General features: G+C 40.4%; 4 protein-coding genes and 1 pseudogene across 7 annotated transcripts; 3 read left to right on the top strand and 2 right to left on the bottom strand.

Annotated features, from left to right (window-relative positions):
- Positions 1-12,802: 12,802 nt before the first annotated feature.
- On the bottom strand, positions 12,803-48,068 carry TXNDC12 (thioredoxin domain containing 12). Its single transcript, XM_005894732.3, has 7 exons — positions 47,806-48,068; positions 29,649-29,709; positions 21,200-21,252; positions 20,346-20,419; positions 18,239-18,308; positions 17,097-17,180; positions 12,803-15,233 (listed from the first exon to the last, which is right to left on the bottom strand). The coding sequence occupies exons 1-7, from the start codon at positions 47,900-47,902 to the stop codon at positions 15,154-15,156; spliced, it is 519 nt and encodes a 172-aa protein (XP_005894794.1). The 5' UTR covers positions 47,903-48,068; the 3' UTR covers positions 12,803-15,153.
- KTI12 (KTI12 chromatin associated homolog) lies at positions 24,103-27,170 on the bottom strand. Its single transcript, XM_014477915.2, has one exon. It carries the CDS (start codon positions 25,728-25,730, stop codon positions 24,669-24,671), a length of 1,062 nt encoding a protein of 353 aa, XP_014333401.2. The 5' UTR covers positions 25,731-27,170; the 3' UTR covers positions 24,103-24,668.
- On the top strand, positions 31,248-31,745 carry LOC102281249 (large ribosomal subunit protein eL31 pseudogene; annotated as a pseudogene).
- Positions 48,069-49,118: 1,050 nt separating the features above from the next.
- BTF3L4 (basic transcription factor 3 like 4) lies at positions 49,119-71,174 on the top strand. 4 transcript variants are annotated; one of them, XM_070368069.1, is made up of 6 exons: positions 49,119-49,248; positions 55,888-56,001; positions 68,859-68,925; positions 69,019-69,220; positions 70,132-70,191; positions 70,720-71,174. In XM_070368069.1, the coding sequence occupies exons 4-6, from the start codon at positions 69,025-69,027 to the stop codon at positions 70,764-70,766; spliced, it is 303 nt and encodes a 100-aa protein (XP_070224170.1). In that variant the 5' UTR covers positions 49,119-49,248; positions 55,888-56,001; positions 68,859-68,925; positions 69,019-69,024; the 3' UTR covers positions 70,767-71,174. The 4 variants fall into 4 exon arrangements, with proteins under 4 accessions (XP_070224170.1, XP_070224169.1, XP_070224168.1 ...); XM_070368067.1 differs by lacking the exon at positions 68,859-68,925 and adding an exon at positions 52,435-52,501 and having other exon boundaries at positions 49,174-49,248; XM_070368070.1 differs by lacking the exons at positions 49,119-49,248; positions 68,859-68,925 and adding exons at positions 49,367-49,513; positions 52,435-52,501.
- LOC102276554 (eukaryotic translation initiation factor 1A, X-chromosomal-like) lies at positions 56,011-68,852 on the top strand. The gene is made up of 2 exons (XM_070368071.1): positions 56,011-65,991; positions 67,706-68,852. Exon 1 carries the CDS (start codon positions 64,776-64,778, stop codon positions 65,208-65,210), a length of 435 nt encoding a protein of 144 aa, XP_070224172.1. The 5' UTR covers positions 56,011-64,775; the 3' UTR covers positions 65,211-65,991; positions 67,706-68,852.
- Positions 71,175-71,711: the final 537 nt, after the last annotated feature.

The raw sequence follows: 71,711 nt of genomic DNA, 5'->3' as shown, positions 1-71,711 counted from the left end.
AATAATTTATTATTTCTCACAATTCTGTGGGTGGCTGGATGGGTTCATTTGCAGATTTTATTAATATCTCAGATCATTTTTGAACAGCATTCAGCTGGAAGGTCACCCCTAGGTCTGGCAGTTGGTGCTGGCCAAGGGCTGAGTGCCATAGGTTTTTCTCAGGAGGCTTCTAATCCACTGGCAGGCCAGACCAGTTCACATGGTGGTCTCGGGGCGGTGTTCCAAGACAGCAAGGCAGAAGACACAATCTATTGAGGCCTAGCCTCAGCAACTGCAAAACATCCCATATGCTGCATTCTATTGGCCAAATCAAGTCACAAGCCTGGCCCAGATTCAAAGGGCTTTGATTGAGAAGAGCAAAGTCACTTTACAAAGAGGCATGAATAGAGAGATGGGAGGAATCTGTGGCCTTTAACCAATCTACCACAGGGATGGGAACAGATTTAGATAATGAGAAAAAATGGTTAAGTATTTCAAACACCACTTCTTGCACTAATCAGCCCTTCTTTCTTCTCTGTGCCTCAGCTTTTTCATTTGTAAAATAAATGAAAATGTGCATCACCAGGGCACACTGCTGTCCCCATGGGTGGAATCATACACACACACACACCCACACACACACACACCCACACACACACACAGCATTCAGCATGTGAACAGTCAGAACCCAGCCCCACCCACCACCCCTCTCTCTTGCCCATCGTACCAGTCCTTCACCAAAACCCACCTGTACTACTTCCTGAGAGTGCTCCATTCCATCCCTTCCTTGCCACTGCATGGCCACAGCCTTCTCACTGTCTTAGACCCACAGTAGCCTCCAAACTTCTCATGTAACCACACTCCAACACTGCAGCAGAGGACTCTTCCTAACCCAGATTAAATCTGTTTGATATGCACATATGGCCTCTTGTGGTCTGGCTCCTATGACCCTAGCATGAGCCAAACCCCAAAGGTATGCAATTATACAAAGGCTTCAGGGAACTTCAGGGATTGTAAGTCTCTGGAATCACAGACAGGATGAGCAAAGTACTTGTGATGAATGAGGTAGGAGGGTAAGTCAGAGCCAGAGGTCAGCCAGGGCCTGGGGAGCCACACTGAAGATGATGGACTCAAAGATCAGGGCAATGTGGAGCTGTTACATTGCTTTCTCCAGAGGGAACACTTGGTCCACTTTATACTTTTGAAAGAACTCAGCTTGGAGGATAATTACTTTATAATACTGTGATGGTTTTTAGAAAGAACTCAGTTTATACAGTGGAAATGGATCAGAGGTTCCAAGATACAGAGGACAAAGAGACCAGAGAGAAAGCTGGTACAGTGATGTCAAAAGAAATTATGAGTGGACTTCCCTGACAATCCAGTGGTTAAGACTCCACGCTTCCACTGCAGGCGGCACAGACTCCATTCATGGCTGGGGAGCTAAGATCCTACAGGCCATGCAGTGTGACCAAAAAAAGAGAGAAAGAGAATGAGCTTGAGCTGGGAGATGCAGTGGGACATAAAAGGATGAAAAAGATAAGATCTGGCAACTACTTGGATATAGATGGGGGAAAAAGATATGGAGGCAACTAGGGGAGTTCTGTGACTTGGGTGGTGCTATTCCCTATGAGAATGGAAGAGAAGTGACAGACACATGGGAAGTGGGGCCCAGAAGAAGGGGAACAAGAGCCCAGTGGTAAGAGCAGCAACTGAACTGGAAATGATTATTCATAAACGTCGTCATTAATTTTATTTAGCTTTAAGCATGCCAACCAGAGGATCAGATGGTTGGATGGCATCACCGACTCAATGAACATGAGTTTGAGCAAATTCTAGGAAATAGTGAAGGACAGGGAAGCCTGATGTGCTGCAGTCCATGGGGTCACAAAGAGTCGGACGTGACTTAGGGACTGAATAACAACAATCAGCATCTCAGTCAGGCCTTTCCCATGAAGCCCAGAAGCAGAATCTAGCACTATCAACTCCCTCATCTCTGCCTCCCCTGCCCTCTGGGCCTCTTTTTCCCTAGCTGTTAGAGAATACTTAGTCCATAATTTGACACAGACAATGACTAGACAGCATCCTGCTACCAGGGTTTTGGCTCAAAATTGAATTAAGATTTTACTGGGAAGCCAAATGAACCTCAGATCATCCCTCCCCGACCATCCAACATGGGCACTCCCTCTGTAGCCTTGGGATGCTCGCTTCCAAGGATGCGGAGACAATCTCCTCCAAGGCAGATTGCTTTGTCTTTGGACAACTCTTGTCATGAAAATCCTCTTCTTTACTGACATCTGCCTGTTCATATAGTTCATCCTCTGCAACTAGTCCTTCATCATTATGTCATTCATTCATTCTTTCTATAAAGATTTGTTTGTATGTGCTAACACTTAGTGTTTCTGGCACAGAGTACACAAATGTGAACTAAACAGAGAGAACCCTTGCTCATATGAAGGTTATGAATCCTAGAAGGACAGACAAACAGTAAATAAGGAAATAAAATCTAACATAATTCAGTTAGTCATGAGCACATTTAAGGAAATAGTCCAACAAGGTAATGGGATAGAAAATGACTGGCTGGGGGTGGTTTAGTCTCTGAGTCAGGCCCGATTCTTGTGACCCCATGGACTGTAGCTTGCTCAGCTCCTCTGCTCATGGGATTTCCTAGGCAAGAATACTGAACTGGGTTGCCATTTCCTTCTCCAAGGGATATTCCTGACCCAGGGATTGAACCTGCATCTCCTGTATTGGCAGGCGAATTCTCTATTGCTGAGCCACCAAGAAAGCCCGAAAGTGACTAGAGGAGGGGCTATTGTAGAAAGAAAGTCTCTCTAAGGAAGTGACATTTGAGTTGAGACCTGATAGAAGAGGAGTCAGCCTGTTTTAGGGATGAGGCACTTAAGGGGCAGAGAGGACAGAAGATTCTCTGAGTGTGAGACCATGACTAACTGGTCTCACCAAAGCCTCCCCCTCTTGCAGAGTGTTTACATGGCAATGGCATTAGCTCAGTTATGGTCAGTGGCTGGTGGTTCTTGTGTCCACAAGCCCAAACTAGGGACAAAATCCCCCTCAGTCTCATCAGTTATTACTCACAACTGACCAGTCCTCTTTCTGAACCATTTCTGTTAAATAGGGGGATTTAATTAAAATGAACTCAAAGGCTTTCTAAGATGACCAGTGTGGGATAATCAAAAGGACATACACTTTGGAATCAGAGAGTTTGTTGTTAATATTGTTTAGTTGCTAAGTCACGTCTGACTCTTTTGCAACACCATGGACTGTAGTTCAAATCCAACTTTCACCATTTGCTAATATGTGATTGAAGTACTGTTGATCATACAGGTTGCTGATCTGTAAAATGGGGGTCAGAATGATTTCCTTAAAAGAGTTCAATCAAAAAATGATAGTGTATGTAATTTAGGGGATGCTCAATAGGATATTCAGTAACATCAGATACTTTTAGGGATCTGACAACTCTTACAACTAGGTATATCATGCTTGCCAATGACTTCTCTCATCAAATACATGTCTAGGGAACTTAAGAACAGTTGCCGCTTTCTTAGAAGCTATAAAGTGTCAGGTTGCCTCTCTAATCTTGGGAAAATATCTATGTCCTCTTTCTCAGAGGGCTTGCTGAAGGATACTGCTCAGGCTGCCTTGTGACCATTTGCAAAAGTTCAGTCTCATATTCCCCCTTGTGCTTTAAAAGGGAAATGCATTCTCTCTGGACTGATCAGTCTTCAGTCCAGCCTGAATATAGGGGCTGAAAGGAAGGGGTAGGCACTTAACTTAAGGAAACTTAAGCACTTAAGGAAAGATATACTCATCTGAATGCAGAGTTCCAAAGAATAATAAGGAGCGATAAGAAAGCCTTCCTCAGTGTACAATGGAAGGAAATAGAGGAAAACAATAGAATGGGAAAGACTAGAGATCTCTTCAAGAAAATTAGAGATTCCAAGGGAACATTTCATGCAAAGATGGGCACAATAAAGGACAGAAGCAGTATGGACCTAACAGAAGCAGAAGATATTAAAAAGAGGTGGCAAGAATACACAGAACTATACAAAAAAGATCTTAATGACCCAGATAACCATGATGGTTTGATCACTCACCTAGAGCCAGACATCCTGGAGTACGAAGTCAAGTGGACCTTAGGAAGCATCACTATGAACAAAGCTAGTGGAGGTGATAGAATTCCAGCTGAGCTATTTCAAACCCTAAAAGACGATGCTTTAAAATGCTGCACTCAATGTGCCAGCAACTTTGGAAAACTCATCAGTGGCCACAGGACTGGAAAAGGTCAGTTTTCATTCCAGTCCGAAAGTAGGGCAATGCTAAAGAATGTTCAAACTACCACACAATTGCACTCATTTCACATGCTAGCAAAGTAATGCTCACAATTCTCCAGGCCTAGCTTCTTCCATGGATAGACCTAAACAAAGGAAAGAACTGAAAAAATCAGTGATATTTATTGCATGATAGGATAAATGCAACCTCATTAACAAGTTCAACCAAGTCCTTTTCTCTCTGCATTTATCTCCCACCACCAACCCCCTTGATCCTTGTTCTCTGGATATACAGAATGACTTACAACTCCTAGAACCTACTTTACAACTCAGCATTTTGCATAGGCCTTTGTTTCTACAAAGTGCCTTCCTGAATACTCCTCCTTTATAAAGAAGACTCCTCCCTACTCATCCTTGAATCTATCTCATTCTTACTTGGAGGGAATTTAATCACTCCCACCTTTGTACTACTTCTGGACCTTAGGATTGCAGTTGGTACATGATAGCTAAAGTAAAATGTTCAGCCCTAGGAAATTGGGCCCATGCTTTAATACAAGTATTCATTTACGGTATACTCATGGATTAAGGAGCCGGGCAGGCTGCAGCCCATGGGAGTTGCAGAAGAGTCAGACACCACTTAGCTACTGAGCACACAGGCACAGGCATAGCTAAAGGTTCTGAGCACTGGGACCTCCTTAGTGGTACAGTGGTTAAAACTCCATGCTCCCAGTGCAGGGACCCAGGGTTCGATCCCTGGTCAGGGGACTAGATCCTGTGCGTGCGTGCTAAATCACTTCAGTCCTTTCCGACTCTTTGCGACCCTATGGACTGTAGTCTGCCAGACTCCTCTGTCAATGAGATTCTCTAGGCAAGGATACTGGAGTAGGCTGCCATGCCCTCCTCCAGGGGATCTTCCGGACCCAGGGATCAAATCCATGACTCTTAGGTCTACCTGCTTTGGCAGGGGTTCTTTAGCACTAGCACCTCCTGGGAAGCCCAGATCCTGTGTGCCACAACTAAAACCCAGTGCAGCCAAATAAAAATAAAACAAAGATACTGAGCACTAGAAATACAATAATAAGCAAGTCAGATACAGTCCCCAGTCTCACAAAACTTATACTCTGGTAAGGAAGGCAGACATTCCCAACTAATCACATCAGTAATTACCATTGTGATCATTGTTTTGAAGGGAAAGTGATGGGAGATATAAAAGAAAGAGCTGTACTGGTGCTGTGATCATGGAATATTTCACAAAGCAACATTTAGGTGGGATTTCTGAAGAATGAGTTGGGCAAATATATGGGGAAGGACACTCCAAATAAAGGGAAAAGCATGTGTAAAGACCATTGAGTAACTTGGAAAAATGGAAAGAAAACCAATGTGGCTGGAATTTGTAATAGAATGAGAGAATGACATGCAGTGCAGCTGGAGAGAGACTTGGGAGCCAAATTATACCATTCTTTTAAACAACATTATTGATTTTGGACTTTGTCCTGGAACTAATGGAGGAGAGTCAGCAAAGAGTATCAAGCATGAAAAATGAAACAATCAGACTCTGTTACAAAGAGAGCAGTCCCTGTGGAGAACATCTGGAGAGAGGGGCAAGGATGGATGCAAGGAAATCACCTAAATAGCTATTCATTTATTTAGCCATCTCATTAATATTTATTGAATGCCTACCACATGCCAGATTCTATACTACGCCTTGCCGCTGCTGCTGCTGCTAAGTTGCATTAGTCGTGTCTGACTCTGTGCGACCCCATAGACGGCAGACCACCAGGCTCCTCTGTCCCTGGGATTCTCCAGGCAAGAACACTGGAGTGGGTTGCCATTTCATTCCCCAATGCATGAAAGTGAAAAGTGAAAGTAAAGTCATTCAGTTGGGTCCGACTCTTAGTGACCCCATGGACTGTAGTCTACCAGGCTCCTCCGCCCATGGGATTTCCCAGGCAAGAGTACTGGAGTGGGGTGCCATTGCCTTCTCCGATACTACACCTTGAGGATACAGCAATTAACAAGATGGATAAAAGCCCTACCTGATGGATAGTACACTGTAAAAGTCTAGGTGACAAATGCTGGTGGTCTAGACAATGGTGGTGATGATAGAGATGAAGAAGAGTGTGTTAGTCAGCTTGGGCTGCCATAATCCAGTACCACAGACTATGTGGGTTAACAGCAGATTTGTTTTCTCACAGTTTTGAAGGCTAGAAGTCTGAGATCAGGATTGATTTCTTAAGGCCTCTCTGCTTAACTTACAGAGAACCGTCTTCTTCTTGGTCTTCACTTGCTCTTCCCTGTGTGTGTCTATGTCCTAATCTCTTCCTCTGAGAATATCAGTCCTATTGGATTAGGACCTACCCATATGACCTCATTTTAACTTAATTACTTCTCTAAAGGTCGTATCTCCAAATACAGTCACATTCAGAGGTTGGGGGTTAGGGCTTCAACATATTAATTTGGAGGTAGCTATGATTCAGCCTATAACAAGGATTTGAAAAATATCTAGGAAAACAAATGAACAATAATTGATGATTAAGGAGTAAGATAGAAGGAGATGTCAAGGATGGGTCTCAGGCTGCATGTGTGCTCAGTCCCTAAGTCATGTCAGACTCTTGTGACCTGCATGGACTGTAGCCCACCAGGCTCCTCTGTCCATGAGATTCTTCAGGCAAGAATACTGGAGTGGCTTGCCATTTCCTTCTCAGGTTTGTAGCATGTAAAATAATAGGGTGATGCTATTGGCTTATTTGATAAGGAACAATGAAAGTTCACTGTTCACCAGGATCCATTTCCTGTTTTTCAGTAGTTGTGGTTCTCTTGGAGTCCTGAAGCAATGTACAAAAATATATAGTTTGGCCAGCAGCATATCACAATGTTTATTGGCACATGATATCAAATACATGGAGGAGGGATTGGATCATCCATGCAAGTCTGAATGAGAAAGCGCTTTCAAAAATGACTTTATCAGCCAAACTTTCCTAATTCACTTCCAATCTCATATCTCCTACCGTTATCTTAGCAGGAATCATTTAGGTGGAGTTGCCAAAGCCAAAGTGTAACACGTAGAGTGTTAAAGAGAGAATGAGGTGAGGAAAGCTTGACCATGTGTGTGCTAAGTCTCTTCAGTCATGTCTGACTCTTTGCAACCCTATGGACTGTAGCCCGTCAGGCTCCTTTTGTCTGTGGGATTCTCCAAGCAAGAATACTGGAGTGGGTTGCCATTTCTTTCTCCAGGGGATCTTCCCAACCCAAGGATGGAACCCAGATCTCTTATGTCTCCTACACTGTCAGGTGGGTTCTTTACCACTAGCACCCCCTGGGAAGTGGATCAGGCAAATAGCACATAAGTCCACAGATGGTTTGTTTTTAGATAAGAAATGCCAATGCTTATTTATTTTTGCACAGGAATAACCCAGTAGAGATAGAGTGATTAATTATATAAGAGAGAAAAGGGAACATTTACAGGAAAATAAAAAAAGTCTGAAGACAGGGAGGGGATGACTCCAGAACTCAATTAGCCTCTGAAAAGTAGAAATTGGGCTTCCCAGGTGGCGCTAGTGGTAAAGAATCCACCTACCAATGCAGGAGAAGCAAGAGACCCAGGTTCAATCCCTATATTGGGAGGATCCCCTGAAGTAGGCAATGGCACCCCACCCACTCCAGTGTTCTTGCTTGGAAAATTCCATGGGCAGAGGAGTCTTTTGCACTTTAGTCCATGGGGTTGTAAAGAGTCGGACACTACTGAGCAACTGAGCACAGGACAGAAGTAGAAAATATCTCTTTCACTGGAATAAAAGGGTAGGATAAAAGGATGAGACAGATGCAGGGAAGGTGTGTAGATTTACCAGCAAAAAGTTGAGGGAGTTATAGTAGAAGATCTGGATAAGGTTAAAGTGTAATGGAAGATACTGATCAGTTAGGTTGAAAGGATAAACAGTTGATTGTAATCAGAGAATATTTCTGAATTCAGGGTTTCAAAGGTAAAAGAGTTTTGAGTGATAACACGATGAGACCATTGGAGTGGGTGGGTGGCTGAAATAGAGTGGAGGTTATTGACGATAAGGAGGTCAAATAAAGAAAAGGCCAAGGTAATAGATGATGGTTTTTCATGGATTTTCATGAAAATGGAAAACCAAACTTCAATTGACTTAACTTATTGGAATATCAGCTCATACATCTTGAAGTGCACAAAGGGGGATTCAAGGTTGACTTAATCCATTGCTCCAACCATGTTTCACTTCAATTTTTTCAGTATTTCATCCCCTTCATGTGTTGGTTTCACATTCCATCTAGTAGCAAGTAAGAATATCCTGTGAGACCTCTCAGAATTTCTAAAATATTAATTTGAGTTATAAATCATTCCAAGAGATAAATTGTTATCCAAACTTATTTAATCATGGAAAGTCTTTCTAGGGGCACTAGTGTTGCATGGAATATACTTTGGGAAATGCTGCTATAACCTGGTTAAGCAACAGTTATTGACTCCTACAGTGGCTAGCCACAGAATCTTATACTCTGGTTTATGTAAGAAAAAAAAAGAATTTGTTAAGCAACACTGACTAGATCACAAACTACCCGGGGATGCTGGAGTACCAGGCTTGGTACTGAAGACTTGCTGGGGAAGACACAGTTGCTTCACCACCAAGCACTAAGTTTATACTGCTGACACCACTAGCCTCCAACACTGGACACCTCTGTGGGCACTATAACCACCACTGCCCCAAGAACTCAGTCTTCCTGCAAATGGTGTTATCTTGTGCTGCATGAAAGTGTGCCACATTGGGTGAGCTGGGGTCATTTGCCTATAGTCTAGCTGCAAAGGGGGCTGGGAAAGCAATTATCTGGTATTTCCAACTTCTAAAATGGAAAGAAGGTCCCACCTCCCTCCAAAACTTAAAAGGTAAAGGATTTTTAGAACCTAAGAAAGATAATTTAATGCAATAGCTAAAAATAATTTTTAAATATCTATATAATATACTAATTTATTTGCCCAACCTGAACTATATTATTTCCCACCTAGTCATATCTAAACTTAAAAAAACCTAGTCATATCCCCCCACCTAGTCATATCTAAACTTAAAAAAACCTCAACATAATGCAACTCAAAATATAATTACCCACTCACCAAAAGCAGTACAACCCAAAGTCTCATCATTTACTACATCCAATTACAAATGTAGAACTTCTAAGTGACATTTTTTGAATATGATTTAGATATGACATCTTTTCTAAAATACGTGTGTATGTATGCATGCATGTATGTACATATTTGGCCGCGCTGGGTCTCACTTGCATCAAGTGGGATCTTTAGCTGCAGCATGTGAACTCTTAGTTGTCACACGTGGGGTCTAGTTTCCTGACCAGGGATCAACCTCAGGCTCTCGCATTGGGAATGCAGAGTCTTAGCTACTGGACCACAAGGGAAGTTCCCTGTATACACAATATCTTAATTAGGAAGTTTACCACTATAACAAGCAAGGTCCTGTTGTAGATAATAGGAACCATGCTAGCTATTTTAATCAGAAAGCATTTAATACAGGGAATTAGGTACTGAAATGATCAGAGGAACACACATTAGCCTGGTCCCCAAGGAAGGACTCCAAGAAAATCGTTATCTGTCCTGACATGGGAAATGAAACTTGACATCAATCTGGAAGGTAGAGAATCAGGAATCTGCTCTCCAAGGTTCTGGTTCTGGAATCACACCATCTTGGCCATCACGTAATCTTAGCCATCATCTGGAATTAAGGAAGCCATTGTCCTCCTGGAACACACTGTGATAGCTATTAATACAGCCTGAGATCAGGAAGCTGCTGCCAGAATAGTTGACTCTTGGGCCACGTCACACCTGCAAAGTCACACCAGCAAAATGGAGGCCTCACACTCTGCAACTCTTCCCCAGCAGTTCCATCTTCAGATCTCACATGCAAGCATCACTGTAAAGTGTGTTCACTGCTCAGAAAATACTGAGTGAGACAGCATGATGGCAAGTAGAGCGGTTAGCAAGTGGTACAGATGGTGGTACTAAAGCAGAAACTTGGTGGAAGGGAATTTCAGATTCAGTTCAGTTTAGTTGCTCAGTTCAGTTCAGTTCAGTCATTCAGTCGTGTCCGACTCTTTGCGATCCCATGAATCGCAGCAAGCCAGGCCTCCCTGTCCATCACCAACTCCCGGAGTTCACTCAGACTCACGTCCATCGAGTCAGTGATGCCATCCAGCCATCTCATCCTCTGTCGTCCCCTTCTCCTCCTGCCCCCAATCCCTCCCAACATCAGAGTCTTTTCCAATGAATCAACTCTTCGCATGAGGTGGCCAAAGTACTGGAGTTTCAGCTTCAGCATCATTCCTTCCAAAGAAATCCCAGGGCTGATCTCCTTCAGAATGGACTGGTTGGATCTCTCTGCAGTCCAAGGGACTCTCAAGAGTCTTCTCCAACACCACAGTTCAAAAGCATCAATTCTTTGGCGCTCAGCCTTCTTCACAGTCCAACTCTCACATCCATACATGACCACAGGAAAAACTATAGCCTTGACTAGATGAACCTTTGTTGGCAAAGTAATGTCTCTGCTTTTGAATATGTTATCCTTGGAGAGGTTGTATAACTGTGATCAGTGGCCCTGATGCTCATGGCCTAGGATGGCACAGGAGAGCTACCCAATGAAGGGAACAGAAGTGGTGCTGAGGAGCTGGAAGGACCACCTAGAAGGGCCCTACTGACAAAGGGGCCAAGTGTATGGACTGAATAGTGGAGGCTGATAAAATAGACATCCCAGCAGATGCCTTCATGGAAAGATGTACCAAGATCAGGTAGCCGCACATTATACCTCAGAAGATACAAGCCTGGGCAGTGTCTCATATCTGAGGTCATGACATCATATAATTCTCTGAGACTTAATGCCATCCAGGAGAAGAGGAAAAAGAAATCCTGAAGTTGACCTAGTTTAAACCTAAAATAACCTAAAAAACGTTGAACCTGACTTTAAGAGGTTTTGCTGTCTTCATGCAGAATGACAGTTTAAAGAGGAATTGTTATTGGAATATACAATTGTTTCTCTTTTTTTGTAATTGTATTAGTTGGTTTGAAGATTTATACTTGCTACACAGCCTAAGTCATTGATGCAATCCTTAAGTTGGTTGACTTGAATAAAAATTACCTAGTATGGTGTAGTAGCTAAAGGCATAGATACAGGGGCCAAATTGCTCACATTCAAATACCAACTCTGATCCCAGTAGCTTAGGTGAATTACTTACCCACTGTGTGCCTCCATATCCCTATCTATTATTTTATAAAGCACAGATGATGATGGAAATAGAACCAAATCCATCAGGTTATTGTTAGGATAAATGAGTTAATGTGACTGCAAGATTCAAAACAGTTCCTAGCACACAGTGCTGTATAAATATTTGCACCTTCAGCTGAAGAATGTTTGAAACCCATAGTCTTGAAACTTCTATGGTTGCATGACCACTGAAAGAATTTTGGAAAACTATGTACTTTCAAGTTGACCTCTAAAAGCGTCACCATTTAAATAATTGCAAAGGACGTAATTTTTACTGTACTGTAAATATTAACATTTAGAAAAAGTTGTTATGTCACTTTAAAAAAATATATCCATTAGAGTCTAAGTACCACAGGAATTTTATATCCATTTACCCACTGAATTTTTTTCTACCTTATTCACTTAAAATTAATAGATGGACAGGGTCTTAACAGTTGGGAATTTTACATCATTCTTATTTTTGAATTTTTATTTCACTCTATACCACAGAATTATAAACTAACCTAATGTATGTACTGGAGTAGGAAATGGCAGTCCATTCCAGTGTTCTTGCCTGGAAAATTCCATGGACAGAGGAGCCTGGTGGGCTGCAATCCATGGGGTCATGAAGAGTTGGACATGACTGAGTGCCTGAGCACGCACAAAGGATTTATATGCTTAAAACTCTCTTACTGATCATCACCATGTCATACCTCTCAATAGTAAATATTTATATTTAATTGGAATTAAAATGCTAAAATTTTCTTTGGCTATAAGAATCTAAGAGATGTTAGACAATTTTTCTACCCTACTTTACAACCTCTTGATCTTTTTCCTGCTTTGGCAGTCACTGTGGTAACCAGCTACATTTGGAAGTTGAGGACACCACCATAAAGCTGCATTCCTTTATCTCTTGTTTTATGCTTGCCTGGCTCTTTGTCGCCTCTGTATCTGTTCTTCCAGGAAATTAGCTCCTTGGTGCAGCTCTGGACCAATGAGGTAACCAGCTCAATAATGTACTCTACTTTGGTTCTCCCTCCTGTGCTTCACTTTCACCAGTCCCGTATTCCTGTTCCTTAGAATCTCTTCCTAAAATATATTACCTGTATAGGCCTTATCTCAGGCCCTGCTTTCAGGGGAACTTAAGCTAAAATCCCAGAGTTAAAATTTTTCTTCCAGATTCAGCTATTGTTACAAGAATTATTATTAGTATGTCAATCAAAATAACACACATTACAAATTATAATAATTAACACTAAAGTTTTATTAAAACTTTAATAAAACTACATCTCAGTGACATGACTTTTTAAAAATGTCATCATATATCCGTGGGAAGAACATTACTTACAGCTATAATGAGACAAGATTCAGCATTAACTATTTTTTATATCAAGTATTCGCAAAATGTTAAAAAAAATTTTCAAACAGATTCTAAGCATATGCAAAAGTTTTAGCTTATTAATAAGGACCAGCAAGATGAAAAAACCAATTCAAAGTTGAAATAAGATTATTAAATCAGATACAAACTGGTTAATGGACCTATCTTCTCCCTGGGAAAATCATTTGCTTATTAGTTTTCTGTATATTAACATATAACTCTATAAAGTGGTAAAATGTCTGTACCCTAATTCATTGTAAATCAAGGTCTTCCCTGGTCATCCAGTGGTTAAGAACCTACCTTGCAGTGAAGGGTTGAGAGTTCGATCCCCGGTCGGCAAACTAAGAGCTCACATGCTACAGAGCAACAAAGCCTGAACACTGCAAGCAAAGATCCAACATGGTGCAGTGAGGATCCCTCGTCCCACAGCTAACACTTGACACAGCCAAGTAAATACATATTTTAAAAAACAGTAAATCAAACTAAGCTATATTCTCTCAGAAAGTCAGTTAACCTTTCAGGCAGGCTTGTTACAACAATGCTGTGTGCTTGCCTGCTCAGTCACTAAGTCTTGTCTCTTTTGTGACCCGTGTAGCCCGCCAAAATCTGTGGGATTTTTCTAGGCAAGAATACTGGAGTGGGTTGCCGTTTTTTTTTAATTCTCTGATTTATTCATTTAATATTTATTTACTAAATATCTCCTTTGTGTCAGACATTTCAAGAATCTTGTCATATACTCCGAATAATACTGATGAAGTGCTTGCCTTCCTGCAGCTTACATTCTCAAAGAAACAGGTACAGAATGAACTTGTAACTTCAGCATAGTTATGAACAGTGCCTCCATCACTCAGTGTTCCAGTGGAGGTGATATCTTATAAGATCCCTCTTTTTATACTGTTGAAATAATATACAGGGTAAAGAAAAAGAGAGTATGGGGGAGGGTAGGCTGTTACTATTAATAAAGTCAGTGAAGCTTTAATGAGAAATGATGGAGCAAAGCCTGTAGATAGCACAGGGAAGAGTGGCCCAGGCAAACGGAGCAGCAAATGCAGACTCCGATGCAGGCAGGCCCCGATATTTTCTAATGTTAATACTATTTTCTTGAAGGAGGCAGGAAGGCTTTAAGCAGGGGAGTGACATGGTAACATCTGTGTTTTAGAAAGATTACTCTGGGGGAAGTTAAGGAGGATGGATGACAGGAGAGAATATTGGAGGCAAGTAGTCAAGTCACAGGCTGTAACAGTAAATAGGAAGTAGAAAAGGCCTGTCCTGTACAAAACAGTGACAGTGAGGATGGAGGGAATTTGGATATTTGAAAAGTAGAAGAGACAAGCTCTGATGTCCATTAGCATGTGGGAGATGCAGGTGTGGGAACAGCCCTAGATAGAGCTCTTGGATTAGACCCTCAAGGTTAGTTTTCTTCCTGAAGTGCTCTCCCTCCATTCCCCAGTAAGAAAAAGGCCATCACAACACATTTCCTTTTAAAGTTTTATTAAAGTTCAATGGAACAATTAATATTTTTTCTTTTTTTGTTGTTAATCCCAGTACAAAAATACAGTTGACGACTTGACAAAAATGGCTCCATCTAGGGCTAGAAGGTTTCTTCAACAGTTAACGGGGGCAAAGAAAGCATGCTTCCAGCTGGGGCCAGTCCAGAGCACACAGCCATTCCTGCACACACATGCGCGCAGACAGGGAAGCCAAGCCAGAGAAGAGGAAGGAAGTTGCAGGCATTCAGGAAGAAGCCCAAGATTATTCCCAGGAGAAAAAGAAGAGACAGGCTGAGCTCCTTGGTGGGGCAGAATTACGGCTTTACATTTAGAATTTGTTGTCTTAAATGATAAGTTCTTTCCACAATTTTTAACATTATAGAAAAGATGCTTCTGGTCTCTTTTCACCACCAAGGTGAGTTAAGCAGGAGGAAATGGAAAGATTCAAATACTGCAGTGTGAGGAGTAAATCTCCAAATGGCTCAAGTTTTATGTCAAAAGGTGTCATTCTTTACCTTCAATGACAAAGAGATATTTAGGTGAGAGGGGACAGGACCAGGAAGTCTGCCACACTCTGCTGGATCACAAACATGGAGACCAGTTTCTGGCAGCAGAACTCTTCTAACAGTGAGAGGGGCCCTTTCCATGTGGGAAGGAGCAAGGTTTTCCGATCCATTCAATTGTTCTGATTCCTCAGTATTCCCTTCCCTGCTGCTTTCTTCCAGAACAATAACTTTGAGGAAAGAAGGGGTGCATTCATGTTACAACTCATCTTCCAGATGTTTCTCTCTGAAGGCATCACCCGTCAGCCTTTCCTGAGCTTCCTTCATCCCCTGAACAACTGTGAAATAAACATTGAGGAGAAAAGTATGAAGCAGGTCTTTCATATCTGACAACCAACACATAATTTTATGTTTTAGGAGAAATGTAAGAGGAGCACAGGATCTGGATTTAAGATCTAATTCTGGATTTTAGCCCAGGAAAGTCTCTTGAATTTGTTTTCTCATCTATAAATAAGGTGATGTTACTAACTTCAAGCAGATTATAAAAATTAAATGAGTGAATGAATAATAAATGTCCTTTGTAAACTATGAGGTCCTACAAGAATGTTATTTAGCAGTTACTTTGGCTTACCCTCCAGGATTAGAATTGAACCCCTGTCATAAGCTGAAAATATCACGACACTAAGGGAATAGAAAGCATCTTTCTATCATCTCCATCACCTGTTCAGGATGAATGCTGCATTTATTTCATTTTCTGTGGAGGCTACACCAATATGTGAGCAAGTATGTGTGCTTAAGAGGGAGGATGGTTCTTCACGGAAAGAGGTGGTCATGTCCAGTACCAATTATGTATGGAAGAAGTCAAGTTCTCAGGCAAAAGAGAAACCTAGAAGGCAAGCCCTGGGTAGACAGATGAGTCTTCTTGTCTATCTCAGGAATCAAAGAGGGAAGCTGGGTACAGGCTCCCTGTACAATGGCAGCCACAATCTGTGGATCTCAGAAAGCATACCAGGTAGTAAAGTTTGTTACACCCCTTTAGTTTTACCCAAGCATTTAGTAAAGTCAAGTTTGAATATTTCAGCTTCATGTCAGCTGAGCCATGGGGAATTCAGGTAAGGGTTCTGTGTCTATATCTGGACTAATATATTAAAGGATGATGCCCATGTCAAGATGGCAGGGGTAACTGCATGAAATTCTAAAAGGAAGGTGAATTTCAAGGGTCAAGAGTTGGGGACCTAAAGTTCAGTTGCCCTTCTCCATGTGGAAAACTTCCCTCTAATACCAGCCTCCAGGGATCTGCTTTTGGGTAGGGAAGGTAACATTCTCCTTACCCATGGGAAGGAGAGGATAACCTCTCCAGATCTTTCTTCTCCCTATTCTGAGAAATGAGTGCTGAGGTCTCAAAACATAAAATGATCAACAAACTGACAGCATGGCAACTTAGAAATAACCCTCTTTTACAGATGGCAGGGAGAATTCAGAAGGAAAACAGTGACAGTATGTGGCATGAATTCCAACTTCTGCCTCTAGAATGGTTGCACTCAGGATTAGAGAACAAAAAAGCATGACTGACTTATGATTTCAATCTTCCCCCACATATTTGTGCTGATGCTGTTCCCTCTGCCTTAAATAATGCTTTGCACATCCCTCTGCTGGTTAGGTCTCATTCTGCAAGACTCAATCCAGTTATCATCCCCTCTAGCATGACTCATGCACTCTCCATGTCAGGCTACACCTGACACGCTTTTCCCTTGCTTCCTTAGCTTGAAATGTCCTCTTCATATCTAGATCAAGTTAGTTTACTATCTATGATACCTTTCAGAATTGATCATCTAACAGCTTTCCCCTACCTTTGAATTCTTACAAGAATAGTTTTAGTGCAGTGGAAAAAAACTAAGTTGTAGACTGAAATCCTGGCTCTGTGACTTATTAACTGTGAGTTCAAGGGCAAGCGACTGTTTCTGGAAGCCTCAGTTCTCCAGTTTCCTATGGGTCAGTTAGCTTCCTACTGGATTGTAAGAAGCTAGAGAAGGGGCTTGCTCTTCTCTTTCTTCTATATCCTACATAGCATCTAGCCAAAAGCTACATGCAGAAGACGCTTACCTAACATGCTGAATTAGTTTCCCATCAAATCTTGCATGTGGTTCATTCTAGTTAAACCTAGCAGCAAACCTCCCTCTTCTCTCTCAACATAACCATACCTTGCTCAGCACTGATGTAGAAATACTTGTAGCTGGGGTTTCCATTCTCATTGATGATTTCAGGACGCACTTTGCCACTGGGATCTATTGTAGACAAAATGGCACAGGGGTTGCAATAACTACAACAGACAGGTACTTCAAGCATTATATGATATACTAGGCCTTCTGGAAAATGAGACCTGCCCATCTTTGCAGCCCATTATCTTACCACCCTACCCGCTGTGTTTTACATTGCAATCAAAATGAATCCCTTGGAATTCCCTGAACACAACCCACCCCCACTCTCAACCATGCCAATATGCTGTTTCATCTTTCTGGCATGTTCCTTTACTGCTTGATGATAGTGGGATCCTATATTTTTATTTGTATTCCCCATAGAATCTAGCAGAATGCTGATCAAAGACAAGGTGATCATTAAATATCTCCCAGGAAATTGTTTCTGAAAAGATATTTGTCTGGTTATAGTATCCCATTGCCTCAGCCGTGCTACCGGGCAAGGGTGGGAACTACGGCTTCTCTCGGTTCCTGTAGTGCCTAACTTGTGGCTGACAGTGCTTAACTTGCGGTTGATGCACAGATGATTGCCAAATGAATAAATAAATGATCAGTACTCTCCCATTGCTCACAAAAGCAGTTAGTTTGGACGGGGGCGCCGGAAGGTTGTTTTATTGTTTGTTACAAAAGCAGCTAGTTAATGGGAAAAGTTTTCCTTCAGACCTGAGGCTCTGGCATTTAGAATCCATCACTCTTTTGAAAATGGCTTTTGTTTTTAGCCATAACAATATAATTTCACTAGGTGGAGTCACTGGCGACCCACTCCAGTACTCTTGCCTGGAAAATCCCATGGACGGAGGAGCCTGGTGGGCTGCAGTCCATGGGGTCGCTAGGAGTCGGACACGACTGAGCGACTTCACTTTCACTTTTCACTTTCATGTATTGGAGAAGGAAATGGCAACCCACTCCAGTGTTCTTGCCTGGAGAATCCCAGGGACGGGAGCCTCGTGGGCTGCCATCTATGGGGTCGCACAGAGTCGGACACGACTGAAGCGACTTAGCAGTAGCCAACAGGTGGAGTCAGTGCCTTGATGCACTTCTCTCTCCTTCTGTACCAAGGATCCCCAGATTAAGACCTTTCACCTTACCCAGGAACAGGATTCGTGGAATATAACCCCCATCGGGGCTGAAATCTTCATCTTTTGGCTCCTCTTCATCCTATTAAGTGTAAACCTCAAGTCAGATCATGTTCCTTCTCTCCTCAAAGCCTTCCAGTGGCTTCCCCTCCCACTCCGGGTAAGTCCTTGAAGTGGCCTGAGAGGCCCTTACATGACCTCTACCTGGGCACTTCTCTGACGTCACATCCCACCCCTTGTTTAGTTTCTCCCAGCCACACTAAGCTGCCTGCTGTTGCTGTCATTAAACAAGCCAGGCACGCTCCCCACTCAGGCTTTTGGACTTGTTCTTACCCTCTGCCTGGACATACACCGCCCCCTTCATCCAGGTGGCTCACTCCATTTTCTGCTTCAAATCTTTGCTCAAATGCCACCTTCTTTCCTAACCACCTAATTAAAACTGCAAACTGTCCCCTCCATTCTTCATTTTAGCCCCAGCATTTACCATCATCTGACATATTTATTTGTCTGCCTCCCCACATTCAAGTCCTCATATGTAATTTAATGCCAGCAAAGAAATTTGTCTGTTTTGTTCATTGCTTATTCGCAATACCTACATTACTGACTTACACAGTTTTTCTTGAATGCATGAATTGATAAGATTGACATTTTAGTACAATTGTGAAGTTACAGTCCTCCCAGGAGACATGACCACATAGCTAGCTTTCTTTTTAAGAAATCTCTCAAGCTGGGGAATGCTCATTGAACACATTTGTGTTTTCTTTGAGTGGTGATTCTAAGTTACCATAGAAAATGGTGAGGAGTTCAGATAGACAGGAATCAATAGTAACTTTGTCATTTATGGTGTGATTCCCATTTCAGAAGTTATATGTGTTAGCATTCAGGCTATCTACTAGCTTTATTTTTTATTTTTAAAAATTATTTATTTATTTTTAACTTTGTCATTTATGGTGTGATTCCCACTTCAGAAGTTATATGTGTTAGCATTCAGGCTATCTACTAGCTTTATTTTTTAAGTTATTTATTTATTTTCAGCTGTGCTGGATCTTCACTGCTGCGTGGGTTTTTCTGAAATTGTGGTGAGCAGGGGCTATTCTCTAGCTGTGGTGCACAGGCGTCTCATTGTGGTGGCTTCTCTTGTTGCAGAGCACAGGCTCAAGAGCGTCTGGGTTTCACTAGTTGTGGCACATGGGCTCAGAAGTTTTGATTCCTGCGCTCTAGAGTACAGGCTCAGTAGTTGTGTTGCATGGGCTTAGTTGCTCTGCAGCATATAGGATCTTCCTGGATCAGGGATCGACCTGTGTCTCCTGCATTGGCAGGTGGATTCTTTACCACTTAGCCACCAGGGAAGCCCCTATCCACCAGCTTTATAAGCACTCCCTTAGCTACCTCAACATAACTGTTAATGTGTTCAGATTTCCAGTCCTATGTTCAAATAAACATCATTTTACAGAAACATAGGGCTAGGAGGATCATCAGAGAACATCCAAGAATCCCACATTTGAAGAGTATAGCCTAAGAGGCAGCACAAGTAAATCACAGTACCTATTCTTATCACTTACTCGGCTCTGTGATCTTGACTAAATCACCTTACTCCTTCAGGTCTAAGATGCTCAATGTGTAAAATGGGAATGGTATCAGTGGTCTAAAAATCCCTTCTAACTCCAAGGTCTGATATTCTGACTTGGGATTCTAAGACCTCTGGCCAAGGTGAAGAACATAAAAGATATCTAACCAAGAAAAAGGAGGCTGTACATATAAGCCCAGCACAGAGTAGGATTTCAACTCAATCCTATTTTTCAGGGAATTGTGGCCTGCATGTATGACTACATCTTTAATTATACAAGGATGTAAAACCATGACATAATCACAAACTAAAAATGAAAGAATCTTAAAAGTTAGTCATTTTAACCAATCTTTCTTCTCCTACTTCCTCCCACAAATGGGGGCTGGATGGTTCTACAATATCTGATACAAGCCTTAGTATTAGAGTTCAGAAGAAAAACACATACATACAGGTAGACAACTCTGCTGAGTAAGATTTTATACCATCAATGATGTTAATTCTGTAACAGTGAAGACTTAAAATCACAGCAGAAAGAAGCTCTGGAATTCTTACCTCAAGATTTACCATAACAAAATTATGGGAAAGTTCTGAAATTTCTGTAGATTCTGCAAATTTGGGCTTTAAAGCTGGGGGTGGGAAGCAACAGAAAAAAAATCATTGACATATCCAAACCTTAATTTGCTGAGATGATTCATGTAACTGACAGTTTTTCTAATCTTAAGACCCAGAAATCAGGACACCTGAATTCTGGTCCTGCTTCTGCCATTGACTTGCATAGCTGTGTATCCTTAAGTGATTGACTTCATTTCTCTGAAACTTTCATCTCATTTATAAAATACAGATAATGAACACTGATGAAAAAATTACCACTATTTGCTTTTTTACATATTTCAATAACATCTACTTAAGAACAGATATAATAAAGACAAGAGAGGAACAATACTCTACCATTAATGCACATGTATTACTAAACTAATGGTATATACTAATTTTATACTTTTTCCAAAAAGATTTTATTAAGTGTAGCATACCAAACAAAAGAAGAAATCTGCCTGGGAAGCTGCAGGGTGATGTAACAGAGAGAACACATGCTGCGTAGTAAGAGAACCTTACTAATTCAGTTCCCACCTCCTCCAGGAAGACTTTGCTAACCACTCCTCATCTCTCTTTTTGTATATACAACTGTTCATACAACTACTGTAGCACTTAATCCCATACTCTATATAACCATATCTTAATTGCCACATCCTTCAATCCCTTGCAAATACTACTGTAAATTTCTTGAGGGCAGAGAATCTGTTCCATGTATTTCTTTGGTACTCCTACAAGCAATAAACAGTGCTGAGCCAAAGTCAGAAATGTTAACATTTAGAGAACACATCTGAGGTCTGATCATTTCCACCTACCTTTGCAAGCTCCACACCAGGACTTATGGATAATCACCATCAGGGGCAATCCACTTAAAAACAAAACAAACAAATTATAAACTAGTAATTCCACTTTTTGAAATGCACTCTAATAAAATGACCAACCATTGAAGACAAAGATTAACGTACAAGGATGTTCATATAACGTAATTTCAATAAAAAGAAATTTAAGACAATATAGTCAATAATAGTGGACTATTATAACAAAATTATTGCTAAGTTCTGATGTTCCAGTAAATTGTGCAAATTTGGGCTTTAAAGCTATGGAGAAGAGATTAAAAAAAAAAAATTACATTTTCAAATGTTATGGTTATATAACCACTGAAATGGTAACAAAACTTTTCATTGGTACATTGTTAAAGTAAAAACTAGAACATAAAATTATTATCTGTGTTGTTGTTTGGTTGCTAAGTCATGTCCAAATCTTTGCAACACCATGAACTGCAGCACACCAGGCTTCCCTGTCCTTCATCTCCTGGAGTTTTCTCAAAATCACGTTCATTGTGTCGATGATGCTATCCAACCACCTCATCCTGTCGCCCCCTTCTCCTCCTGTCCTCAGTCTTTTCCAGCATCACGGTCTTTTCTAGTGAGCTGACTCTTCGCATCAAGTAGCCAAAATATTGGGGCTCCAGTTTCAGCATCAATCCTAACAATGAGTATTTAGGACTGATTTCCTTTAGGATTGACGGGTTTGACGATCTTGCTGTCCAAGGGACTCTCAAGAGTCTTCTCCAACACCACAATTCGAAAGCATCAGCCTTCTTTACAGTCCAACTCTCACATCCATACATGACTACTGGAAAAATTATAGTTTTGACTGTGGACCCTTGTCAGCAAAGTGATGTCTCTGCTTTTTAATAAGCTGTCTAGGTTTGTCACAGCTTTCCTTCCAAGGAGCAAGCATCATTTAATTTCATCGCTGCAGTCACTGTTCACAGTGTTTGTGGAGCCCCCCAAAATATTACCTATAGTTTCAATTATACAAACATGTAGAAAATAGTCTAAAAGGAAATGTTTCAAAACATAATAGAAGTTATCTCTAGATAATGGGACTGTGGATTTTACTTGTTCTGTATTTTTCAATTTTTCTACAATTAAGTGTAATTTTTTTTGGAGGGGGCAGACCTGTGGGATCTTAGTTCCCTGACCAGGGACTGAACCTGGGCCCCAACAGTGAAGGCATCAAGTCTTAACCACTGGACTGCCAAGGAATTCCCAATTAAGTATAATTGTTCTTATCATCAGGGAGGAAAAAGCTTTTTCTTTTATAAAATAATAAGCACCATATTCCACCTGAGTCAGTCTTGGCCAACTGAAGCTCTAATATTCTCATGGCTCAAACACCTTGAGGGGTCCTATGTGGGCAGCCACTGGCTTTTTCCATCATCCACCCCCATGTCACCACATCATCACAGGTGTAGAATACTATCAGAGCATTTGTCACACAGAACACTGTATCTATTATTTACTCATCTCCCCTCACTGGCCTTACAGCTTCCTAAGGAAGGGCCTCTTAGCTGTCTCTATATATTCTACAACTAGTACAGTATTATTGGTAGCCAAAACGCATATAGTATTTACTATGTACCAGGCACTACTCTACAGCAGACTGGTTCCAAATTGTGAAAGGAGTATATCAAGTCTGTATATTGTCACCCTGCTTATTTAACTTATATTCAGAGTACATCATGCAGAATGCTGGGCTGGATGAAGCACAAACTGGAATCAAGACTGCCGGAAGAAATATCAATAACCTCACATATGCAGATGACACCACCCTTACGGCAGAAAGTGAAGAAGAACTAAAGAGCCTCTTGATGGAAGTAAAAGAGAGTGAAAAAGTTGGCTTAAAACTCAACATTCAAAAAACAAAGATCATGGCATCTGGTCCCATCACTTCATGGCAAACAGATAGGCAAACAATGGAAACAGTGAATGATTTTATTTTGGGGGGCTCCAAAATCACTACAGATGGTGACTGCAGCCATGAAATTAAAAGACTCTTGCTCCTTGGAAGAAAAGCTATAACCAAACTAGACAGCACATTAAAAAGCAGAGACATTACTTTGCCGACAAAAGTCCATCTAGTCAAAGCCATGGTTTTTCCAGTAGTCATGTATGGATGTGAGAGTTGGACTATAAAGAAAGCTGAGCGCTGAAGAATTGATGCTTTTGAACTGTGGTGTTGGAGAAGACCACACAAGTCTTCTCCAATACCACAGAGTCCCTTGGACTGCAAGGAGATCAAACCATTCAATTCTAAAGGAATCAGTCCTGAATATTCATTGGAAGGACTAATGCTGAAGCTGAAACTCCAATACTTTGGCCACCTGATACAAAGAACTGACTCACTGGGAAAAAACCCTGATGCTGGGCAAGATTGAAGGCAGGAGGAGAAGGGGATGACAGAGGATGAGATGGTTGGATGGCATCACCGACTTGATGGACATGAGTTTGAGCAAGCTCTTGGAGTTGGTGAGGGACAGGGAAGCCTGGTGTGCCGCTGTCCATGGGGTTGCAAAGAGTCAGACACAACTGAGCAACTGAACTAATCATCTGTTTACTACTAATCTCTCAAGGGCAAAGACTATCTAAACCATCTTTCAAAAATATAAGCACATATCTATTATTTGTTTAATGAGATAAATGAAAGACAAGCTTAAAGGGCTTTTGCCTTGAAGAGCAGAATGAAGCACCCAGTTAGGGAAGTTGTCATGATCGTGACTCCATGTTAAGACCAAGACATCAAGACTCACTGAGCACTAGCAAGTACTTTTGATAGAAGGCGTAACAGGGATACATACGTATCTAAAATGTTACATTAGGTAAACTATATGAAGAATATAAAGCTACATTAAGAGAAAGAGATGCCAGCACACTGTCTTTTTATAAAAGATTTTATTAAATGAAATAATCTAGTGGTTTTATCTTTCAATTCCACTAGAACCAAAGCTTCCCAAGGATAGAAACCAGTGGATCCATCTGTGACCCCAGGCCCCAGGCCAGAGACTAGCCAAACATAGGCACAGTACTTAAAAAACTGTGTGGTATGAAGAAAGGGCCAGCACAGATGCAGAACTGTGCTATGTTCAGTTCACAATTATTATAAACAATTCATCCATCCTGTCTGCTCTCTCACACTTCAGATGCGAGAAATCAATGGTGTGTGACAGCCCAAACAGAACCCAATCTATGCAAGCTCTGTCCACTTAAGCTCTGTCCTCTAGAGAAATCTGCATAGATCCTCAGACAGTTCTCCATTCTCTAGTATCAAATTTGCTGTAAACTCAAGGCCTGGCACAGAGGGATCCAGGAGGGTATGAGTGAATCAGTCACAATAGCTCTAGTACCACATTTCAACATATTCTGCAGAACTCTGTTCTTCCCAAACAAATGTTGTAGTGGTTAGACAAGAAACCATGGTTTTCCCACTCACTTGCTCCGGTTAGTGCAGGCTCTGGCTCAGATACTGCAGAAACATGTTGGCCAGTTGAGGCAGGTTCTCATTGTTGGTATGCATTTTTGTGTAGGAAATAAACTGACGACGGAGGCGACTCAGTTCTGCCATGGTCAAAGGCCTGGTAAACCGCAGGTGTTCTGTGGTGCCAGGAAGCTTAAGCAAGTCTCCGGGAACTGCACTCTTCTGCGCTTCCATCAGTCCTGCCAGGACCTGGCTGGTGACCTGGTCCAACTGGTGCAGAAAGCTGCCGGAGGCAAGCGGCTGGGACTGTGTAGACTGATGGGGTGGAGGAGCCCGGTTCTCAAACAGGGCAGCTCTGATCTCTGCCAGGGGCAACGGTTCCTCTAAGCCCACCAAAGTGAACAGGGGTCGGTCCCAGCGGTTCCGAGAGTCGGGAGCTTCGAAGCGCAGCGCTAGGGCCTCCAAAAGTTCGGGAGGGTAAAAAGCACCAGACACATGCTCTGCAGATTTCTCGGATTCCGAAGCCACGAGAGCTGGCAAATCTGCCGCCCTGATTTCCTTCTCGGATTCCGTAGGTACTTCTGCCTGGGCTCGCCTATTTACTAGAGAGGCCACTGCCTGTGGTTCCCCGAGAACATGGGTGCCCACCGCCAGAGGTCTCCCTCCCTCCTCAGCTCGCGGTCTCCAACTCACACTGACATTCCGGTTCGGATTATCCACGGCGCCTGCCCCCCGCAGTCCCCCGCTCAGACTGCCTGGTCGCACGCAGTAGACGAGGCAGATTGGAGTGCGCGCCGCCCGCGCCAGGCAGTACAGCTCGTAACGGAAGCCCTTGATGTAGTTCAGCGAGTCGAGGATGACCACGTCCTGGCGACTCAGGAGCCGCTCCACAGCCGCTCGCAGGGCCCCACGCAAGGCCTTCTCACGGGCTGAATCGCCATACACTGTTGCGTCCTCCGCGCCCAGCACCGCCGCATCGTCCACCACCTGCACCGCGCGGCCCTCAGCTGCTAGGGCCGCGCGGAGTTCCTCCACACGCCGGCTCTTGCCGCTGTACGGCAGCCCGCAAAACACCACGAGCGGCATCTTCCCAGGACGCGGCCATATGCAAACGCGCCGCGTCAACTTCCGGGTTGCCGGCGGCTCTGACGCAAGCCGGAAATGAAAGCCGCACTTCCTGTATCTCTTAACTCTTACAGGACCTCTTGTTGCTATGGAAACAGGAGCTCTAGGCCAACTAGAACTAGGTCCTGCTCTCTGCAAAAGGAGCTGGAGCTTAGAATGGCATGAGTTATCTATGTCAAATGTTCTAGGTCTCGGAGAATGTGATCTCCTGATGGCCAATGACTGTGTCCATCAATTTACAGTGGGGGCCTTAAATAGCATTGAATATTGCTCAGCTATCAATGCAAAGAAATAGAGGAAAACAATAGAATGAGAAAGACTAGAGATCTCTTCAAGAAAATTAGAGATACCAAGGGACCATTTCATGCAAAGATGAGCACAATAAAGGGCAGATATGGTATGGACCTAAAGAAGCAGAAGATATTAAGAGGTGGCAAGAATACACAGAACTATACAAAAAAGATCTTCAAGACCCAGATAACCACGATGGGGTGATCACTAACCTAGAGCCAGACATCCTGGAATGCAAAGTCAAGTAAGCCTTAGAAAGCATCAGTATGTTTATGGCTAGTGGAGGTGATGGAATTCCAGTTGAGTTATTTCAAATCCTAAAAGATGATGCTGTGAAAGTGCTGCACTCAATATGCCAGCAAATCTGGAAAACGCAGCAGTGGCCACAGGACTGGAAAAGGTCAGTTTTCATTCCAATCCCAAAGAAAGACAATGCCAAAGAATGCAAACTACTGCACAATTGTACTCATCTCACATGCTAGCAAAGTAATGCTCAAAATTCTCCAAGCCAGGCTTCAACAGTACATGAATCGTGAACTTCCAGATGTTCAACCTGGATTTAGAAAAGGCAGAACCAGAGATCAAATTGTCAACATCCGCTGGATCATCAAAAAAGCAAGAGAGTTCCAGAAAAACATCTACTTTTGCTTTATTGACTACACCAAAGCCTTTGACAGTGTGGATCACAATAAACTGCAGAAAATTCTGAAGGAGATGGGAATACCAGAGCACCTTACCTGTCTCCTAAAAAATCTTTATGTAGGTCAAGAAGCAACAGTTAGAACTGGACATGGAACAACAGACTGGTTTCATATCTGGAAAGGAGTATGTTAAGGCTGTATATCGTCACCCTGCTTATTTAACTTATATGCGGAGTACATCATGTGGAATGCTGGGCTGGATGAAGAACAGGCTGGAATCAAGATTGCCAGGAGACATATAATAACCTCAGATATGCAGATGACACCACCCTTATGGCAGAAAGAAAATAACTTAAGAGCCTCTTGATGAAAGTGAAAGAAGAGAGTGAAAAAGTTGGCTTAAAACTCAATATTCAGAAAACTAAGATCATGGCCTCTGGTCCCATCACTTCATGGCAAATAGATGGGGAAACAATGGAAACAGTGACAGACGTTATTTTGGGGGGCTCCAAAATCACTGGAAATGATTTTAAAAGCCATGAAATTAAAAGACACTTACTTCTTGGAGGAAAAGCTATGACCAAACTAGACAGCATATTAAAAAGCAGACACATTACTTTGCCAACAAAGGTCTGTCTAGTCAAAGCTATGGTTTTCCCCAGAAGTCGTATATGGCTGTAAAAGCTGGACCATTAAGAAAGCTGAGCACAGAAGAATTGATGTTTTTGGACTGTGTGTTGTAGAAGACTCTTGAGAGTCCGTTAGACTGCACGGAGATCCAACCCGTCAATCTTAAAGGAAATCAGTCCTGAATATTCATTGGAAGGACTGTTGCTGAAGCTGAAACTCCAGTACTTTGGCCACTTAATGTGAAGAACCAACTCATTGGAAAAGACCCTGATGCTGGGAAAGAGTGAAGGTGGGAAGAAAAGGGGATGACAGAGGATGAGATGGTTGGATGGCATCACCGACGGGATGGACATGAGTTTGAATAGGCTCCAGGAGTTGGTGATGGACAGGGAAGCCCCATGTGTCCATGGGGTCACAAAGAGTCAGACACAACTGAGCAACTGAACTGAACTGACTGCAAAACAATCAACATTATATTTAGTATACAGAAGACAATTCACAAATACTAGTTCCCCTTCATTCTTTATGGCCAGTGACATTCAGTAACTGTTTATTCAATAACAATTTCAATCATTCAGTATCTTCATGATTGGGAATACAGAGATGAACATAAAACAGTTTCCCCACAGGAGATCAAGGGTCTGAATGGGAAAAGTCAGGCACCTACAAGCTGAATAATACACACCAATGGATAGAGGTAGGCTGGGTTGTAAAAGTACAGAAGAAAAAAACACACTGCCCACAAAAATTGCTGAAGACTTTTAGAAGTAGTCATTTGATTTAAAACTTGAAAAACGAATAGGAATTTTTCTCCTAGTTAAGGATGCCAGATAAAATATAGGATGCCTAGGGCTTCTTTGGCAGTCCAGTAGTTAAGACTCTGAACTTCCACTGCAGAGGGTACGGGTTTGATCCTGGTCAGGGTGCAAGATGTGGCATATATATATACACACACACATATATCGCATGTATATACATATATATACACACACAAATATATAATATATATATACACAAACACACAGGATGCCTAATTAAATTTGAATTTCAGATAATTAATACATATTGTTTTAAAAACAAGCTTGTCTCAAATATTACTTGGAGCATATTTAAAATTACTTATTGTTGGAAATTCGCTGTTATGACTCAGGTAACTCAACCTGGGGCTCTGTAACAACCTAGAGGAGTAGAAAAGGGTGGGAGGTGGAAGGACGGTCAAGAGGGAGAGGACATATGTACACCTACGGCAAATTCATGTTGATGTGTGGCAGAAATCAAACCGATATTGTAAAGCAATTATCCTTCAATTAAAAATAAATTTTAAAATAAATGAATAAAACTACTTTTTATCTGAAATTCAAATTTAACTGGGCATCCTTTAAAAAAATTTTTTTTATTGAAGTATAGTTGCTTTACAATGTTGTGTTAGTTTCTACTGTACAGCAAAGTGAATCACCAGTATATATACATACACCCCTTCATTTTTGGATTTCCTTCCCATTTAGGTCACCACAGAGCACTGAGTAGGGTTTTCTAAATTAGACAATAGGTTCTCATTAGTTATCTATTTTATAAATAGTATCAATAGTGTATTTATGTCAATCTCAATCTCCCAATTCATCCCACCACCCCTCCTTGTCCCCTTGGTGTTCGTAAGATTATAGTCATCCTCCATTTGTATTTGCTAAATTTGGCAACCCCACTCCTGCAGAAGATATGAGTCTCAGAGCCATGAAGCTATAGGATCTGTTCTAGCAAAAGTAAGCATTATCATTTGGTAGGTGCAGAAGTATGAGTGTTTCTATGCAAGGATGTGTGTGTATAAATTAAGTGCAGACATACTGGATTTTTCTATCTGTCCAGTACAGTATAGCAGGGAATGTGCATTTCCTCCTCCTTTTGTACGTTTCCTGTGCATAGACTACACATACTTGGAACCTAAGACTATCCAACTTGAGACTATTAGGCAGTATGTTTTACTGGCTGAGTGTAGGATTTGAAGTGTCTGGGTACAGATCTTGGCTCTACCACTTAACTAGCTGTATGATTATTTAACTGCTCTGTGCCTTAGTTTTCTCATCTATAAAATGAAGATAACAACAGTACCAACCTCAGAAGAGTTGTTGTTAGATAAGTTAATTCACATAATAAATGTCTGGTGCATAACAAGCACTTAAAAATGTTAGCAAGTATTATTACTTTTGTTGTTGTTATGCAACTACTCCACTGCTCTGCCTTGGCATAACCCTTCACCTGAAATTAATGCTAAGTTGATGGCTGGAAAGTGTTCTAGATAAGCTAAAACCATATCTTGTACCTGGCAGCTGCTTCCTTCTTCCCATCTTCTAGCGTCCTCCAATGAATGTGATCTCCAAAACCTGGAAGGAAAGAGCCTCATAAATATTCACACATGAACAAAGGGCAAAGACCCATGAAAGAAATGTAGCATATTCACAAGATACTCATAAAAAAGGCTTTCCTTTGCCAAGAGCATGGTGTTCAAGTCTCAACTCCACCGCTTTCTAGGTGTACAGAACCATGGACAGTCCCATACCTCAAGTCTCAGTTTTCATACCTGCAAAATGGAGATAATGTCACCTAATTCAGTTTTTAAGGAGATTAAATTATTAATGGCTATGAAAACCTTTGTAAACTAACAGAGTATGCAAATAATACTATAAGAATGAATGAGAATTTTCCACAGTTATCATAAAGCAGGTCCTAACAAATCATTGCTAGTTGGAGTCAACACAGCAGTATAGTTTAAAGAGTCAGAAAGACATTAAATGTGTGAATTTTGTAAATGAAGTAAGTTCTTGAAGTCCCAATTTCTTCATCTATAAAATCAAGAATAATACCCATACCTCCAAGTGGTGGTGTAAGGATTTTAAGACAATATATTTTGAGATAATATAAAGTTATTCTTGTTATTTTTCCCCACACTTCAGTTAGAGTGATCTTTTAAAATCACATATTTGCTTGGTAAAATATCTTTCAGAGGCGTTTCAAAGCCCTAAAAGGGAAGGTCAAACTCTCTTATAGCAGGGTTTCTGAAGTCTTTCAGAATATGGCTCCTACCCACCTCTCCAGGCTCACTTTACACACTTTTCTTAAAACCTTACACAAAAAACTAATTTTCAGGAGCAGTTCTCTAAGGATTACTTGAGATGCTGTCTCCCAGGCTTGAAGTCCTAAAAATTCCCACCAAATAAAACATAACTCTCAAATAAAAAACAAAACCAATTTTCATTTCCTTAAACACAATATGCACTCTCTCTCCCCTTCAGCCTTCATAATCACTGCTTCCTTTGCCTTTCCTCCCACTGTCACCTCCAATTCACTCTTCAGGTATGAAACTAGCAGGCATTTCTTCTGGTAAATCTTCTCTGACTCCCCAAGCACTCTATTCTTACCCCATCACAGCGCTTCCCAGGCTGAACTGTAAATGTTTATGTGTGTCTGTCTCCTTCACTCTAAAGGAAATTCCCTATGGGCTGGGACCATATCTGTCTTATTCCCTCCTGTTTCCTTAGCATTTAGCACTATACAGGGCTTCCCTGGTGACTCAGACAGTAAAGAATCTGCCTGCAATGCAGGAGACCTGGGTTTGATCCCTGTGTGGGAAAGATTCCCTAGAGTAGGAAAGGGCAACCCACTCCAATATTCTTGCCAGTAGAATCTCATGGACAGAGGAGCCTGGCAAGCTACAGTCCATGGGGTCATAAAGAGTTGGACATAACTGAGCGACTAACATTTTCATTTTTCATGGCTATAGTAAGTGCTCCACAAAATATTTATTGAGCAAATGAATATTAGTTAGGCCATCTCACATAAATGACTTAATTTTGCATCTTGAAAATAGTGACTGTAACAATGCTAGCTGTTATTTATTGACCGATTTACACATGTCCTGCACATCACACATATTATCTTATTTAAATTTATTCTTAACAATAACCCTTTCACTGAACCTCTCTATATTTCCATTAAAATAGGCATAATAATAGCTGTATCTTGCCTTTCTAACCCTGGCCGGCAGGATGGCTCCTGCATAGAAGGATGGTGAGAAGGGCTGGGCCACTATCAATGGAGGTGGTACCTAGAGAATACACTATGAAGATTCACAAGCATCCATGAAATGGGTTTCAGGAAGCATGCCCCTCGGGCACTCAAAAGAAATCCAGAAATTTGCTATGAAGGAGATGGGAACTCCAGTTGTACGCACTGACACTAGGCTCAACAAAGCTGTCTGGGCCAAAAGAATAAGTAATGTCCCATGCTGTTCCTATGTGCCTACCTGCGCATGGTTGTCCAGGAAATGTAATGAAGATGAAGATTCATCAAACAAGCTCTGTATGTTGTTTACCTATGTACTTTCAAAGATCTACATACAGTTAATGTGGATGCGAACTAACTGATAATGGTTCAATAAAGTTATATAACCTCAAACACAAAACAAAAACCCAATAGAAAACCTGTATCTTATAAGATTGTTGTTGAACATTAAATTACATATATATATTACATATATATATATATATATATAAAATCTTAAGACAGTGCTTAGCAGATTGCAAATGATCAGTAAACAGCACCTTTTGTCATTCTTCACAGTTAAGGCTTTTGAGACTCAGAATACACAGCCTGTACCAGGTCACATAGCTGATAAATGGCCAACCAGGGGTTTTAAGTTCAATTTTATGACTTTAGTTACCATACATACTGTCCTTGAGGCCTTTCTTTCCCAGAAATTTGCATCAGCTTAGCACAGGGAAATAAACAGCTCATCCAGATTAGCACTGAGAGGCAGTATCCAAACTAACCATCACTTTTCATTCCAAGCAGCATGGGCTACTGGCCAAGGGAAAATGTGTCACTTGCCTACAGCCCAAAGTCTAATCCTGGAGAGAGAACAACCAAGTGACAGTGAAACTGGGAAGATGTCCAGGAGAACTGGAAGGTGCCTTACTATGACCATCATCATTCTATCTGTCAAAACCTAAACTCAGGCAACAGAACCCTGCTTTGGAGAGATGCCTGACTAGACAGTCTGGAGGGATATCCACCTACAAAACAATGAAATCCTACATAAAACAGACTTTCCAAAAGGCACCCACTGGGCTCAAAGTAATAGACACAAACACAAAGTAGGCTTAAATCAGACAAGGAACAATGAGCAACAAGCAAAAGGCAAGGCTAGCCTGAAAGCAAATGTCCATCATCATGTGGCAAGATGAAGGAGATGAATCTGAGACTCCATTTTAACCCAGCTGTCAAAAGCAACTAGAGTGATTCCAGGGCAGTAATTAGTAGCCCCTGGTTTCCAGATGAATCAAATGCCAAACTTTCCTAGAGGAAAGCATTACTAATGCTAGGCCTCCAGGATAACCTATATAAATAACCATTATGAGCTTACAATCATAGATCACAAAACCTGTAAGCAAAGAAGTCACCACAAGTAAGAGCAGAACCAACAAATAGATAAGAGGACTTCAGATATTAGAATGATTAGGCATAGAATACAAAAATTACTATTATATAAGCATTGAAAGAAATAACATATGGCATGACAAAAATATGCATATAATAAAACACAAAATAGGCAAAACTGTAAACGCACCACATAGAATTTTTTTAACTAACGTGATTTTTTAAATACAAAATCAATGAATATTCAGTGATACACAGAAATGAGTTATTAAGCCATAAAAAGACATAAAAGAGCCTAAAGTGCATACTGGTAAGTGAAAGATGCCAATCTAAAAAGGCTACGTAATGTAGGATTCCAATTATATATGATTGGTGTTCTGGAAAAGGCAAAACTATGGAGACAGTAAAAGACCACACTAATGCGGGGGAAACTGGGATAGGGAAAGGTGAAGTGGTAAAGGTTCACATGGGAACTCTGCATTTTCTGCTAAATTTTTCTATAGATCTTAAATTGTTCAAAAATAAACTCTACTAATGAAAAAACAATTCAATGGATAGATTAAAATAGCAAAGTAAAGACAGGTGGAAACGTGAATCAGATGTTATCCAGAATATAGCACAGAGATAAGGAGAGAGAAAATGTAAAAGAAATAGACAGTAGATTAAGAAAACATTGGTATATATAAAATTGGAGTCTCTGAAAGCAAAGTTGAAGGAAAAAACTTATCTGAAGAGATAATATACTGGGGTGGGAACTGGATGACGGAAAAACAAGAGTGGAAGGAAAAATATACCTCTTAAAAGTATTAAACCATGCTAATGTTTCCAAGGCAAACCATTCAATATCACAGTAATCCAAGTCTATGCCCCAACCAGTAACGCTGAAGAAGCTGAAGTTGAACAGTTTTATGAAGACCTACAAGACCTTTTAGAACTAACACCCAAAAAAGATGTCCTTTTCATTATAGGGGACTGGAATGCAAAAGTAGGAAGTCAAGAAACACCTGGAGTAACAGGCAAATTTGGCCTTGGAATACGGAATGAAGCAGGGCAAAGGCTAATAGAGTTTTGCCAAAAAAATGCACTGGTCATAGCAAACACCCTCTTCCAACAACACAAGAGAAGACTCTACACATGGACATCACCAGATGGTCAACACCGAAATCAGATTGATTATGTTCTCTGCAGCCAGAGATAGAGAAGCTCTATACAGTCAACAAGAACAAGACCAGGAGCTGACTGTGGCTCAGACCATGAACTTCTTATTACCAAATTCAGACTTAAACTGAAGAAAATAGGGAAAACCACTAGACCATTCAGGTATGACCTAAATCAAATCCCTTATGATTATACAGTGGAAGTGAGAAATAGATTTAAAGGCCTAGATCTGATAGAATGCCTGATGAACTATGGAATGAGGTTCATGACATTGTACAGGAGACAAGGATCAAGACCATCCCCATGGAAAAGAAATGCAAAAATGCAAAATGGCTGTCTGGGGAGGCCTTACAAATAGCTGTGAAAAGAAGAGAAACGAAAAGCAAAGGAGAAAAGGAAAGATATAAGCATCTGAATGCAGAGTTCCAAAGAATAGCAAGAAGAGATAAGAAAGCCTTCCTCAATGATCAATGCAAAGAAATAGAGGAAAACAACAGAATGGGAAAGACTAGAGATCTCTTCAAGAAAATTAGAGATACCAAGGGGACATTTCATGCAAAGATGGGCTCGATAAAGGACAGAAATGGTATGGACCTAACAGAAGCAGAAGATATTAAGAAGAGGTGGCAAGAATACACAGAAGAACTGTACAAAAAAGATCTTCACGACCCAGATAATAACGATGGTGTGATCACTGACCTAGAGCCAGACATCTTGGAATGTAAAGTCAAGTGGGCCTTAGAAAGCATCACTATGAACAAAGCTAGTGGAGATGATGGAATTCCAGTAGAGCTATTTCAAATCCTGAAAGATGATGCTGTCAAAGTGCTACACTCAATATGCCAGCAAATTTGGAAAACTCAGCAGTGGCCACAGGACTGGAAAAGGTCAGTTTTCATTCCAATCCCAAAGAAAGGCAATGCCAAAGAATGCTCAAACTACTGCACAATTGCACTCATCTCACACGCTAGTAAAGTAATGCTCAAAATTCTCCAAGCCAGGCTTCAGCAATACGTGAACCGTGAACTTCCTGATGTTCAGGCTGGTTTTAGAAAAGGCAGAGGAACCAGAGATCAAATTGCCAACATCCGCTGGATCATGGAAAAAGCAAGAGAGTTCCAGAAAAACATCTATTTCTGCTTTATTGCCTATGCCAAAGCCTTTGACTGTGTGGATCACAATAAACTGTGGAAAATTCTGAAAGAGATGGGAATACCAGACCACCTGACCTGCCTCTTGAGAAATCTGTACACAGGTCAGGAAGCAACAGTTAGAACTGGACATGGAACAACAGACTGGTTCCAAACAGGAAAAGGAGTACGTCAAGGCTGTATATTGTCACCCAGCTTATTTAACTTATATGCAGAGTACATCATGAGAAACGCTGGACTGGAAGAAACACAAGCTGGAATCAAGATTGCCGGGAGAAATATCAATAACCTCAGATATGCAGATGACACCACCCTTATGGCAGAAAGTGAAGAGGAACTAAAAAGCCTCTTGATGATAGTGAAAGTGGAGAGTGAAAAAGTTGGCTTAAAGCTCAACATTCAGAAAACAAAGATCATGGCATCCAGTCCCATCACTTCATGGGAAATAGATGGCGAAACAGTGGAAACAGTGTCAGACTTTATTTTTCTGGGCTCCAAAATCACTGCAGATGGTGACTGCAGCCATGAAATTGAAAGACGCTAACTCCTTGGAAGGAAAGTTATGTCCAACCTAGATAGCATATTGAAAAGCAGAGACATTACTTTGCCAACAAAGGTCCATCTAGTCAAGGCTATGGTTTTTCCTGTGGTCATGTATGGATGTGAGAGTTGGACTGTGAAGAAGGCTGAGTGCCGAAGAATTGATGCTTTTGAACTGTGGTGTTGGAGTAGACTCTTGAGTCCCTTGGACTGCAAGGAGATCCAACCAGTCCATTCTGAGGAGATCAGCCCTGGGATTTCTTTGGAAGGAATGATGCTAAAGCTGAAACTCCAGTACTCTGGCCACCTCATGCGAAGAGTTGACTCATTGGAAAAGACTGTGATGCTGGGAGGGATTGGGGGCAGGAGGAGAAGGGGACGACAGAGGATGAGATGGCTGCATGGCGTCACTGACTTGATGGACGTGAGTCTTAGTGAACTCCGGGAGTTAGTGATGGACAGGGAGGCCTGGCGTGCTGTGATTCATGGGGTCGCGAAGAGTCGGATACAACTGAGCAACTGAACTGAACTGAACTGAATGTATCATATCTACTTAAAAACACATTTGCATTTTTTAGAAAGAAAAAAAGATGAATGATAACATTTTCAAGAACCAAGATAAAACATGAATCTGCAGAGAGTAAGAAGCACAATGTATAGCTGACAAATTACAAAAACAAATCACACACATATAAATTGTAGTGAAACTGCAGAACAACCAAATATTAAGATCTTAAAAGCATTTCAAAGAGAAATGACATATTTCCATTCAAAGATCGACAATTAGACTGACAGTAATAAACTGGAAATCAGATGGCAAAACATCACCTTCAACATGCTGAAAGAAAGTATCTCTAAATTTAGGATTGTGTACCTACCAAAACTATCTTTCAAGAACAAGGCCAAAATAGACATTTTTAGATAAACTGAGGTATTTTTCTACCATCAGGTAGTCACCACTCATTATTTCAGTATTTATTGAGCAGTATTATGTAGTGGTTAAGAGCATGGACTATGGACCTAGACTCCCTGGCTTTGATTCCTGTAGTTCTGTAGCTAACTAGCTGTGTGACTTTGGGCGAGTTACTTAAACTCAATTTCTTCGGCTATAAATGAGAGTAACAATAGCACCTACCTACCTTGTTGGGTTGCTTTGAGGATTAAATAAATCAATACGTTAAAGATCTTAAAACACACAAAAGACGTTGAATTGCCAAAACAATCTTGAGAAAAAGGAACAAAGATGGAGGCATCCTGTTCTCTGACTTCAGACTATACTGCAAAGCTACAGTCATGAGAACAGCACAGTAATGGCACAAAAACAGATACACAGATCAATGGAACAGAATAGAAAGCCCAGAAGTAAACCCACATTCTTATGATCAATTAATCTATGACAAAGGAGGAAAAGTATACAAAAAAGAAAAGACAGTTTCTTCAATAAGTAGTACGAGGAAAACTGGACAGTTACATTTAAAAGAATGAAATCACAACACTTTCTCATACTACATACAAAAATAAATTCAAAAGGGATTAAAGACTTAAATAATAGACCTGAAATCAGAAAACTCCTAGAAGAGAGTATAGACAGAACACCTTTGACACAAATCACAGCAATAGTGTTTTGTATCTGTCTCCTAAGGTGAAAGGAACAAAAGCAAAAAGAAACAAATGGTACCTAATTAAACTTAAATGCTTTTGCACAGCAAAGGAAACCATAGACAAAACAAAAAGACATCCTACTGAAAGGGGAAAAAAATGTTGGCAAATGATATGACCAATAAGAGGATTAACAACCAAAAATACATAAATAGCTCATACAGTTTAATATAAAAAACCCAAACAACCCAATTAAAAAGTGGACACAGATATTTTTGCTAAGAAAACACAACAGAAATTACCAACTGGCATATGAAAAAATACTCAAAATCAAGAGCCACAATGAGATATCACCCCATACCTTTCAAAATGGCTATCTTGAAAAAGACAAGAAATAATAAATTTTTCTGGGCTCCAAAATCACTACAGATGGTGATTGCAGCCATGAAATTAAAAGATGCTTACTCCTTGGAAGGAAAGTTATGACCAACCTAGATAGCATATTAAAAAGCAGAGACATTACTTTGTCAACAAAGGCTCGTCTAGTCAAGGCTATGGTTTTTCCTGTGGTCATGTATGGATGTGAGAGTTGGATTGTGAAGGCTGAGTGCCGAAGAATTGATGCTTTTGAACTGTGGTGTTGGAGAAGACTCTTGAGAGTCCCTTGGACTGCAAGGAGATCCAATCAGTCCATCCTAAAGGAGATCAGTCCTGACTATTCACTGGAAGGACTGATGTTGAAGCTGAAACTCCAATACTTTGGCCACCTGATGCGAACAGCTGACTCATTGGAAAAGACCCTGATGCTAGGAAACATTGAGGGCAGGAGGAGAAGGGGACGACAGAGGATGAGATGGTTGGATGCCATCACCGACTCAATGGACATGGGTTTGGGTGGACTCTGGGTGTTGGTGATGGACAGGGAAGCCTGGCGAGCTGTGGTTCATGGGGTCGCAAAGAGTTAGACATGACTGAGGAACTGAACTGAACTGAATAGATGTTAGAGAATAGGTGGAGAAAAGGAAACCCTTGCACTTTGTTAGTGGGGATATAAATTGGTGCAGTCACTGTGGAAAACAGCTTGGAGGTCCCTTAAAAAACTAAAAATAGAACTACTATGTGATTCAGCAATTTCACTCCAGAGTACACATCTGGAAAATACTGAAAACTAATTTGAAGATATACATACCCCAGTGTTCACAGCAGTTTCCCAAGTAGTGCTAGTGGTACACAGCCACCTCTAACAGGCCTGGTACAGATCCTTCTCTCAGCCTTCAGGAGGAACCAATGCTGCCAGAACCCTGATTTGAAACTCCTACTCTCTAGAACTGTGAGACAACAAATTTCTGTTGTTTAAGTCACTCAGCTTGTGTTACTTTGTTATTGCAGCCCTAGTAAACTAATACAGAAAAGGCAAAAGCAAAAGAGACTAGGAAAGTGGTTACTGCAATAATTCAGGCATGTGATAACAGTGGTTTGGACTAGCTGTGATGGTAGAGGAAGCAGATACTATCAGATTCTGGACATATTTTGAAGGTAAATTCAAAAGGATTTTGTCCTGGATATGGGGTAAGAGAAGTTAATGATGACTCTAAGGTTTTTTGGCCTGAGCAAGTAGAAGAATGGACTTGTCATTAATAGAGATGGGGAAGATAGTAGGTGGAGTGAGTTTTGGAAAGAAACATTAAAGTGCCTGGATATGGATACCCTCATTTTGAGATGCTTACTTCCCTGGTGGCTCAGATGGTAAAGTGTCTGTCTACAAGGTAGGAGACCCAGGTTTGAGCCCTGGGTTGGGAAGATCCCCTGGAGAAGGAAATGGCAATCCACTCCAGTACTGCTGCTGCTGCTAAGTCACTTCAGTCGTGTCTGACTCTATGGGACCCCATAGACGGCAGACCACCAGGCTCCCCTGTCCCTGGGATTCTCCAGGCAAGAACCCTGGAGTGGGTTGCCATTTTCTTCTCCAATGCATGAAAGTGAAAAGTGAAAGTGAAGTTGCTCAGTTGTGCCCGACTCTTAGCGACCCCATGGACTGCAGCGCACCAGGCTCCTCCATCCATGGGATTTTCCAGGCAAGAGTACTGGAGTGGGGTGCCATTGCCTTCTCGGACTCCAGTACTATTGCCTGAAAATCCCATGGACAGAGGAGCCTGGTAGGCTACAGTCTATGGGGTCACAAAGAGTAGGACACGACTGAGCAACTTCACTTTCACTTCACTAGACAACAAAACAGAGATGCTGAATAAGCAACTAAATATCTGAGACTGGAATTCAAGGGACAGTTATCAGCATGCAGACGTTATTTAAAGCTTAAGAGTGAACAGGATCACCAAGGGAGTGATTATAGATAAAGAGGGAGTTCAGGAACCCTGGAGCACTACTAGATAAGGGACATAAAGAAGCAACCAAAGACCAGCTGGTGACAAAGAACTGCCACCAGCAGCACATGGAATTCCAGAAGTGTTTCCAGGATGTTTGAAGAGGAAGGATGATCCACTGACTCCAATACTCCTTTTAAATCAGAAACTTTGGGATTTAGCAAGTGGAGAACAATGCAGACCTTGACAAGCCCAGTTTCAGTAGGAGTGAGAATGAAAAGATGATTAGAGTAAGATCAAGGCAGCCCAGGGGAAGAATTAGGGAACAAGCACAAACGACTCTCTCAAAGAATTTTGCTGTGCAGGGGCAATTGCTAGAGGGTGCTGTGAGTCCATGAAGGGTTTGTATTCAATATGGAGGAAAGGATAGGATGTTGAAAGCTGATAGAAAAGATATAATAAAGGTAGGATAAAGCCTAACTACAAGCAACAGTGAGCAAATTAACTGGTAAACATGTGGATATATCTAAATACATTTGTATAGAAATTTTAATGCTCAGTTTACGGTTAAAAAAAAGAGAACTAAAGTATTGGACAACATAGCTTATAAAGAAAGGAAGTGACTGAAATTAGAATGTTCTAAGGCCCACTAACTATTGGGGGAGATAATCCCAAAGAAAGGCAATGCCAAAGAATGCTCAAACTACTGCACAATTGCACTCATCTCACATGCTAGTAATGCTCAAAATTCTCCAAGCCAGGCTTCAGCAATACGTGAACCGTGAACTTCCTGATGTTCAAGCTGGTTTTAGAAAAAGCAGAGGAACCAGAGATCAAATTGCCAACATCCGCTGGATCATGAAAAAAGCAAGAGAGTTCCAGAAAAACATCTATTTCTGCTTTATTGCCTATGCCAAAGCCTTTGACTGTGTGGATCACAATAAACTGTGGAAAATTCTGAAAGAGATGGGAATACCAGACCACCTGACCTGCCTCTTGAGAAATCTGTACACAGGTCAGGAAGCAACAGTTAGAACTGGACATGGAACAACAGACTGGTTCCAAACAGGAAAAGGAGTACGTCAAGGCTATATATTGTCACCCAGCTTATTTAACTTATATGCAGAGTCCATCATGAGGAATGCTAAACTGGAAGAAGCACAAGCTGGAATTAAGATTGCTGGGAGAAATCTCAATAACCTCAGATATGCAGATGACACCATCCTTATGGCAGAAAGTGAAGAGGAACTAAAAAGCCTCTTGATGATAGTGAAAGTGGAGAGTGAAAAAGTTGGCTTAAAGCTCAACATTCAGAAAACGAAGATCATGGCATCCAGTCCCATCACTTCATGGGAAATAGACGGGGAAACAGTGGAAACAGTGTCAGACTTTATTTTTGGGGGCTCCAAAATCACTGCAGATGGTGACTGCAGCCATAAAATTAAAAGACGCATACTCCTTGGAAGGAAAGTTATGTCCAACCTAGATAGCATATTCAAAAGCAGAGACATTACTTTGCCAACAAAGGTCCATCTAGTCAAGGCTATGGTTTTTCCTGTGGTCATGTATGGATGTGAGAGTTGGACTGTGAAGAAGGCTGAGTGCCGAAGAATTGATGCTTTTGAACTGTGGCGTTGGAGTAGACTCTTGAGAGTCCCTTGGACTGCAAGGAGATCCAACCAGTCCATTCTGAGGAGATCAGCCCTGGGATTTCTTTGGAAGGAATGATGCTAAAGCTGAAACTCCAGTACTTTGGCCACCTCATGCGAAGAGTTGACTCATTGGAAAAGACTCTGATGCTGGGAGGGATTGGGGGCAGGAGGAGAAGGGGACGACAGAGGATGAGATGGCTGGATGGCATCACTGACTCGATGGACGTGAGTCTGAGTGAACTCCAAGAGTTGGTGATGGACAGGGAGGCCTGGCGTGCTGCGATTCATGGGGTCACAAAGAGTCGGCCACAACTGAGCGACTGAACTGAACTGAAGATATTAATGTTAGATTTTGTTTTTAAATATGTGAGTAAAATTCCAGAAGTAACCACTAAAAGAAAATAAGGGTGCCAACTTCCAAATTAAATAAAGGCAATAAAGCAATACAAGAACCAGCAAATATTCAACCCCCAAAGAAAGGGAGAAAAAGAAGAGAAAAAAACAGTAGCAATAGAAAACTGGATGAGAGAAATAAGACCAGCTCTGTCAATAATCACTACAAATATAAGTGAACAAAACTTGCCAGGTAAAGTTAAAGAAAGAAATTGTCAGATTTTGGTTTAAAAAAAAATCCTCTATGATGTTTACAAGAGCACCTAAAACAGAAGGACTTGTAAAAGTCAAAAGTAAAATGATTGAAAACTATATCCCAGACAGACATCAGGCAAAACAAAATTAGGCAAGCTAGATTACTATCAAGCAAAATAAAATTTCTCCATAAATATGGACTACTCAGAAGCTAGCTGACAAAGCATACAGTCATAGGTTATAGCTAAGAGAGACCCTAGGGCAGTGGGGCTTCCCTGGAGGCTCAGATGGTGAAGAATCTGCCTGCAATGCAGCAGACCTGAGTTCAATCCCTGGGCCGGGAAGGCCCCTGGAGAAGGAAATGGCAACCCACTCCAGTATTCTTGCCTGGAGAATTCCATGGACAGGGGAGCCTGGCATGCTATAGTCTATGGGGTTGCAAGAGTTGGACACAGCTTAGTGATTAAACCTAGGGTAGCGCTGTTTAACTGATCTTTCTCCAATGATGGAAATTTCTATATCTGCACCGTTCAGTATGGTAGCTACAAACTGTTGAGTACCTGAAACATGGCTAATGCAACACAGAAGCTGGATTTTTAAAGTTTAATTTTAATTAATTTAAAATTTGAGTGGTAAGGGCCTATCACTACTTCATTGGACAGCACAAAGTTGCAGATCAGTCCAATACTCTCACATTACAAAAGCCTGGAAGAGGCTACGGGAGACCACAAAGGAAGCCACAATCAAAATTTAGTCTGATTTCTAATTAAAATGCTTTCCCAGAGCCCAGCACTTCCCTGGCTGCCTTAGTGCATTGTTCCCAAGAGTAATTCTAGAGATGTAACTTGAAACAGTTCACTATGTGTAAAAAATTTCTTTGAAAATTCATATTAAAAAGTAAATTGAAATTTTTCATAAGTAATAATCACCACCATCATGTTTTGAGTGCTTACTCTATGGAATAATGATGATAATGTGTTGTGTGTTAGCTGCTCAGTTGATTCCAACTCTTTGTGGCCCCATGGACTGTAGCCTGCCAGGCTCCTCTGTCCATGGGATTCTCAAGCAAGAATTCTGGAATGGGTAGGCATTCCCTTTTCCAGGGGATCTTCCCGACACAGGAATTGAACCCAAGTCTCCTGCATTGCAGGTCAATTCCTTACCTTCTGAGCTAATAGGGAAGCCCCGATTATGATAATATAATAACATTAGTAATGACTGCACCCCACTCCAGTACCCTTGCCTGGAAAATCCCATGGATGGAGGAGCCTGGAAGGCTGCAGTGCATGGGGTCGCTAGAAGTCGGACACGACTGAGTGACTTCACTTTCACTTTTCACTTTCATGCATTGGAGAAGGACATGGCAACCCACTCCGGTGTTCTTGCCTGGAAAATCCCAGGGACGGGGGCACCTGGTGGGCTGCCGTCTCTGTGTCGCACAGAGTTGGACATGACTGAAGCGACTTAGCAGCAGCAGCAGCAACACTTATATGAAGTTGCTCAGTCGTGTCCAACTCTTTGTGACCCCATGGACTGTAGCCTACCAGGCTCCTCAGTCCATGGGATTTTCCAGGCAAGAGTACTGGAGTGGGTTGCCATTTCAGGGGATCTTCCCGACCCAGGGATCAAACCTGGGTCTCCCACATTGTAGGCAGATGCTTTACCGTCTGAGCTACCAGGGAAGCCCAACACTTATATGGGATTTACTATATGCCTGGCATTGTTTTTCATGCTTTTACATGTATTGAATTATTTAATCCTTAAACTTATGAGGTAGAAACTCAATTGTCTTCATTTTACAGACAAGAAAAGTGAAGTTAAATAGCTTGCTAGTAAATGCCATAGCTGGGATTAGAACCTACGTGGTGGAGTTCCAGAGTCTGTAGTTTACTCACCATACTTTACTAACTCTCCTGCAAAGATAAACATGAATAAATGAATAAAGGAACATGGCTTTCCCAAAGAAGGAAAACACAGACTTCAGGTCTGGAAAACCTGGGTCCTTACGTTTCCCTTCAAAAATAACTTGAAAACTTGAAAAGGCACAGTGCTTATCTTGTTGCTACCTACTCCCTGACACCACCCACACTCATACCCATGCCAACATGGAACATCTGAAGACAGTCCAACTTCCTCAAGTATCACCTGCACAGCCACTTTATTTATTCCAGTTATCTGCAGAGTGAGCTGAAAGGTCCCACATTAGCAGCTCCTTCCCTAACACATTAATTTAAAAGGTGGGGGAGGAAAGAAAGTGACTGTTTCCAAACATAGGATTTACATCAGAATTCCCAAGCCCTTCACGCTAAAAAACTGTTTTCCTGAGGGTAAGCTAAGGACATCAGAAAAGTATTACCCACCCTCTCCCAGCTGACAGAACAAAAGGTTAAGTGTTCGAACTGGCAGCCAAGCCTCTGAAACAGGGAACACTGTACCTGAGAGGTAGAATAACACCACGGCTAAATAAAGTCTGTATGCATCAAACAAGTCCTAATTTAGCCACTTGCTGTTTTCATGTGTGTGAAATATGATTAATCAAAATATCTCTTAGGCTTGTTGTGAATGTGAATAGGGTACAGTATGGAAGGTAAACACCCCATATGTGTCAATGCCAAATGGTTATTTCAGAGACTTGACAAAGTCATCCATTTCTGTTTCAGGCAGGAGAGTGCATGAACCGCCCCCATTGATAACTTTCCCTTTTCTCCTTCAAAGGAGTCTCTGCACTCAGAGCAGGAGAGGACAAAAGCTCTGGAATCTCCATCTCAGCTGGTCCACTTACTAGCTATGTGACTCCTGCATCCCATTTTAGGCTCTTCATCTGTGTAATGGCGATGATGATTATATCCCTTATCTACCTCAGTGGGCTATTATCAGAATTTAACCAGTCAATACATGAAAAATACACAGAACGGTTCCTGGAATATAGCAAAATGTACAGTAAATGTTATCACTACACTTCTTCCCACAGGTGGTACATTCCAAATGTTGAGCACACAGAGAACAAGATTATTTTAGAGCTCTAAGATATTAGAGCTGGAAGGACTCTTAGGAATCATTTCTAGTCCAACTTTCTCATTTCATAAATGATCCCCAGGGAAGCCAAGAGCTGGCTATGTAGCCTGACCAGGATTAAAACTCAGGCCTCCTGATTTCTATCCAGTGCTCACACTACATCACTGTACTTCCTCTCTGCAAACTATCAGGCCATCATCTGGAAAGAGTCAAATCTACTTAAACTTCTGAGAAGAAATCTTACTTATCACTGCTCTGGGTAGCACTTTTCTGGGAGGTGGGGTGGGTGAACTATAATCTGTTTTCCAAGAATCCATACCCAGGAGATTAAAAAAAAAAAGTTTGATATCTTATTAATTCCTTTCAGGAACAAGTCAATATTTTTCCTTGGGTAAATATAGTAAAAAGCATTAAATAAACACTCTCTAAGTTTGTGACATGATATTAAGTGCCTTTTGTTTGTTCATTTAATCCTCACGGCCCCTCCCCCACCAAGCTGCCCTTCTATGTGCTCCTCCACTTCCCTGCCATTCCCCTGCTGACTGTACATATCACAGTGCCATGTAACTGCCCGCTTATTTGTGCTGATAGTCTTCAGACTGAGCTGAAAAAAGACAGGGATCCCAACGATCATGTGTACCATTCATTTCTTCTTTCAACAAATATTCCTGAGCATGAATAAGACAGAAATAGTCCTAACTTACTGGGGTAGACCATACTTTCCAAAGATGATTGCAGTAATATCTCCCATTCCACAAGCTCTTTTTACAACGTGACCTCAACATTCCTCCTGTGGGGGATGGAAAGGAGGTAGTTAATGTCCCTTCCCCTTGAACAGGCCCATGGAGTACAGAGGAAGTGATGCTACGTGACTTTTATGGCTAGATGACAAAATGCCATGTATTTTCACCTTGTTCCCTTAGGATGCTCACTCTTGGAATCCAGCTGTCATACGGTGAGGACGCTCACTCTAGCCCACGAAGACAAAGCACATGGAGGAGTAACCAGCTCAGCTGAGGCCCCAGACTCGGAACCAAGGGATACACAAGGGATACACTGTGCCTTGTTTGACTTTCTGGCCCACAGAATCGTGAGCATAATAGAATGATTTCTTTACACCACTTAATTTGGGGTGGCTTATTATGCAGCAATGGTAAATGGAACAACCACATGGAGCTTAACATCTAACAAGGAATACTGAATATGTGACTCCAAGGTATTGCCTACGCATAACACAGTTAACTTGAATAATTACTGGGTAATTATTTGTTGCATGTGTGAGATAGCTGTTATTATGCCCCTTTGGCACACGAGGAATTGAGCTTTGAGAAGTTTTAGCAACTTGCCCTAGGTTTCTCAGAAGGCAATGGCAACCCACCCTAGTACTCTTGCCTGGGAAATTCCATGGACAGAGGAGCCTGGTAGGCTGCAGTCCATGGGGTCGCTAGGAGTCGGACACGACTGAGCGACTTCCCTTTCACTTTTCACTTTCATGCATTGGAGAAGGAAATGGCAACCCACTCCAGTGTTCTTGCCTGGAGAATCCCAGGGATGGGGGAGCCTGGTGGGCTGCCGTCTATGGGGTCGCATAGAGTTGGACACAACTGAAGCTTGACGTAGCGACTTAGCAGCAGCTAGGTCTCTCAACTGGTTTGTGGCAGAGTAAATTAAAACTCAAATCTAAACCCACTCCTAATACTACACGCTAATGTCTCCTTCAGTACTCATAATTTTACACGAATTTTACAGTAATCTGCTTTAAAATGGGACTGTCAGTACTTAAAACATTTTGGCCCAACAGAATTCCCTGTGGTTTCATCACTGAGATGGAAACCCACATATCACCTTCTCAGAGAAGCCTCCTCTGACCTTCCTAGCTCAAGTAATGTCAGCTCCCTCATCCTTTCTCAGTCTTTCTACTCCATCAGTTTCATTTTCTTCCCAGAACTCATCCCTAGCTGAAATTATCTTGTCTATTAATTTGTTCATGTACCTACTCTCTGTCTCTCTGAATTGAACACAAGCTTCATGAGAGCAGGAACCTTGTGTGTCCTGTCCACTCCTATATCCCTCGTGCCTAGGATCATGCCTGGAAGATGGTAGGTAATCAAAAATTATTTACTCGATGAAGGAAATGACTGCATTCAGGTGCACTGAATGTCCACCCAATCTCATTACCCACCAATAAATGTGCAAATAGGGAGGATAAAACACAATTTAGAACAGCAGGGCTGTAGTAAAGACATTTCATACAGTGAGGTCAGTACAAAAACAAAACAAAATAAAAAAGGAATGGAAAGGAATACACTCAACCACACAACCACCTAGAAAAAGCATAAACCCTGAGTTCCAATAAAGATGTAGACAATGGGATGGATGGAGTCGGGGGGGGGGGTGTCACACCTCTTGTTCTCCATTCATAACGACTGTCCCCTCACTCTTCAAAAAAATCAGTTTCTTCAGACACACTGACTGAACCACATCAAGGACAACGGTTGATGACCGTCTAACATCAGACCTGCGACCCTTCATCCAGCCCTTCCTTTTGCATCAGTCACTGCTCCCTGGGATGCAGGTGCTGTTCCCTACAAGGTAAGGAGGCAGTAACCTAGCTCTTCAGGGAAGAGGTGAGGAGGGAAGTCTTCAGACCCAGGGCAAAGGTCTAAATACGCAGGTCCCCAAAGGTCCTATTTCTCCCAGGAGGGAAAGTAACAGTGCCTGAGGACCTACCAGGTGTTAGGCAGTATGCTGCTCTCTTAAACATGTTTTTCGAAATATAAAGGCCATTTCTTATCTCAACCCAAGAATTTAGGGAGGCCTCAAGTAAAACTTCCCCATCTCAACATTCCCCAGACCACTATTACTCCTTACCCCAAACTCCAGGAGCCATTGGGGAGGATAGAAAGAAATCTAGCGTGGCCAGAGACAGAACGGGAAAGGAATCGTGTTAGGACAAGAAGAGAGCTGTACTAGGCTAGGGCCCAGGATAAGTAAAGATTAAGAAAAGAATGCAGTCTGACCCTTTCCAAGCCCATTAGGTCCATGAGAAGAGGTGACAAGGAGCAGGAAACTGAAGCCCAGCAAACAGGTGGCCCCGAGACGAGGCCGCAGCTCCATGGTGGCAGGTGCGCGGAGCCACTGGGCTGAGCAGACGTAGGGCCGACGAAGTCCTAGGAGAAGGTTCGTGCGGTTTCCCAAGTGCGGATCAGTTCAGCCGTTCGCGTTCCCAGATTTTCTTTTTTTTTTTTTTTTTCCTAACCCTGAAGGAAGTGATGTTAGACGGATGTGGGTGGCGCCTCCGGGGTCCGGTTTGGGAAGGAGTGAGAGTTTAAAGGTGCAGTTCACGTAGAAGGTTGCGGGAGTTGCTTTGGGGCGCTATTTGCTTCACCCCGGGTTCTGGACGTTTAGTCCGAGGACCGAGAAAGAAAAGATGGGCCGAGATAGTGGGGGTGGGGAGGAGTCTCGGGAGAACCGTTGCTGGTTGCGTCCCCCAGCAAGCTAGCCCCTCCCCCTCAAGAACCACTGTACTTAATATTCACTACGCAAATTACTGATCGGTGAAGTCAGCCGCTCCCAACAGTGGGCCGGTTGCCCATTGGTTCCGGGTCCCCCTTTCTCCACCGCAAAAAAAAAAAAAAAAAAAAAAAAAGGCAGACAACCGGATTTCATTCTCAGGTTACTGCTGGGGTCTGGCACAGGTCTGCCAAGTCTGTTTTGCGGTGCATGGTCTCGTGTCTGCAAGAATGCCCCTTCCTGCTAGAGAAGAAGCACTGGACTTTATTTTCCCTTTTAACCTAAATTCTCCTCTCAGGGATGATGCAACCAACTGACGCAAGCTCCGAGAAAACCAAACTTGGAATCTCTCATTGCAAAACTGACCTAGCTCTTCAGGGCGCCAGGTCATAATTCACTGCAGGTACTTACAAGTGCAAAGCTTCTTCTTAAATCTACTTGTTTTTGTTGTTTTTAAACTGGGTTATTTCTCAGTTTTCCTCTCGGATGCATAGCAAACAGGTCAAAATTTCCCGTCTCTCCTCCAGAACGGAGGCTAATTGAGTCCCCACACTAGTTAAGCTTGGCAGTGCGTGTGCGTACTTAATGCCCAGTGAAAGACAACTAGAGCAAAAGGACAAACGAACAAAAATACACACCTCCCCTTTATCAGACTCCCTACAAATTGCAGGCACGGACACAATGGAACTCCAGGGGGACTGCAAGCTCCAGAATGCAACGCGGCCACTGCACCTGCCGCTTTTCTATTGGGAGGCGCAGAGCGGCTTGGCCTTTGTAGTTCGTATATGCGATCCCAGGATAGGCTGCTCTTGTGAGAGAGAGGCGGGGCAGGATGTGTCACGTGGGTCCCACTCCCGCCGCCGCGGCCGCCTTCGTCTTTCTCTGTCTCGACTGAGGCAGCCATCTTGCTGTTGCCGCGTGCTGGTGTTGGAGGACCCTCCCTGCTTCAGGTGAGACCCCCGGCGGTCCCGCCACTCCACGGCCATAGGCCGCTGCGCACGGTCTCCCCCCGCCCTCTTCTTCCGACACCCGCCAACCGCTTGGGCTGCCACTTCCGCCGTGGCGCGCTGAGTGGGGGCGGAAGCGACTGGCTTGGCCTGTCGGTTACCGGCGGCGCAGCTGGGGGTCTGCACCTGAGGGAAGGTCCCCAGCACCACCGCTTTCCGTGGGGGCGAGCGGGCCAGCGCTGTTGCCGCCCAGATCAAGTCCTAGGAGGCAGGTGGTCCCCCGCCTCTGTTTTGTTACTCCTCATTATTCACAACAATAACGCTGTGAGCTTTATACCACCTATCTGCGGTCACCTCATTCGATCCTCCAACTCGACAGCTAAGGAAACTGAGGCTAGCAAGCTCCGGCCCCAGGCTCTGGAGACCGTATTCCGTGGCATTGCTCTTCACCTTGTAATGGCAGGATTTGTTTACAGGGCTACCACCCTCTCTGAAACATTGCCTTGCCCATCATTTTAGCCCTATCACACTGCCTGGTGCATAGTAGGCTGTCAGGAAGTTGATGATTGAACGACAGGCAGTGTTAATACATCCAGTGAATGGCGGTTTCAACTTCCGTTCCCACGGTCTTTCACTGTAGCAGCTCTGTCCCTTGAGTGGTAACAATAGTTACCAGTTTTTGAATATCTGCTGTGAATATCCCAGTGCTTGATAACGTAATCTTTAGCTCTGAAAAAAAATACTGTGAAGTATGTGGTGTTACACTTTTTCTAATACGGAAGGAATACAAGTTCAGAGAAGTAAAATATGTTTCTGAAGCCTTAAGTAGTAGAACCTTGATCCTTCTGATTGCAAAGCCTGTGCCTCTCTTAGAGGCCACATAATAAAAAGTCAGGATTAAAGACTGAATTTATTTTATCTCTGTAAAAATGAGGTATGTGTAAGTGCCTACTATAATGCTTAAAACTTAGGCACTCAGTAAATGTTGGATATAACCTCATTATTTGCACCGTTTCTTCAATCCTTGAGGAAAAGACTAAAGATCCTAGGATCCTCAAGGAAGAACTCACTAATCATGGCCTTAAGAAGTTACTTCTCCCTTCTGGGCCTAGGAGGGCCCTTATTTCCAAATCTGTTAAATTGGAAGGGATGTGAGCTGTTTTGTGTATTTCTGATTTAAACCCTGCTGCTGCTTTCCAGTATTTGAGATGGCATCCTATACAGGACAGAAATAACAGGTACAATAAAAAGAAAGGTTGATTGAGGAACAGGGAGTTAAAGCAGGTTATCTTTGAGGTCTATTCCAGATTCTGAGCTTGACATCTCTTCTCTCATGAACTGAATCCAGTCCACTTTCTTACTTGAATTCCATGCACCCCAACCTGGTAGTAGACAAAGAACCACTTTTCTTCTTTCCCTTCCAATTTTGAACTTCCAGCCTCCCTAAAATGCTTTTTCTCTGAGGTACTCCTTGAGAACAAGTTTTTGATTATACTTATTACCTGGAATGGAATCTGTTCTTGTTTGCACATTGATTTAAAGAGTTAATTTTGTTCTGGCTTTGTTTCAAACAGATCAAGGCTCTATTTTGACTTTCATCTCTTCCATCTCTTCTCTTAGGGATTGTTACTTCAAAATGCAGAGAAGTCCCAAAAAGTTTATCTTGTATCTGGTTCTAATATTTTCACTTAGCCCCTTTTTTAATAAAAAATTCCTTAGGCTCTTAGTTAGTTCACTACACCTTCATGGCCGCATTACTTTGAGAACAGTGAATTTTGGTCCGTTTCTATAGAAACTGTAGAGATTGGGATTTACATCAGCAGATTTAAGTCAGTGTCAGATTTAAGTGTCAGTGTCAGATTTAAGTTGAGATTGCCACACACTTAAGCCTTTTGATTTTGTACTCTATTCACACTTAAACTCCTATAAAAGAATTTTTTTAGCTGCTTGAGCATTGTGATACAGTGCTGAGTAAAGATTGAAGAATTGTAAATTCTAAATGTTATTTAGGAACTGGACTTCGCCCTTAAAGCAGAGAGATACACAGGTTTGTTTCTTCAGTACAGTGTCAGAATACAGAAAGATTAGTACTTACATAATCTTTGATTCTTTCATCTCTAAAATGAAGAAAACAATATCTTTTTCATCTGGATGATGTTTATAAAGAGTTTAGAGAATCAACCAAAAAGTTTTGACAACAGCCTTACCCTTTATTCCCTCTGCTGTATCTCAATAGTGATTTGTTGATCTAAGAACAAGTAAAATAAGACTTTTAACATTGGCTTTTATTTGTTTATATAGTGTGGAATGTTATGACCCATTATAAACTGAAGAACTTTTTTTTCCTTAGTAGGAAAGGGCTGACCAGACTAGGTTTCTTGACTTTATAATGAACTTAGAGTTTTCAAAATCAAGATTAGCCTTTAAAAGTTTAAGATTCTCCTCTTCCCTGCAAAATTTCGTATTAATGTAGCAGAGATAGGTTTTTGTCGAATTGTGCAAGGAGGCATTTTACCTTATGTGCAAGACTATCTTGACAGTTATGACATACTAAGTTAGTGCAAGGTTTTGAATGAACTCTGTGGAAAGTGCTGCAGAAGCACCGAATGTCTGAAATCTGGTTCTCTTTTCCTGTTATTAACATACCACCTAATCTTGAATATAGGATGCCATGACTACCTCATATCTTGACAGCTAGACTATTGAAATTTTTTCTTTGTCCAGATTTTTCTTTCTTTTGTCTTCTATCTATGATTTAAAAAAATAATACAGAATATTATTTGAGAGAAAAAAAAAGTTGTGCTAATTTGCTAATAGCTCTCTTCTGTTAAAATCTTTGGGGAAGAAACTGGTGTAACTACAGAGATTTTAGAATTGGTTAGGTTTTATTGAGTACCAGAGTACCGAATTACACTTTTAAGGAGGGATCTTCGAATAAGTAATTTTGAATCTCAATTCTATTTTCTGTTTGTATATATGGCTCCCTCTTGGTATTACTTAATTTTGATTCTTTTGCTATTTGACTTATAAAGCTAGAAAAAAAAAGTTAATATTTAAAAAAAATATAGACAATATTATCATGGTGGTGGTGCATATTACAGGTTCAATGAACCAGAAGGTACTGTTGTATAAACAGTTGTTTTGGTAAATAAAACAGTGACTTTAACAAATTTATTTTTCCCCCCCTAGATTTACCAACAGCATGAATCAAGAAAAGTTAGCCAAACTTCAGGCTCAGGTCCGGATAGGGGGCAAGGTGAGTGTGGCATAAGAAAAATTGGTAGGAGAATGTGTTATTACCAGATAGTATTATTATTTTGGATTTGTGGTCATTGAAGATCTAAACTTTTTTAAATTAATCAAGATTAAACCACATTCCAATTTGAAAATAACATGTCTAGATCTAAAATAGGTAATTAGAAGATATCTCTCTGATGGGTGCAATTGAAATAGCCACCTTTGAGACCTTTTAACATTCTGGTGGTTAAATGATATGAACAAGTTATTCAATCTTGTTAAACTTCCATTTTTGCATCTGTAAAATAAAAATGATCCTACATAAGATGCTTCTAAATATTAGAGTAATATTTATAAAGCACCTCAAACAATGTCTGGCACAGACTAGACACTTACTAAAAGACAGCTGTTATTATGTTAGACTCACCCTCAGATATTCCTGGATCTTGAGGTTACCTTATCTTGACTGGATACCCCTGCTGCTTCAGTTAGGTTTACATTGGGAGATGCAAAAGCTGATGGTACATTTGTTCGTTGCTAGGTTTTCCTCCCAAATTCCTACTTGATTTTCTATGTTGGTGAATGTGAACATGAGCATTCTTATTCCATGTGCTTTGAAACTTAAGGGAGAGTTAGTTCTGATCACTGAAAATCTTTGATTCCCTTTAGTTCCAACCCTGGGTTCAAGGAGAACATTCTACCTTTATCTCTGCTCAATACAATCTTTGTAAAAGGAAAAGCAAGAATAGTATTTACCTCAGACCTAGGGAGGGGATAGGTTGGATAGTATGTAGCAGCCCCACTGTGTCATTTACTTTGATAATGACTATAGTTCCTGGGGATAGGAACAGGAGAGGGGGAAGGGGAGAAACAACTAGTATTAATACTTTCTCCTTCTTTCCTAGTAATACAGTTATCTAACTCCAGACTCATAGTAACAAATTCATGTAACCAAAGTACTAGTCACATTGTAGCAGCAAGTAATGTAATATATCAGTGCAAAAGTTAGGAATATTCAAGAAACACAGAATATACCTGGAAGAGCTTGATACAGCACATCACTAATGTATATTTTAAGCCAGAAGGTTGGCACAGTCATTCAGCTAGTTTATTGAGCAACTGCTATGTGCCAAGCACACAACAGATAAATAAGTCAAAGTTTCCTGCTCTTGACACAATTCAGCTTGGGAGGGAGATGCACTCACAATTACACTACAGAATAGTAAATATTAAAATGAAGTATAAGGTGCACCTGAGTCAAGGAAGTCATCACTGAGCAGAGATTTGAAGAATAAACAACAGGTATGAGATAGGGTGAAGGGGAAGATTGTCATTCTCACACATGCAAAGGCATATGGGATGCTAAGATGCTTAGTGGATAGCATGATGCTTAGTGGAATGGCTTGCTTTAATTTGTTACAACTAGAGTTTATAATGGATAAAGAATGGCAGCTAATGAAACAGGTAATTTAGAGTCAGATCATAGTTTTGTGTGTCATACTAAGGAGATGAGGATTTTATCCCATAGGCAAGGTCAACTACTAAAGAATTTTAAGAAAAAACAGTAACAGTGATTTTAAAAGATAGCTGCTGGCATTGTGGAAAATGAAAACAAGTTTGGCATAGAGGAGAAGCTACAGCTTGTAGTATGTGGGACACGAATTTAGGGGTTGTATATGACACAACTTAATGATGAATAGAATGTGGGAGACAGAGGTGAGAGAGAAGTCTAGGATGGCCTCCAAATTTCTGGTTTTAGAGCTATGAAAATTAGGAAGTATAGGAAGAATAGTTTGGTGGACTGATGAGCTTATAGACAAGTTGATTTTAAGGTACATAAGGATCATTTGAATTGTAACTAGCAAGCAGTTGAATCAGGAACACTTCACAAATTAATGGCCATCTATCTTAATAGTCTCTCTTAGTCCATCCTTTAACTAGATTTCATTACAGCCTCCGCTGCTACTCCTGGGGCTCTCTTCCACTTCCACCAGAGTTTCTAAGACTAAGCCTCCTGCCTACCCTTTATAAGGCTGATTTCCTGAGTAATACTACAGAAGCTAACCAGAGATTAAAATCTCCTTTCCTTTCTTTTTACTCCTGGCAAGTCTCAGAAAGATTTAGCTCTCAATATACGGGCTACTGTTGGTAGTGCTTCAGCTCTGCTTTAGGTTACATTTATTTAAATTGGCTCAGGAGTTTAATTCATTGTCTTAAATAGTTTTTCAATGGAAAAAATTATTTAGAGTTTCAAAATATCCATTTAGAAAGAAAGTTTTCCTATCTCAGTAAATAGTATAATTTTCATTTGCTCAGGTCAAAATTCTAAACATCATTCTAGATTCCTTTTTCCCCTCATATCCTATATTTAGTCCATCAGTAAATCCTTTTGGTTCTTTTGACCATCTTAGCTCTCGTTATCTCCACTCTCATCTCTCGTCAGAACTTCTACAGTAGCTTCCTGATTGATCTCATTATAGTTCATTTTCCACAGCAACCTCAGTCATCTTTTAGAATCATAAATCGGATCAAACCATTCTCATGCTTAAAACCTTCCAGTAGCTTCCTATTGCAGTTGATATAAAGTCTAGTTCCTGCTCATGGCACATTAGGTTACATGATCTGGCCCTTACCAATCTTTCTGATTTCATTTTCCTTTACCTTTCCCATTATTTATTCTAGTCATACTGGTCTGCTCTGTCTAGAAATGACAGGTTCACTCTTGTTTCATTTTTCTTGGATCACTCTTCACCTAAATCTTTTCATGAGTCTCAGCTCGTACGCCACCTCTTCAGAGGGACCTTCCCTGAGCATTCTAATAAAGTAGTGCTTTGCCCCCACCCAATATTCTTGTTGCTCTGTTATTTTTTTTTCTTAATACACTTATCCTGTTTGAAATAATCTAATCTGTTTATATATTGACTTTTCCTTCCCATTGTAATGTAAGAACTTGATCTTTTTCATTCCTAGGTTCTAGGATTCTAGAACACTCATATAATAGGCATTTACCTGTTACATTGTAATGTCCAAAGTTTCAGAATATCTTTAGAGGGTGGTAGATAGTATAAAAAACTTTCCTTATTTGTTGGAAATTTGAAGTAAAGCACACTTCAGGTTATTTTGAAGTTAAAAATTATTTTTTGTTAGAAAACTTTTGAAACAATGTGTTAAAATGACACAGGCTAGATATTGGAAAAAATAAGAAAAATTGGCTAGAAACTAACCTTCAAAAATCTGCGTTTGGCTGACAGTCACAACTCTGTGACTGAGAAGTCTAATTAACCATTACTATTAAGTCTGCAGTTTTTTCTGTGAGTTTTAGGAAGAATATTATGGAGAGGAAGACAAGTGATTACAGTTATCAAATGCATGGCATGCTAACACTTTTGTTTGGTTATCTTTCAGGGTACAGCTCGCAGAAAGAAGAAGGTGGTACATAGAACAGCTACAGCTGATGACAAAAAACTTCAGAGTTCTCTAAAAAAACTGGCTGTGAATAATATAGCTGGTATTGAAGAGGTATGATCACTTTGTAAATTGTTATGTGGATAAACAGAGCATTCACAAATGATTATCCAGACTTTCAAATGTAACATATCAGCTTAAATGAATCTGATACTCTCTTTTTGAAGGACTGGAGCTATTGAATTTGCCTACTGTATAAAATTGGATTGTCAAAAAAATGATTTTATTAGGTGGTTAAGGAATTCATTATACTTTTCAGACTCAAACTACTGGGTTGGCCAAAAAGTTCGTACAGGTTTTTCTGTACTATCTTACCGGAAAACTTGTACGAATTTTTTTGCCAACCCAATATTTGCATATATGACAAAATTATGGACCTACTCTTTAATTTTAATGTAAAATAAGATTTTTTTTTCTAATAATACAGAAATAAGGTAAACCAAAGATTTCTTCCAATAAGGTGGACTTTTTTCCCGTAAGAGTACCTTTCTGCTCTTCACAGTCTCTCAAATTATTACTCAGAAAGCTCTCGCAGTAGCTTTACATGAATTGCATTTCTTATTAGACCACTTTCAAAAACTATTAATTTAATTTTAAAATTATTTTGATGATACTACTTTTCTCAGATCAGAAGCCAAAGATTGATTTATGCAAGAAAAATTATAATAACAATTTGTGATCTGTTACCATCTAGATCTACTTCTACCTGATGATTCCATTTCTGTTTAAATTTTCACTACTATCAGATTTTATTACATCATTACCAGGTATAGTACTACCTCACAAGTTTTAGTAGATTATTAATGCACATGTGCTGTAAAACATAGATCAGAAACAATGTAGAGGTGAGGATCTCTATTAAAGAAATAGAAGAGTAACAAAGAAAAGGCAGTGAAATGGCAAAGTGCCACATATTCCTTCCACTGGGGATATATGAACAAATAAATACTTTGTTTAAATATGCTTTGTACTTTCAAAATTAACTTACTGATAAAATAGTAGGGAAGGTAAGTCACATGTATCTTTTTTCCTTATAGCTAGATATGGCTGTGCATTCTTACTCTGATAAGTATTAAAACTTCATTTGCAAGTCTTGAAATTAAGTATTTAAAATGCTTTTTTCCCCCCTGAGCTATTAAAAGTTTTCATATATTTTCATTGACCTAAAATAATTTCCAGAGAGATCATTCTGTATCTGGGACATATTTGAGAAAAAGCAAATCTAAGCTTCTCTTTAAAAATTACAGCCTTATTAAAAAGAAGAATAAGTGGCAGTAATGGACATGAACTCTGATAATATTAACCCTAACCTACTAATAAGTGTTTAGGCAGTCTTACATCTTTGCCTATCTTTCTACTCTCCCAACTCCAACCCCTCCTCACTCAACCTCAACCCTATTGACACTTTGAACCAAATAATTCTTTATTGTGAAAACTGTCCTGTGCATTCTAGGATATTTGGCAGTATTCTTGGAGTCTCCCCACTAGATCTTCAGTTAAGACAGCCAAAAATGTCTCCAGACGTTGATGCAGGTCCTTTAGGGGGCAAATCACCCTTTGTTGAAAACACTTCTTTAGAGAGAGGAAAAGATTTTATTTACCTCCTTGAAGTATAGATTTTATCTCCAAGGGCATGCTTTTCTGAATGTTTGATTTTATTCAGATTTGGAAAACTCTGTGGCCCTTATAATTAATAAAACTTTTAGTGTTTTATAGTGAAATAACAAACCAATCGGTTAGTAGTCTTTGATCTCTTCAGCATATAATCAAACCTAATTATAATGCTGTGCTGAGGTCATAGTACTTTTGTAGTTCAAATTGTCATATTGAATATTTAATGGTAGTGAATATCTGCTGTATACCAAGCATTTTGCTAGGCAGTGATGCATAAGATATTATTCATAGTCTCTGTTCTTTAGAGCCTAACATCTAGTAGGGAAACTAGTCAGCTAGCCAGATAAACAAAATATGTATTATGCATTTTAGCTCCGTGGTATCTCTTTGAATTAGTTATTGTTGGTTACAGATAAGAAAGTTGAGACTTAAGAGAGTCAGGTACCTGCTCAAGATCACATAGCTGGGAAGTGTTGAATTCCAGATTTGAGCTAAGTATGTCAAAACCAGACTTCATTTTATTCATTGATTCATCTTGCTTTGGTCTTCTTAGTTACACTTAGGCCCACTCTTGACCTTTTCCTCTCCTCCTGCCCCTCCTTCCTCTCCATTCTTTCAAAGTCCCACCAAAGAAAGGGACTCTACCTGCCTTATCCTGTATTATTGAGTACCTGCCATGCAGAATTCATTACTTACACCATCATGGATAAATGAAATTGCCAAAAGTATTTCTAAGGACATTGCTTTTTCTCCTTTTCAGGTATTAATGTAGGTGTTATTTTGTCCTATAAGTCTTCCTGGTAGCACACGTATACGTATATGCAAAGACAGGTTAGATGTCTTTCCTATGTACCTCCATAATGCCCTGTATTTAAATTTATTACAGCATATATAAAACTATATTGTAAATTCATTTTTGTTGGTGTTGCCAATGCAATTCTGTTTGGGGAGTCATAGCTCCAAAATGTTGCACAGAAAATTAATGGTACATATAGGCATATACTGATGCAATGGACATGAACTTGGGCAAACTTAGGGAGATAGTGAGGTTCAGGGAGGCCTGGTGTGCTGTAGTCCATGGGGTCACAAAGAGTCAGACACAACTGGATGACTGAACAACAATAGCAACAGTAGACATGTACACACTCTTGTGGCACCCCTACCTCCATATGGGTACGTAAGTGACGTCTTCCAGTCCTCACAGACTAGTTATACAGAGAAAATACACATAAAGAAAATTAACAACATGAAGTAACAGCTATAAAATTTCCGAATGTTTGAGCCTAAAATGGGAAGTTTTACTTTTTCCCTTCTTTCCCTCTTTCTAAAATTGATTTTTTGAGAACCAAGATATTTGTACTTTATGTAACACTTTGCAGATATAAAATAATTTTATTTAGGCATATCTAGTATACTGTATATAATCTGGTTTGCCTCAAACATTACATATGTGTTACTATAATTAAACAATTTTTTTCTTCAAGAAAATGATGAGACACACTTTAAAAACAGCTTCTTGGAAGAAAAAAGAAACTACTACCTTAAATGTATACATGAAAACATGCAGTTTTCAGAAACATTAAAATAGGAAAAAATATATATGTCTTAGAATAAACACATTAATTACAGTTTGGGCTGTTTTGAACTTTTTCAAAGTGCTAAACTCTAGAATGTACTATCTTTTGGGATTTGGGCAGTTTAAGGAAAGTAGAAAAAAAAACTTTTGAAAAGAGCAGATAGGAATGGTAAGAGAAGATAGCAATGGTAGCACTGTAAAACAAAAATGACATTACTATGTTTTCTATACTTTGACCTTCAAAACATCAAACCAGTAGAAAGTACTCAGTTTGGTGGCTTGGGCACAGAGAGATCAGTGGTGGGTTTCAAAAACTCATTGCACTTTTGCCTAGTAAAATTCTGATCTTACTTTCTAGGCCTTTGGTATTGGTGATTATTTTTTCCTCTCCTAAGGGCACCCCACTCCAGTACTCTTGCCTGGAAAATCCCATGGATGGAGGAGCCTGGTGCGCTGCAGTCCATCGGGTCACTAGAAGTCGGACACGACTGAGCGACTTCATTTTCACTTTTCACTTTCATGCATTGGAGAAGGAAATGGCAACCCACTCCAGTGTTCTTGCCTGGAGAATCCCAGGGACGGGGGAGCCTGGTGGGCTGCCGTCTATGGAGTCGCACAGAGTCGGACACGACTGAAGTGACTTAGCATAGCAATGCTTAATTTATGTCCTCTTCGGATATGTAAAAGCTAAAGGACTGTTTGAATTAAGAGGGACTTCTCTGATCTTTTATGTATTAATTAGTAGTTGATTTGAGGTAATAAGTTTAATTGTATGTAGATTTCTTTTACCTGTCACCAAAGGAGAAGGCAGTGGCACCCCACTCCAGTACTCTTGCATGGAAAATCCCATGGACGGAGGAGCCTGGTGGGCTACAGTCCATGGGGTCGCTAAGAGTCAGGACACGACTGAGTGACTTCACTTTCACTTTTCACTTTCACGCATTGGAGAAGGAAATGGCAACCCACTCCAGTGTTCTTGCCTGGAGAATCTCAGGGATGGGGAGCCTGGTGGGCTGCTGTCTATGGGGTCACACAGAGTCGGATACAACTGAAGTGACTTAGCAGCAGCAGCAGCAGCAGCAAAGACAGAAATCCAGAGCTGTCAGAAAGGGGCAGGGGAGTGCCAGAGACTGTTTCATACAAAGAAGCCAAGTAACTGACCAGGTTTTAGGAAGGAATGCCTTGTAAACTCTGAGAATATAATCCAGAACTCAATTCCTGAAAAATTCTTATGTTCTATGACAGTTGAAGATACTTAGATGTGCTTCTTATTTGGTAATCTGATTGAATATAGTGACGGTGTTGTCACCCTGATGATAACATGAATCTATCAAAAGTAGAATCTGTTTCTTTTCTCAGAGACAGTTGATTTTATCAGATGTATTTGGTAAGAAATGTCACCAAAAATCTGTTTCTCTGGTTCAGATGGTTCAGATGGAATTTTACTGTTATCTTCAGAGTACAGCTTCTACCTTAACTAAGGTATATTCTGTCTCTATGAAACCTTCCCTTCTTTCCAGGCATAATAATCAACACTTTGTCTGTCCTTCCACTCGCCTTAACTTAAATTGCTGTGCCTGAATATGTTTATTATTACAACCTCATATTATAGGGTATGATTACTTACTTATTAACCAAGTAGTCTGTTTGCCGTAGTCTCTTGATTACAAGACTCTTGACAGCAGGAACTGTGTTTATTCATCATTTATAGTGTACAGCATGCTGACTCCCATGGACATCCCAGGTTGTTTGGGGCCTGTTAAATGTAAGAGATACTGATTATTTTAGGTGAAATTGTTTAGCAAGAAGTTAGTCATAGAGAGCTGGAGCTCAGGAGAAAGCTTAGGACTGGGAATTTAAATTTTGTAATTGTACACAAAAGTTTTACTGTTAATATTTTCCTTTTCTTGAACCACTTGTACAGAAAAAGGACTTAAAGTTCCTAAAGTTACTGGTTGACCCTTACTGTGGTTCCTTCTTCCTTCACCCTAGAGCGTCAGGTGCCAATGGGTGTACAGCTCTGAATGCAGGAGAATTAAAGGAAAGCACTCTGTCCTGGTCACCTTTTTATTACATGGCAGTCTTAATTTCTTTGGATGTCCTGCCTTTTTTTTTTTTTTTTTTTTTTGGCCATGCTGCCAGCATGTGGGATCTTAGTTCACTAAGCAGGGATCGAACCCATGCCCCCTCAGTGGAGCATGGAGTCTTAACAATGAGACTACAAGGGAAGTCCCAAATACCCTGCTTTTTTGGTTTTATGTTTTTCCACATTTTTATGTGAAAATAAACATAGCATAAAATCTGCCATTTTAACCTTTTTTTCCGTTCACTATGTGTGAATCCTTTTTTAATCATTAAAAAAAAATTTTTTTAACTATTTAAAAATTTTTAACCATTTAAAAAAATTGAATTATAGTAATTTACAATGTTGTCTTAGTTTCAAGTGTACACCAAAGTGATTCAGTCATTTATATATAATGGCTGAATTACTTCACTTAATTTGATCATTTCTAGGTCTATCCATATTGCTGCAAATGGCATTATTTCATTCTGTTTATGGCTGAGTAATATTCCATTGTGTGTATCTTCCACATCTTCTTTCTCTGTTCATCTGTTGATGGACATTTAGGTTGTTTCCATGTCTTGACTGTGGTAAATTGTGTTCCTTTGAATGTTGGGATACATGTATCTTTTCAAATTAGAGTTTTGTCCAGATATATGTCCAGGAATGGGATTACTAGATCATATGGTAACTCTGTTTTTAGTTTTTTGAGAAAGCTCTGTATTGTTCTCCATAGGGGATGCACCAATTTACACTCCAATGTAATAGGGTTCCCTTTATCTCCACAGCCTCTCCAGCATTTATTATTTGTAGGCTTTTTAATGATGACTTATGAGGTGGTACCTCATTGTAGTTTTAACTTGCACTCTAATTATTTAGCAGTATTGAGCATCTTTCCATGTGCCTACTGGCCATCTGTATAATATCTTCTTTGAAGAAATGTCTGTTTAGGTCTTCTGTCCATTTGTTGATTAGATTATTTGGGTTTTGTTTTGTTTTTGATATTGAGGTTTTTACTTTGGAAACTGATTCCTTGTTGGTAATATCATTTGCAAATATTTTCTCCCATTGAGTAGGTTGCCTTTTCATTTTGTTTATGGTTTCCTTTGCTGTGCAAAAGTTTTTGAGTTTAATTAGGTCTCATTTGTTTATTTTTGTTTTTATTTCCATTACTCTAGGAGACAGATCCAAACAAATAATGCTGCAATTACATTGAAGAGTGTCCTACTTGTGTTTTCCTCTAGGAGTTATATAGTATAAGTCTTACATTTAGATCTTTAATCCATTTTGAGTTTATTTTTGTATATGGTGTTCTTTTACATGTAGCTGTCCAGTTTTCCCAGTACCACTTACTGAAGAAACTGTCTTTTTTCCCATTGTATATTTTTGCCTTCTTTGTCATGGGTTAATTAACCATAAGTGCATGGGTTTATTTCTGGATTTCCTATTCTCTTCCATTGATCTATGTGTCTGTTTTCTTGCCAATATCATGCTATTTTTTTGTTTGTTTGTTTGTTTTTTAAATGGCTGCACTGGGTCTTCGCTCCTATGTGTAGGCTTTCTCTAGCTGCAGTGAGCAGGGACTGCTCTCTAGTTGCGGTGTGCTGGCTTCTCATTGTGGTGGCTTCTCTTGTTGTGGAGCAAGGGCTCTAGGTGCACAGACTTCAGTAGCTGTGGTGCATGGCCTCAGTCATTGCAGCTCATGGGCTCCAGAGTATGGGCTCAGTAGTTGTGGTACACGGGTTTAGTTGCCCTGTGTCATGTAGGATCTTCCTGGACCAGGGATCAAACTGGTGTCCCTTGCATTGTGAGGCAGATTCTTAACCACTGGACCACCAGGGAAAACCCAGTATCAACTGTTTTGATTACTGTAGCTTTGTAATGTAGTCTGAAGTCAAGGAGCTTGATTCCTCCAGCTCCATTCTTCTTTCTCAAGATTGTTTTGGCTATTCAGGATCTTTTGTATTTCCATACAAATTATAAAATTTTTTGTTCCAGCTCCATGAAAAATACCGTTGGTAATTTGATAGGGATTGTATTGAATCTATAGATTGCCTTGGGTGATGTGGTCATTTTGACAATTATGGCTCTCCCAATCCAAGAATATATCTTCCCATCTGTTTGTGTCATCTTCAATCTTTTTCATTAGCATCATAATAATTTTTAGAGTATAGATCTTTTGCCTCCCTAGGGAGGTTTATTCCTAGGTATTTTATTCTTTTTGATGTGTTAGTAAATGGGATTGTTTCCTTAATTTCTCTTTCTGATATTTCATATTAGTGTATAGAAATGCAACAGATTTCTATACATTAATTTTGTATCCTGCAACTTTACCAAATTCATTGATGAGCTCTAGTAATTTTTCAGTGACATCTTTAGGATTTTCTCTGAATACTACTGTCATGTCATCAGCAAACAGTGACAGTTTTACGACTTTTTTTCAATTTTGGATTCCTTTTTTTTTTTTCCTTTTTCTTCTCTGATTGCTGTGGTTGGGACCTCCAAAATTATGTTGAATAAAAATGGTGAGAGTGAGTATCCCTGTCTTGTTCCTGATTTTACAGGAAATGGTTTCAGCTTTTCACCATTGACTATGATGTTAACTGTGGTTTTATCATATGTGACCTTTTTTGTGTTGCAGTAAGTCACCTATATGCCCACATTCTGGAGAGTTTTCAATGTAAATGGATGTTGAATTTTATCAGGAGCTTTTTCAGCATCTATTGAGATGTCGTATGCAAGCTGAAACTCCAGTACTTTGGCCACCTCATGCGAAGAGTTGACTCATTGGAAAAGACCCTGATGCTGGGAGGAATTGGGGACAGGAGGAGAAGGGGACAACAGAGGATGAGATGGCTGGATGGCATCACCGACTCGATGGACGTGAGTCTGAGTGAACTCCGGGAGTTGGTGATGGACAGGGAGGCCTGGCGTGCTGCGATTCATGGGATCGCAAAGAGTCGGATACGACTGAGCGACTGATCTGATCTGATCTGATCCATAGAAAAAGTCTTTAATAGAATTTCTTAGCTGTACTAACAGATGAAGGTGCTCTCTCTGAAGTCAGTCAGTAAATAATGGAAGAGATGACTTCATTCAGCAAATTTGAGTGACTGTTATGTGCTGACATCATGAGAAACGCTGGGCTTGGAGGAAGCACAAGCTGGAATCAAGATTGCCGGGAGAAATATCAATAACCTCAGATATGCAGATGACACTACCCTTATGGCAGAAAGTGAAGAGGAACTAAGAAGCCTCTTGATGAAAGTGAAAGAGAAGAGTGGAAAAGTTGGCTTAAAGCTCAACATTCAGAAAACTAAGATCAGCGGAGGGGGTGTGGCCTGCTGACGTTGGGAGGTGGGGATAACGGACGCAAGCAGGCGCATCGCCATTTGCTGCGGCCAAGCATCGGTGAAGGCGGATATCGGAAGATGTCCGTCGCTAGACTCCCGCAGACGCGACCCAGTCTCTTGCAGTCAGTTCGTGTCACCCTATCTCACACGTCTCCCTTCCGGAGACCTTCCCCGCCACCACCCGGAGAGAAGTCGGAGACGCCCCAAGTGCGTCGTCACCGCCATGCCTAAGAATAAAGGTAAAGGAGGTAAAAACAGACGCAGAGGCAAGAATGAGAATGAACCTGAAAAGAGGGCGCTAGTGTTCAAAGAAGATGAGCAAGAGTATGCCCAAGTAATCAAAATGTTGGGAAACGGACGATTGGAAGCTATGTGTTTCGATGGTGTTAAGAGATTGTACCACATCAGAGGGAAACTGAGAAAGAAGGTCTGGATAAATACCTCAGACATTATATTGGTTGGTCTTCGGGACTACCAGGATAATAATAAAGCTGATGTAATCTTAAAATACAATGCAGATAAGGCTAGAAGTCTGAAGGCATATGGCAAGCTTCCAGAAAATGCTAAAATCAATGAAACTGATACATTTGGCTCTGGAGATGATGAAATCCAGTTTGATGACATTGGAGATGATGATGGAGACATTGATGATATCTAAAGTGAACTCAGCCTTGCACATTGCAGTTTTCTTTGAAGATTGTTCAACAGTTTGGATGTTAACTGTGACTCATTAAAATAAAAGTTTCATTAACAGCAAAAAAAAAAAAAAAAAACTAAGATCATGGAATCCGGTCCCATCACTTCATGGCAAATAGAGGGGGAAACAGTGGCTGATTTTATTTTTTCTGGGCTCCAAAATCACTGCAGATGGTGATTGCAGCCATGAAATTAAAAGACGCTTACTCCTTGGAAGGAAAGTTATGATCAACCTAGACAGCATAGTAAAAAGCAGAGACATTACTTTGCCAACAAAGGTCTGTTTAGTCAAGGCTATGGTTTTTCCTGTAGTCATGTATGGATGTGAAAGTTGGACTATAAAGAAAGATGAGCGCCGAAGAATTGATGCTTTTGAACTGTGGTGTTGGAGACTTTTGAGAGTCCCTTGGGCTGCAAGGAGATCCAACCAGTCCATCCTAAAGGAGATCAGTCCTGGGTGTTCATTGGAAGGACTGATGCTGAAGCTGAAACTCCAATACTTTGGCCACCTGATGCGAAGAGCTGACTCATTGGAAAAGACCCTGATGCTGGGAAAGATTGAGGGCAGGATGAGAAGGGGACAACAGAAGATGAGATGGTCGGATGGCATCACCGACTCAATGGACATGGGTTTGGGTGGACTCCAGGAGTTGGTGATGTGACAGGGAGGCCTGGTGTGCTGTGGTTCATGGGGTCGCAAAGAGTCAGACGCGACTGAACTGAAGTATGTGCTGACACTTGAGGTAATGTTGTGTCTCATAATTTTGTATAGTATCAGTTTTCATGAAATTGGAAGATGCGTAAACCACCTTAAGTTTTCACAGAGAAAGAAGCATCTGACTGTGTCTTGGATAAATGGGAACTTGCAATGTGGAGAAGCAGGAAAAGGTTCTTCTTAACAGTGAAAATAGCGTATGTAAATAAACTATGCATGGAAGGACGTAGTAGTTGTTTCTGGTAACTTCAAAACATGTCAGTATTATTAGAGTGAAAAATAAGAGCAAGGGCATCTGGAGTTCTGAACTGGGGTCAAAAAAAAAAGCCTCTTCCTCTATAATTCAAGTAGCATTCTTTACCTCAGCTACCTTTTAAGTGGAAAAAGCACTGTGACATAAAGGGGATACTTGATTGATTGAAAAAGGGACCTGAGAGCTGGTACGGTAGGTAGTTTAACAGGCTTTATTTGTCTGCTCCTTCTCCTTATACTGTATATAGATTGTATGACTTAACATAGACCAAACATCAGTAAAGTCACTGGAGAAAGTGAAGTCTTCACATGAAATGCATATAGTTTGCTTTGTCAGTTCAACAAATTCCTTATCCTTCCTTTTGCCTCTTAAAAGAGTTGGGAAGTGTCCTGTTCATGTTGCTCGCTCAATAATTAATCCTTTGATAGTTCTAATAACCTGTATCTAGGAGCCATATATAACCATGTTATTTGCTCAGTAGAGGGGAAGGAATGTTAGACTGAAATAAAAGATTCTGGCCTTTGTAACCTCTAGTATTTCATTCTCTCAACTCTAAAATTAAACTCTCCACCTGTCTCTGGACCTTTCTATTCATGAAGTTATATCTTTTACACAACCTCATTTAAAACAACCATTAATTTCTGTTTCACAATCTGACATGGAATAGATATGACATATATTATTCATATATCTGCTGTTACTTAACCTGTACTCTGAGATAGATAATTCTCTGACAAGCTTTTATGGTGCCACACAATTGAATTTTTATAGACAAATAGGTGTTTAAGAATATGAGTGACATCATAGGAAAGAAGCTAAATAAAGTTGGGAAGCCTAAGTTTAATTAAGTTCTGAGTTTGCACATAATCAGTTATTTGTCCTGGGTATATTGCTTACTGAACAACAATATTGCTTAACCAAGAACTCTTTATCATTAGTATTTATTTCTTTAACAAGAGATTTGAACTAGAAGACCTCTAAGTTCAACAAATATATGGCCTGACTTTTTTTGAGCAATACTGATTTTAAATTTCTTGTGACTGTAATGTTTGTAAATAAAAAATATCTAATATTCCAATGTTGGGATACTTTTCACCCCTGGTAGTGTTATAGAAGTCATTTATTAAGTTAAGTGATGGGTCTTGATTTGGAAAAATGTAGTCCTACCATATCTTTATTCTTTTCCCATACTAAAATTATGTGATTCTGGAACAGATCCAGAAAAACATCACATTTCATATCTACTATGCCACTGCTACCTTCTCATGCCATTCCTCTCTCATACTTTAAGCTACTTTTGCATTGAACTTTTCTACCTACACAATAATTATCTTCAGAAGTACATAGCATATTTTTTTCTAAAGTTAACATAAATTATTTTTAACTCATGATTTTTGTTCAGTTGGATTGAATGCTTACTCTGTATAGTATTTGTGGGATTTAGTTACGATTTTCTAGGGGACTTGCCTTTATTTTCTCTGTGTTCCAGGTCTTGCCTGAAATTTAGAAGCCCCTTTCTTCCCCTTCCTTTCTGGTGCTGTGTGTCAGTGGTGGTGATCACCTCTGAGGAAGAAAAGCCCACTTCCACTGACCATGGAGAACACTCAGCATCTCTGCTTGATTCTGACAAGGGCAGTTTTTGGATGGACCATGAAATGCTTCTAAAGTAGCCAAGAATTAACTCTCCTAACCTTTTTATATAATAAGCATGTTACCACCAAGGTAACTTACCCAGTGAAGTCAACTGCATAGTGTAATCACATTATTTACACATTTAACTTATATGCAAATATAATACATACAGCTCTACTAAAACACAGCAAGAGTGAGAGAGAAAAATAACATTTTACATAGTGCACACACATTCAACCTTCCTTTTCAGTGAGTCCCAGGCAATGGATGAGATTAAATCTGAAGCAGTTCATATTGAGGAAAGCTATGATTTTAAGGGTTTCCTAGTAACTGATAAATGTTCAGATGGCTAGACAACTGAGTGGGAGAGCTTCTTGTCATTTACAAGGGTTATTGAAGGTTGTTGAGAAGCTCCACCTAAAAGGATTAGAGGAACTGACAAAATCTCCTATGAAGAATGACATGAGGAAAACAAGTTGAAACTTTTGTAAATTTACTAGATATTCAAAAGAGTGAAACCCTGATTGATTAAATTTCTGAGTGTTCTTTATGGGTTTTCAGTGGTTATTTTTACCATACACTATTACCTCCTTACCACCTGTTCGAACCATAAGTAAGATGCTAACTATTGTACAGATACAGTAGTATCTGTATGGATTTAGTTTGATAGTGTAAATTGAGTAATGGGTAATTTCATTAAGAAGCCAATTCTTGGCTGATAACTCCCTTTTTTAAAAAATGTGGGCATGATCTTCCTTCTCATAGTAGAAATCTTTAAATTTAAAATCTAGATTCTAGGGAATTCCCTGGCAGTCCAGCAGCTAGGACATGGGATTTTCACTGTTTTGGACCCAGGTCCATTCCCTAGTCAGGGAACTAAGATCTTGTAAGCCAAGTGGCACGGCCAATAATAATAACAAAATAATAGAATCTAGATTCTATAATAAAGTGATTATTTCTTTACCATCCTAGTAATTTGTGCCATAAACACCATTTTACTTTGTTGCTAGGGTGTTTTTCCGCCCAAATTCACTGCATAGATAATTATTACATCAGGATTGCAAAACTACCTACCAGGTAAAAAACAAGAATTGTTTTTAATTGTTTTTTAAACATATTTTTTGAGTTGTACCAAATATGTGAAATATATTTTTTTCTGTGATCATACAGGTGAACATGATTAAAGATGATGGGACAGTTATTCATTTCAACAATCCTAAAGTCCAAGCTTCCCTTTCTGCCAACACCTTTGCAATTACCGGCCATGCAGAAGCCAAACCAATCACAGAAATGCTTCCTGGAATATTAAGTCAGCTTGGTGCTGACAGCTTAACAAGTCTTAGGAAGTTAGCTGAACAGTTCCCTCGGCAAGGTGAGTATTTCAGGTTAATGCCTCTTTCCCTTTTCATCTTAATTAAAGAACCTAATGATTTAAAGGTATCTATTTCATGCTAGAAGGATTTGCCTGTTCGTAAATTTTACTTTTATAACGTTACTTGTATGCTTCATAAATTTTTGAGTTTGTCCCTTCAGTGATTAATGCAGTGCAGTCTATAGACTCTTCAGATACATTTGGTGGTAATATAGAGATTTGGGAGGTAATTACCTAAAAGGAAATTTTATAAATAGTTGATTTGGTATTTACTTCTGACTAATAACAAGAAGACAGTGATATCACAGAACTATATTTTCATTTAATATTGTTGATGATACTACAAATGAAGCAACTGTAAGTTCTGAATTTCCAAGATAGTCCTGGTTTCAAATTTGTCTTGTCAATGATGATACTACAAATGAAGCAACTGTAAGTTCTGAATTTCCAAGATAGTCCTGGTTTCAAATTTGTCTTGTCATTCCTGAAAATCAGAGCCTTTTATTTCAGTGTTCATTCTGCAAAGCTCGATACTTTTATACCAAATGAGATAGAAAAAAATCTTGAATGTTGATTTTTGTATTTGAAGAATATGGAATTTGGAGAATAAATTTAACTATAACGTCTTTATTTAAACTCACGTAAATTATTCCATTTTGCATGTTGTACCTTCACTACACATTGAGATTGCCAAGCATATTTAGTGTATATCTAAAGAAGTTAAATTTCTATTAATTTTTGTATTAAATAGAAAATATGGGATTAGATTAGACAGTATTTAGCTTCTCCTGAACAGCTATGTAAGATTTGTTTCTATAAACTATGTAGATAGGCAAAAAAAAATAAACACTGTAAGTGTTCCATAAAGGTCTTTGTTCTTAGTGACTAATTTTAAAGTAAACTTTTTGTAGTGCTGGATAGCAAAACCCCAAAACCAGAAGACATTGATGAGGAGGAGGATGATGTTCCAGGTAAGCAACCTTTCTTTAGTTTTAAGACTTTTTGCATCCTGTTTATCTCATTTAATTCATTGTGATGATTTTTCAGTTTTTTGTTGATGGTGAGCTTGTGAATTTAAATGGATTCATAATGATGCACATACAGTCTAATGAAAAAACCCTCCCATTTAGAATGTGGAATCAGAAATTGTCACACAGAGCTCTACTGCATTTACTGAGTTAGAATATGCCTTTATTAAATTGGAATCATTGTGATTATAAATTTACGTTATAGCATTTCTATAGGAATTATGATTGACATACGAAAATGCTATTCACCTTAGTAGTTTGCTTAGGCAAAAAAGGACTAACATTTCCTTAAGGTTTCTATTTTAAGCAGAAATTGAAGCATTATTAGTGAAATGCCCCCAATTTGTTTCTGCCTCTTGCCCTATGTCTTTTCAGGCTAATTTTGGTAGCAGTATTTGTTGAGCCAGAAGATAGGGATTGCATTTACTTTCTTTTTTGTAAATTTAACTCATTAACTTTTTTTTTTTTCAGATCTCGTAGAAAATTTTGATGAGGCATCAAAGAATGAAGCTAACTAAGATCTTTTCTGATTTTTGGAAGCTGGCATGGACTAGATTTAACAAATCAGCTATGTGGTTCCAAAGTTTTACAGACACGGAGAACATCAACTGTTACTAGTTCAGTAATATAAATATTTTGTATATTGATAATGCTGTTTGTTCAGCATTTTTTGGTCATTAATTTTGCATTTTGCACTTCCTCCCAGGATCTATTCTTTTGGACAAAATACGAAGTGTTGGTGCAGTTTGAGGGTCTTTTGGGTTTTAATTCTTGGTTTTTTTTGTTCTTTGTTGGGGTATTTTAGGTGTGTGTATGTGTGTATGTGTGTGTGTGGGTATGTATGTATACAGTGGAGAGCAAATTGGAAACCAGTTTTATTTATCCTCCTCCTTACCCCAGTAGAAATAAAGCAAATCTTTACATTTGTTACTTTTTATTTTTTCTAATGATGCACAGAATTAATAAAAAGTGAGGGTCTTGGATTTCGAATCTGAGGAGATTTTTACCTTTGGAGGTTTTGGTTTTAATTTGCTTGGTTAACATATTTCTCATATTTTCCTGGGCTTAAAATGTCTTGAGATATTTTGCCACCAGCTACAGGCTGGCATGATGGGTAGCATATCTTTGGTGCAGTTGCCTTAGATTCACTTACCTAGTTAGACCCAGAAGAATTTCTTCTACTAGCTTTCCTGAATGCCTTGTTTCCTCTCCTCTCGGTCTCCAAATGGCCTGGTCAGCCTGTAGCAGTGCTCTTCCTCATCTTCCATCTAGCTTGAGAAGGATGTTCTCCGTATAGAGTTAAGTGAGTGCCTAATCCCTCTTTTTGTAAGATGGTTTCTTCATCTTTGAGGAACAACAGCTCCATCTTCAACTTTTTAATTTTTTGATTTTACAGTTTGGTAGATTTCAAACTGGAATACCTAGCATGTGCTTGCTAAATAATTTTATGCCAGCCTTATCCT

The sequence above is a fragment of the Bos mutus genome, chromosome 3 (assembly GCF_027580195.1).
Source record: "Bos mutus isolate GX-2022 chromosome 3, NWIPB_WYAK_1.1, whole genome shotgun sequence".
Lineage (NCBI taxonomy): Eukaryota > Metazoa > Chordata > Mammalia > Artiodactyla > Bovidae > Bos > Bos mutus.
The sequence above is the reverse complement of the archived record's forward strand: the minus strand, read 5'-3'. Positions and strand labels throughout refer to the sequence as shown.

Excerpts from the sequence above, each read along its gene's own strand:
- BTF3L4 (XM_070368067.1), top strand. The coding sequence starts at position 52,448 with ATGAATCAAGAAAAGTTAGCCAAACTTCAGGCTCAGGTCCGGATAGGG. Across the intron at positions 52,502-55,887 it reads AGGTCCGGATAGGGGGCAAG|GGTACAGCTCGCAGAAAGAA; the intron begins GTGAGTGTGGCA and ends GTTATCTTTCAG. Across the intron at positions 56,002-69,018 it reads ATATAGCTGGTATTGAAGAG|GTGAACATGATTAAAGATGA; the intron begins GTATGATCACTT and ends GTGATCATACAG.
- TXNDC12 (XM_005894732.3), bottom strand. The coding sequence starts at position 47,902 with ATGGAGCTGCGGCCTCGTCTCGGGGCCACCTGTTTGCTGGGCTTCAGT. Across the intron at positions 21,253-29,648 it reads AAGAAGGAAGCAGCTGCCAG|TGGATTGCCCCTGATGGTGA; the intron begins GTACAAGATATG and ends TTTGTTTTTAAG. Across the intron at positions 17,181-18,238 it reads TCCACGAATCCTGTTCCTGG|ATCCCAGTGGCAAAGTGCGT; the intron begins GTAAGGTGAAAG and ends TGTCTACAATAG.
- KTI12 (XM_014477915.2), bottom strand. The coding sequence starts at position 25,730 with ATGCCGCTCGTGGTGTTTTGCGGGCTGCCGTACAGCGGCAAGAGCCGG.
- LOC102276554 (XM_070368071.1), top strand. The coding sequence starts at position 64,776 with ATGCCTAAGAATAAAGGTAAAGGAGGTAAAAACAGACGCAGAGGCAAG.